General features: G+C 33.3%; 7 protein-coding genes and 1 long non-coding RNA gene across 11 annotated transcripts in view; 5 read left to right on the top strand and 3 right to left on the bottom strand.

The window, feature by feature from the left end:
- Positions 1-268, bottom strand: part of LOC141687444 (F-box protein SKIP31-like) — a 4,064-nt gene extending 3,796 nt beyond the window's left edge. For both annotated transcript variants that reach the window (XM_074492720.1, XM_074492721.1), the window contains exon 1: positions 124-268. In XM_074492720.1, coding sequence (XP_074348821.1) covers positions 124-189 — 66 coding nt within the window. In that variant the 5' untranslated portion in view covers positions 190-268. The remainder of the gene's footprint in view (positions 1-123) is intronic.
- Positions 269-31,184: 30,916 nt separating this feature from the next.
- Positions 31,185-32,024, top strand: LOC141682723 (uncharacterized). 2 transcript variants are annotated; one of them, XM_074487421.1, is made up of 2 exons: positions 31,185-31,337; positions 31,562-32,019. In XM_074487421.1, the coding sequence occupies exon 2, from the start codon at positions 31,563-31,565 to the stop codon at positions 31,887-31,889; it is 327 nt and encodes a 108-aa protein (XP_074343522.1). In that variant the 5' UTR covers positions 31,185-31,337; position 31,562; the 3' UTR covers positions 31,890-32,019. The 2 variants fall into 2 exon arrangements, with proteins under 2 accessions (XP_074343522.1, XP_074343523.1); XM_074487422.1 differs by having other exon boundaries at positions 31,271-31,337; positions 31,529-32,024.
- A 581-nt stretch (positions 32,025-32,605) lies between these two features.
- Positions 32,606-34,132, top strand: LOC141682722 (uncharacterized). Its single transcript, XM_074487420.1, has 3 exons — positions 32,606-32,757; positions 33,001-33,221; positions 33,765-34,132. Exons 2-3 carry the CDS (start codon positions 33,032-33,034, stop codon positions 34,028-34,030), a joined length of 456 nt encoding a protein of 151 aa, XP_074343521.1. The 5' UTR covers positions 32,606-32,757; positions 33,001-33,031; the 3' UTR covers positions 34,031-34,132.
- A 4,995-nt stretch (positions 34,133-39,127) lies between these two features.
- Positions 39,128-42,136, bottom strand: LOC141683824 (uncharacterized). 2 transcript variants are annotated; one of them, XR_012560457.1, is made up of 3 exons: positions 41,480-42,136; positions 40,510-41,382; positions 39,128-40,389 (listed from the first exon to the last, which is right to left on the bottom strand). It is a non-coding gene; the product is annotated as an uncharacterized LOC141683824 (long non-coding RNA). The 2 variants fall into 2 exon arrangements; XR_012560455.1 differs by having other exon boundaries at positions 40,510-41,050.
- On the top strand, positions 39,666-41,476 carry LOC141683823 (uncharacterized). Its single transcript, XM_074488588.1, has 3 exons — positions 39,666-40,428; positions 40,569-40,694; positions 40,805-41,476. The coding sequence occupies exons 1-3, from the start codon at positions 39,666-39,668 to the stop codon at positions 41,266-41,268; spliced, it is 1,353 nt and encodes a 450-aa protein (XP_074344689.1). The 3' UTR covers positions 41,269-41,476.
- Positions 42,137-43,855: 1,719 nt separating the features above from the next.
- On the top strand, positions 43,856-45,914 carry LOC141682459 (small ribosomal subunit protein eS26y-like). Its single transcript, XM_074487157.1, has 5 exons — positions 43,856-43,995; positions 44,104-44,196; positions 45,127-45,211; positions 45,364-45,497; positions 45,659-45,914. The coding sequence occupies exons 1-5, from the start codon at positions 43,993-43,995 to the stop codon at positions 45,722-45,724; spliced, it is 381 nt and encodes a 126-aa protein (XP_074343258.1). The 5' UTR covers positions 43,856-43,992; the 3' UTR covers positions 45,725-45,914.
- Positions 45,915-57,822: 11,908 nt separating this feature from the next.
- Positions 57,823-58,488, bottom strand: LOC141686506 (uncharacterized). Its single transcript, XM_074491539.1, has one exon. The coding sequence runs from the start codon at positions 58,486-58,488 to the stop codon at positions 57,823-57,825; it is 666 nt and encodes a 221-aa protein (XP_074347640.1).
- Positions 58,489-66,919: 8,431 nt separating this feature from the next.
- LOC141684726 (uncharacterized) overlaps positions 66,920-72,089 on the top strand; it is a 6,249-nt gene continuing 1,079 nt past the window's right edge. The window contains exons 1-9 of the mRNA XM_074489828.1: positions 66,920-67,268; positions 68,175-68,249; positions 68,546-68,599; positions 68,902-68,980; positions 69,070-69,197; positions 69,842-69,925; positions 70,283-70,366; positions 70,693-70,844; positions 71,278-71,428. Of these exons, the coding sequence (XP_074345929.1) occupies positions 66,948-67,268; positions 68,175-68,249; positions 68,546-68,599; positions 68,902-68,980; positions 69,070-69,197; positions 69,842-69,925; positions 70,283-70,366; positions 70,693-70,844; positions 71,278-71,428 (1,128 nt within the window). The 5' untranslated portion in view covers positions 66,920-66,947. The remainder of the gene's footprint in view (positions 67,269-68,174; positions 68,250-68,545; positions 68,600-68,901; positions 68,981-69,069; positions 69,198-69,841; positions 69,926-70,282; positions 70,367-70,692; positions 70,845-71,277; positions 71,429-72,089) is intronic.

Below are 72,089 nucleotides of genomic sequence, written 5' to 3'. Positions count from 1 at the left end.
GCAATTTCATCAAATTGAGGATATAAACAAACAAACATACATATTCGAAAATAAAACAAAAATACAAATTTGTAAAATAATTAAAAAAATATTTAATTGCAGGATAAAAAAGGTGAAATTTACCTTATCAGAGAGATGGGCCTCGAGAAATCGAGCAAGAGAATCATCTTCAAGTTCCGAAGTTGACATCTCTATGTGTGTGTGTAATCATATGACAGTAGTACATGCATATATATATATAGACACAGAGGGCGCGAGATAAAAGGTTGTAAAGTTTGAGGATTTTGTGTTTTGTTCCGCCTAATCCGAATCCGGGTCGGGTCAGAATGGAGTATTTTTTAATAAAATATATTTATAATTATTTCTGATAATTAAAAACAATATAAAATTAGAAATTGCTCCATAATAGTTGCAAGTAAAGTTCGTGACTATTTATTTTAATTCTTATCAAATTAATTTTTTTATCAGATATGATAAGTTTAGTATATTATGTTGAGTAGTGGTGTGCATGGTTCGGTTCAGCTCGGTTTTTACCGAAAACCGTTACCGAACCGTGTATGTCGGTTCGGTTCGGTTTCTAGTTATTAACCGTAACCGAACCGTTCAGAACGGTTATTTTCGGTTCGGTTAACAGTTTATCGGTTTCATTTTTTTTCGGTTTTTATTTTTTTTAAAAAAAATTTAATTTAATATAATACTAAGAATATTTATAGACGTTATTTAATATAAATCTAAGAAAATTAATTATTTAGTATAATGTAACAAACAAGTAGAATCGTTAAATGAGAGATTCGTATTGATTAATTAATAGAGTTATAATATGAATGACTATCGAGCAAATGTAAGTGCAAGTAAATGACTATCATGATCCATCAACAGGCCCAACAACAAAAGGATTTTAAAATTCTTATATAAATTTGGCAAGTATCATATACTCATATTTGTATAAAATAGATAAGTAAATAAATATATATTAAATATTTTAAAATAATATTAGCGGTTCGGTTTTTCGGTTCGGTTTTAAAGATAAAACTGTAACCGTTACCAAACCGTCCGGTCGATTCGGTTCGGTTACGGTTTTTATCGGTTTCATTTTTTTCGATGCGGTTTTTCGGTTCGGTTTCGATTTTTCGGTTTTTGTTTGCTCACCCGAGTTTAAAGAATTGATGATTTTAACAAATTAATAATTGTTACTTTAGCGTGGTAGTATATACATTTTTTAAATGTAAAATAAAAAAAAATCAGGATTTTTGTAAAAAAAACTATTAAGAAAATTAAGCAGTGTTATTTTTATGATCAAATCTTTATCAACAATTTTAAGTTTAGAATTTAATATTTACAAAAAAATGCATTATTACTGTGATTAAGAGAACATAAATAATTTGATACTTTATGTTTATAAAAAAATTATAATGTGACTTTTTCGTTTTTAAAAAATAAAATGAAATCATTTTTTTCTGGGATTATTTTACATTTAAGTGATTTATTATCAACACTTTGTATGTGTATTATTTTGATAATATAAATTTCAAGTTATCTATATAGTTATATTAAGTAATTGATTTGTCAATTTTGTATGATGTGATTTCAAAATCGAAATCGAAGTGATTTCGGTTTTAAATTACAAAAAACAGAGGACGTATTATTTCGATTTTGCTTTTATTCACAAACTGTCTCTGTTTCAATACCTGCAAGATCACCTAAACACTTCCAGTAAATCTCACTCCCACAAAATTTGTGTCGAGAAAAATAAAATCTTTTATACTTCTATTTGTAACGAACTACAAGAAGATACTTATTTTCTTGTACAAAATTTTTTAATTTGAAAAAATATATGTATGTCATCACTCACTTAACCGATCTGGAGCTTCTTAAAAATATTTCGATATTTGATCTCGGGTATCATATGCACTACTCACCTGATGCATGTGTTATTTTGCTTTGTCATGTCTTTATTTCCAGTTACGGTATATTGTACTAGAATTTTAGTTTAGTTTTGATATTGCTAAGTTTTTAAGTAAACTAATATTGGTATATTGTTCCGATGAGAATCAGATTTTAATTCCGGTGAACTGTTTTGTTCATTCATTTCATAAATTTTTGTTTAGTTTTTGGTACATAATTAAGTTATAAAACCAAATGGTTAGCATTTTCTACACATTATCAAAAGCAGAAAGGGATGTTGAAAGGGATGCGAAGACAGATGTAGGGAGGCGGATAGGGATGCATAATGGGCTGCAGTTAGGTTAGCAGAATGGCATGCTGATATGGCTGCGGAAAGGGAAGTTGAAAGGGTTGCAGAGGCAGATGCAGAAAGGGATGCGAAGGCAGATGCAGAAAGGGATGCAGAGGCAGATGCAGAAAGGGATGCGAAGGCAGATACAGAAAGAGATGAGGAGGCGGATAAGGATGCAGAATGGGCTGCTGTTAGGTTAGCAGAATGGCATGCTGATATGGCTACGGAAAGGGAAGCTGAAAGGGCTGCGGAATGGGATGTTGAAAGCTCTGCAGAAGTGTTTGAAGAAGACATAAAGATTTATACCTACTCAACTGAGGTGGAAGTGGCAGAGGAGGGGTGGGGAGTTTGGATTTTACTTAAAAGCTTCCTCAGGTACGTAGGATAGTAGACTTTGTAGACATGCTAGAAAACATGTTAAGATTTGTAATGGTTTAGTGTGAAATACTGAAATATGTGACTTCTGACTTGTGAGTCTCAGTAGTATTGATATGTTCACAGTGATGAACAATTCATAAACATAAAACAAAGCAAATGCATCGAGTCATCGACTATTTTCTTGTTGGTGATACTTTTGTTTATTATTGTGGAAATAAGATAAGATTATATTAATTCATTATCTGAATATTGTATATAAGTCCTGCAAAACTGAAAGAGTTATCTGTTAGTTAGAAGTTTGAATTAGTCAGTTTATCTTATGACTTAATTACCTATAATCTAGGTAACTGATTGTAACTTGTTGTTAGGAAGTTCTATATATACTGGTGTATACGTTCATTCATATTAATGAGAAGTAATTTTATCTCTCACTTCATGGTATCAGAGCCAAATTAAGGCTCCTCATTTTATATTCTCTCTCCCTCTGTCACTCTCAGTTTTGTCATGGCCTCATCCAGAACCACAGGAACTCAATCGGATGACATCTCTAGTACTTCATCAATTCCTTCAAGTACTGGTGGAACATCTGAAGGCTCTGTTTTGCTTATCACGGTTCACAAGCTTAACGGACGAAATTACCTGCACTGGTCTCAATCAGTGATGATGTATGTCAGCAGCAGAGGTAAGGATGATTACTTAACAGATGAAAAGAAAGAACCCGAGAAGAAAGATCCGTCATACAAATCATGGAGGATCGAAAACAACATGGTCATGTCATGGATAATAAATTCAATGGAAGCAGATATTGGGCAAACCTTTCTATTTTATAAAACAGCTAAGGAAATCTGGGATGCTGCAAAAGAAACGTTCTCAGACAGTGAGAATGCAGCTGAAATTTTTGAAATTAAGAGTCAGATCTGTAATCTATGTCAAGGAGATCTGACTGTTACCCAGTATTTCAGTACTTTAACAAGATACTGGCAACAACTAGATATGTTTGAGTGCATTGAATGGGATTGTACAAAGGATTCTCTGAAGTTCCAGAATATCATTGAAAAAGAGAGGATATTCACATTTCTTGCTGGACTCAACAGAAATTTGGATGAAGTCAGGGGGAGAATTCTCTCGATGAAGCCTCTTCCATCCATCCATGAAGTATGTTCAGAGGTGCGTAAGAAAGTCGAAAGAAAGTGATGCTGAAAGATGTCTCGTCCCAAAGCCCCATCAATGAAGGATCAGCGTTGGCAACGAGAGGACATTTTGATCAATCATAAGATCAACGCCGCAAGTCCAACAGACCTTGGTGTGATCACTATCATAGAGTTGGACACACCAAGGACGCTTTCTGGAAGATCCATGGAAAACCGACCAATTGGAAAGGAAGCCGAAATTCTGAAAAAAATTGCTATCACGTTGCTGTTGAAGAACCTGTAGCAGAAGATGTTTCATCTCCATTTACCCAGGAACAAATGGATATCTTACAAAAATTGCTCAACAAAGAACAATCTAAAAGTTCACTCATTGGTAATGGGTCAGTGGCGCAAAAAGGTACAACACATCATGCTTTAAATGCTACAAAAGACTATGATACCTCATGGATTGTTGATTCAGGTGCTTCTGAACATATGACTGGTAATCCTACTTTGTTTCATTCTTATCAAACTTGTTTTGAAAAACATAAGATCAAAATTGCTGATGAATCTTTTTCTCACATAGCTGGTAAAGGAAAAATTATTTTGCCTAATAACATGGTTGTTGTGCAAGACATGCCTGTATCATAACAAGACTAAGTCATATTGACAACCCTAAGTTTAGTTATATTGTAACCTTAATCTGTAATTCATACTTGTAACACTTAATGTCTGTAAAATGTAAATGGAGCAGACTGGAGCATTTTTCTCTAAACAGTGTGAAGCCTAAGAATTCTATCTGGAAGAAGATCAAGAAGGTCATGCCTCGGAAGAATTATGAAGAAGTTTGGAGTTGAATAATTATGTTTGGTGAAAAATATTCTAAGTCAAGATCTCTACAAGTCACGGAATTAGTGTTATAGAGAAGTTATTCGAGAACTCAGAAAGACCTATCGAGAACTCAGGAATTGTCTATCGAGAACTCAGGAAATGTTATTGAAGATATCGATAAGTCAGATACCCATTCGAGAACTCAGAGATATCGACAAGTGTACATTCATTAGAGAACTCTGAGTTATCGATAAGCCAAAGTCCATTAGAGAACTCTGAGTTATCGATAAACGAAAATTCACTAGAGAACTCAGAGTTGTCGATAAGTCAAGTCAACAATGAAGTTTCAGAGATATCGACAAGCCAGCATGCCTATCGAGATGTCGAGTTCTCTACAGCTTAATTGGATATCTCAAAGTGAAGAAATTTCTCTAAGTACAAAATTGCAGAACAGTTCAATATCCAAGGTTGCAAATCAACAAACAATTCACACAGCTGGATTGACAAGTCTACAAAAAGCAGCTTGAGAGATGTGCCAGATCAATGACAAAGATTAACTGACAGAGGAGATTAAAGTAAACACATGATGCTAAAGATATGCTAAGCCAGAAATGGAAGATTTGCTTTTCTATAAATAGAAATGACAAGTGACAGTTTAGAAAAGCTAATAGCATATTTATTGTACACTGTATAAACCAGCAGTTAACTGAGTTATAAAGTTAACACTGGTCCTTAGTCAGTTAGAAGAACCAAGATAGAAAATCTAGTATTCTCTCTCAAGAAAGAAGCTAAGTTCTAAAACAAGAACTTAGAGATTTTGTAGCAAAATACTGCTTGATTTTTAATATAAAATTAAGTAAGTTTTGATGATTTTTGTTCTACATATTTACATTGTTATTTATGTTTAACATCTACTCCACAAAATCATTGATAACAATCAACTGTTAAACTCAGAGCAGAACCAAAAAATAAACATTTAAGTCAAAACACATTCACCCCCCCCCTCTGTGTTGTATTCATACCTAACAAGTGGTATCAGAGCAAAATCTGAAAGTAAACAGATTAGATCTTGGAAAAATGAATACACAGGAAATCAGTAGTATCAAGATTCCTCCCTTTGATAAGGCCAATTACACTTTATGGAAAAAGAAAATGTTGTTGTTTATAAGAATGACCAATCATCTTTACATTGGTATCCTCAAGAATGGGCCCTTCACTCCTGTAGTTAGAGTTGAGGAAACCACTGATGGAGATATGGTTATTCCAGCTCATTATACTCCCAAGTATCCTTCTGAGTATACTGAACCTGAAAGAGAGAAAGTTTCCCTAGACAGTGCTTTGCAACTGATACTAATTGAGTCACTTGACAATGTAATGTATAATAACATTGTCAACTGTGACACTGCTAAATAGATTTGGGAAAAGATTGAAATACTTTGTGAAGGAACTGAGGAGGTTAGGTCAAATCAAAGAAAGATATTGATTTCTCAGTATGAGGGTTTTATGTCTAAACCAAAGGAGGGTATTACTGATGTGTTTGAAAGGTCTAATAAGCTGATAAATGACTTGCAGCTTCATGATAAATTTTATGATGTCGAAGAAGTGAATTTGAAGTTCTTGCTTACTCTCCCTGATCACTTGGAACAGAAAATCTCTGCAATTAGAGAAGGAAGGGATTTAAGTAGAATCACACTGGAAGTGCTCTATGGGATTCTGAAAACTTATGAACTTGAAATGATTCAAAAGAAGTCATTAAGGGCTGGTCAAGGATATGTAATGGATGGTTCAAGTGCACTGATTGTGAATGATGGCCAGACTTCTAATGATGAGCAAAGATCCCCAACTCCAGCAATTTCTACAAGTGAGAAAAGAGTCAATGACACTGAAGAGCAAGTCATACTGGAATTGGATGAAGAAGATGAGTTCTACACTCTTGATGAGCTTGATGAGCTAGACAAATCAATGGCTTACTTGGCTAGAAAATTCTCTAATATTAGAGTAAAGAAACCAAGATTTTTCAAGAGCAAAGGATAGTCCTTCAACAAAGACAACAGCTGGAAAGGAAAAGGGAAGTACACTCTTGATAGCAAAACTGGCTACAAAACTGGATATGTTGATAGATAAAAAATAAGGTGCTTTAACTGTGATGAGTTGGGCCATTTTGCTACAGAATGTAGGAAACCCAAGAAGGCAAAGAAAGATAAATCCTATCTTGAGTTGGAAGCAAAGTATGATGCTCTTCTAAAGAAGCAACAAGGGAAATCTTATATTGCTGAGGGCAAGAGCTGGGATGATTCAGATACTGTAACGGCCCGCACTTTCGGACCATTAAATCTAAATCAAAACTAATATAAAATACAATTTACTAATCGAAAATTCAATTACAAAGGAGACTATTACAAAAGCGCAGCTAACAGAAGTCGAAAAGTCAAACAACTCCAATTCTAAGTCCTCTAACTCCAATGCTATTCCACTCGAATCTCGGACAAAACCTGAAATTGTAAGTAATGAGCTATACAGCCCAGCAAGTACAAATTGACTAACTATTTAACCGGAAAACAATGGGTGTTTTTAATAAAACAAATTTTCTCAAAACAATAATAATTTTGTAAAATATTTTCTAAAATAAATCCAACCCAAAGTTTTATATTTTAAAATTCAGAATTTAAAACAAAAGAGATCAGATTTTTATAACAGATCAGAACAGAGTAAAACATAACGAAACGATAATTCTTATAAATACCACAGTCTTGATCTACGGCCACACTTTGCCAGTAGCCGGCATCTAATTCTTATTCTTATTCTTATATACCACACTTTGCCAGTGGCCGGCATCTAAAGTTCAATAATTACGCGCCCTTAATAGGTATCTAAAGTTGCACACTTGTGCGCCTAATAAGGGTATCTAAGGCTAGTTCCGGAACTATAGCGTAAATTACGAACGGGTTCGAAAACGTAGAGACTGGGTTTCAAAAGATTCTCGTATCTTATTTCTTATACAGTTCGAAACAGAATTCTTATATCTTATACGAAATTCGAAAATCAGAGTATCAAAACTTTTCCGAATATAAAAGCAAGTCAAAAAGTACTTACCTCAAAGCCTGACCAGATCTGAATATGGCTTTTTTGACCCTCCAAACGACGATTTCTTGGAAAACACAAAACACGAAAGTTGTAGAGAACGAAAAGAGCTTTACGAAAAGTCCAGGATCACTGAATTCTGACTTAAGATGAATTTTCTACGAATTTTACAAGACTGCTGAATTTTATGAATAAAGACCTACGAATTTTAATGATTAAAACGAGGAAGACGAATAGAATGTATTTATAACGATACAAAACCCTATTTCTTAACCTACAAGTTATCCATATTAGAATCTGATCCAAATTTTAGGCATGTTATTCTAATTCAATTTTAAATCCTAATCTTAATCAAATTTTAATACTTTTTTCTATTATTCTATTATTAATCGAATTCTAAAAAAATTACGGGATATTACATACTACCCTCCTTAAAAAGAATTTGGTCCCCAAATTCACAACAATCCTAAAGTTCGAGACACATCTACCCCCTGATCTACCAAAGGTCAAACTATGGTCCACAAGATCGAATCCTAGGGAATGTACTAGTCCCATACCTAATACACTCCGAAAGACAGCCTGCTCTGAATACCAACTGTAACGATGCGCACTTTCGGACCATTAAATCTAAATCAAAACTAATATAAAATACAATTTACTAATCGAAAATTCAATTACAAAGGAGACTATTACAAAAGCGCAGCTAACAGAAGTCGAAAAGTCAAACAACTCCAATTCTAAGTCCTCTAACTCCAATGCTATTCCACTCGAATCTCGGACAAAACCTGAAATTGTAAGTAATGAGCTATACAGCCCAGCAAGTACAAATTGACTAACTATTTAACCGGAAAACAATGGGTGTTTTTAATAAAACAAATTTTCTCAAAACAATAATAATTTTGTAAAATATTTTCTAAAATAAATCCAACCCAAAGTTTTATATTTTAAAATTCAGAATTTAAAACAAAAGAGATCAGATTTTTATAACAGATCAGAACAGAGTAAAACATAACGAAACGATAATTCTTATAAATACCACAGTCTTGATCTACGGCCACACTTTGCCAGTAGCCGGCATCTAATTCTTATTCTTATTCTTATATACCACACTTTGCCAGTGGCCGGCATCTAAAGTTCAATAATTACGCGCCCTTAATAGGTATCTAAAGTTGCACACTTGTGCGCCTAATAAGGGTATCTAAGGCTAGTTCCGGAACTATAGCGTAAATTACGAACGGGTTCGAAAACGTAGAGACTGGGTTTCAAAAGATTCTCGTATCTTATTTCTTATACAGTTCGAAACAGAATTCTTATATCTTATACGAAATTCGAAAATCAGAGTATCAAAACTTTTCCGAATATAAAAGCAAGTCAAAAAGTACTTACCTCAAAGCCTGACCAGATCTGAATATGGCTTTTTTGACCCTCCAAACGACGATTTCTTGGAAAACACAAAACACGAAAGTTGTAGAGAACGAAAAGAGCTTTACGAAAAGTCCAGGATCACTGAATTCTGACTTAAGATGAATTTTCTACGAATTTTACAAGACTGCTGAATTTTATGAATAAAGACCTACGAATTTTAATGATTAAAACGAGGAAGACGAATAGAATGTATTTATAACGATACAAAACCCTATTTCTTAACCTACAAGTTATCCATATTAGAATCTGATCCAAATTTTAGGCATGTTATTCTAATTCAATTTTAAATCCTAATCTTAATCAAATTTTAATACTTTTTTCTATTATTCTATTATTAATCGAATTCTAAAAAAATTACGGGATATTACAGATAATGATGAATATGAAGAAGTTGGAAACTATGCATTCATGGCCTTGGAGCAAGGAGATTCTTCATCATCTAAATCACAGGTACCAACTCTTACCACAATTGATTTAAATGTGAGTCAATATAAGGAAACTGTTGAAAAGATGAGCACAGAAATGTTGCACATTCATACAAGCATGGTTGCTGCAAATGAGGAAGTTAGCAGATTGAAGAAGATCAATGAAAAACTTGAGAGTAAAAAACAAGAGGTTGAATTATTGCTGGTTGAGCTTGATGCTGCTAAACAAGAAATTGCATACTTAAAGAATAAATTAAAGTGTGCAAGTGAAATTGAAGCAGTGTTGAGAGAAAGGCTAGAGAAGAATGAAGTGAAGCTGAAATCCTTCAAAAATGCTTCTGAGTTGATTGGCCAATATCATGAAAAGAACAAGCCTTGTGCAAACATTGCCATTGGTCTTGACTATGAGGGTTTGAACAACAATAAGAAGTCTGTCAGTAACAAAGGAAAATCAACTGAAACTGAAAATGTTCTAATTATTTTGAAGAAAGTTGAATCACCTTTGTTCAAGGCATGTGAAGTGAGCTTCAGTGAAGAAGAGTTGATCATCAAACAGGAGATAGCTGATGAGGACAAGGAAAAGAAAAATGATGAGATAACTCAGTCTTCCATCTCTGTTGAAACACCAAAATCCAATCAAGAAACTAAGGAGCCTGTGAAGGAGATTAAAGCTGAACAGGTCAAAAAGAAAAAGAAGAATAGAAATGGAAAGATTGGGATAAACAAAAGCAATAATTTTGCTTATGTTGCAGATGCTCCTAGAAAGAGGTGTGAGAATTGTGGATCAATGAATCACCTAACTCATCTTTGTAAAAAGACTGTTAGCAATCCACCTGAAGGAGTCTGCAAGTATAAAGAAGCCAAGGCTAATGATCCCTATTCATTATGTGACAAGTTTGACTGCATTTCCTGCAACATGAAAGTGATGAAGAGTTGCCACAAATTGAGAATTGATCTCATAGAATCAAAAATTGGTTCTGTATCGGAAAGGGAAAATGCTCAACAGTCTATGAATTCCATTTTATCACAAAATTCTCATTCTACTTCTACAAAATCAGTTAACAAGAAGAAAGTGCCCAACACAGCTTGGGTAGCTAAAAATAATTAATCCTCACTGTGTACAGGGCAAAGGAAAGAAGGTCATATGGATCATTGATAGTGGATGTTCCAGGCATATGACAGGTGATAAGGCCCTGCTATCACAATTTGAGGAGATGGTTGGCCCTTTGGTGACCTTTGGAGACAACAACAAAGGATTCACAATGGGATATGGCAAGATTGTTACTGGAAATGTTGTCATTGAAGATGTAGCACTAGTTGCTGGATTAGAAGTAAATCTTCTAAGTGTTAGTCAATTTGCAGACAGAGGTTTCCAAGTTGTTTTCAATAAAGAAGATTGTGCTTTTATTAGCAAAAAGACTGGTGAAATTGCTCTTAAAGGAATAAGAAAGGGAAGCTTGTTTGTTGCAGACTTAGACTCAACAAATAAGGAAGGAGTGTGTTGTTTCTACACCAAGGCATCAGAAGAGCAAAGCAAACTGTGGCATAAAAAGCTATCTCACTTGAATTTCAAAGCAATCAACACCCTAGTCAAGAAGGAGCTTGTGAGAGATATGCCCAATCTGGAATTTGCTCAACTGGAAGTTTGTGAAGCTTGTCAGAAAGGAAAAATGAAAAGAACAAGTCACAAGTCAAAATCTGTGAATTCTATAAGTGCACCTCTGCAGCTTATTCACATGGACTTGTTTGGGCCAGTAAATGTCTTGTCCATTTCAAGGAACAAATATGCCCTTGTCATGGTTGATGATTTTTCAAGATACACTTGGGTTGAGTTCATGTACTCTAAAGATGAAACTCCAAACATTATAATTGTGCACATCAAGAAAATTGAGAAGCAAGCTGAAGGAAAAGTTAGTGTGAAAAGATTGAGGAGTGATAATGGAACAGAATTCAGAAACTCAACATTAAGTGAATTCTGCAAAAGCAAAGGCATTGTTCAAGAATTTTCAGCAGCTAGAACACCTCAACAGAATGTAGTAGTTGAGAGAAAAAATAGAACATTAATTGAAGCTGCTAGAACTTTGCTACAAGATGCTCAGTTGCCAACTACTTTTTGGGAAGAGGCTGTTAATACTGCATGCTACACTCAAAACAGATATCTCATCAACAAAGCTCATGGCAAATCACCATACTCAATCATGTCTAACAGAAAGCCTACAGTGAAACATCTACATGTGTTTGGAAGCAAGTGTTATATTCTAAAAGACAACTCTGAATATGTGAGAAAATTTGACTCTAAAGCTTTTGAAGCAATTTTTCTGGGATATTCATTGGAAAGAACAGCCTACAAAGTTTATGTGATTGATCAAAAGAAAATTATGGAAAGCACAGATGTGACTTTTGATGATGACAAGTGTCCAGGTTTAAAATTTCTTGATGTAAATGATGTTGAAGCCCTTGTATTTGAAAATCTAACCATTGATAGTGATTCTGATGAGGCAGATGAAGTTGTGACACAACAAGTGACAAATGAAGAAACCTCTGAACAAAATCATTGAAATGAAAGCTCTCTTCAGACATCTGAATTTGATGGCACAAACTCAGGGGGAGAAGGAGAAAATGGAAATGATAGTCATGGTAATACTGAAGAAAATGATGAAGGCACTAGTCAACAGACACACACCAGAAAGTGGGATAGAAGTCATACAATAGAAGCTATTATTGGTGATCCCTCAGCTGGTGTGAGAACTAGAAGTACAACTGCTAATGAATGCCTACATGCATGTTTTCTATCTCAAGTAGAGCCCACGAAAACTGAAGAAGCCCTATTGGATCCTGACTGGATATGTGCCATGCAGGAGGAGCTGGATCAGTTTTGAGAGAAACAAAGTTTGGAAATTAGTCCCTACACCAAAGAACAGAAGCATAATTGGAACTAAGTGGGTGTACAGGAACAAAATGGATGAAAATGGATTTATTACTAGAAACAAAGCAAGGCTGGTTGCTAAAGGCTACTCACAAGAAGAATGAATTGACTATGATGAGACTTTTGCTCCTGTTGTAAGACTAGAAGCAATAAGAATTTTTCTGGCATTTGCTGCACTCTCAAATTTCAAGGTGTATGAAATGGATGTCAAGAGTGATTTTCTCAATGGTGAACTAGAAGAAGAAGTTTATTTGCAACAGCCACCTGGCTTTGAAGATCCAGAATTTCCTAACTTTGTTTACAAATTACTTAAGGCTCTATATGGATTGAAACAGGCACCAAGAGCCTGGTATGACACACTGTCAGAATTTCTACTCAAACATGGTTTTACCAGAGGTACCATTGATAAGACTCTCTTCTACAAGAAGCATGGTGAAGACATGATCCTAGTTCAAATCTATGTGGATGATATCATCTTTGGATCTACTAATGAAAAGTTTTGTCAAAGATTCTCTAGGCTAATGCAGAGTGAGTATGAAATGATCATGATGGGAATTGAGTTACTTTCTTGGCCTTCAAGTTAGTCGAAGAAGTGATGGTATTTTCATCAGCAAAACCAAATATGTGAATGACTTATTGAAGAAATTTGGTAGGGTGGATAGCTCACCAGCATCTACACCAATGTCTACTGCAACCAAGTTGGATGAAGTCAAGAAAGACAAGAGTGTGGATATTTCAAGCTATAGAGGGATGATTGGATCATTGCTGTATTTGACTGCTAGTAGACCAGACATCATGTTTGTTACTTGTCTATGTGTCAGATTTCAAGCCAATCCAAAGGAATCACATTTGATGGCTGTCAAAAGGATTTTCAGATACTTAAAGGGAATTCCAAACTTGGGACTATGGTATCTTAAGGGAACTGGTTTTGAAGCTGTTGGATACACAGATGCAGATTTTGCTGGATGCAGGGTTGATAGAAAAAGTACTAGTGGAAGCTGTCAATTTCTTGTTCAAAGACTTGTGTCCTGGTATAGTAAGAAACAACAATCTGTGTCAACTTCCACAGCTGAGGCTGAATATATAGCTGCTGGAAGTTGTTGTACTCAAGTGCTTTGGATTAGAAATCAGCTAATGGACTATGGTCTAGTGTTACACAAAATTCCTATTATGTGTGACAATACTAGTGCCGTATCTATAGTAGCTAATCCGGTTAATCATTCTAGAACAAAGCACATTGATGTTAGGTACCATTTTATCTGGGAACATGCTGCAAATGGTACCATTGAGCTCATTTTTGTTCCAACAGAAAAATAATTAGTTGGCATTTTTACTAAACCTTTGGATGAAGCAACCTTCACTAGACTTGTGAGTGAAATTGGAATGCTCAATTCTTCATCCTAAGGCAAGAACTCAGCTAATGTTTTGCAGCAGATTAATTTCTAATAAATCAACCTAGTTTGATTTAATTGAAAATTAACTGAAATATGAATTATAAATATTTCAGAATCTCTGTATATTTATTTTTCTTTAAAAACTCAAAAATTAACTTAGAATATTTCAAATTCTAAGTAAACTGCTTAGTTGTTAATTTACATCTTTAATGTGTAAAATTAACACAAGGCAGAATAACAGTACTCAAAAGTATAGAGAACTGAGTTCTCGATAAGTCAAAATGACTTATCGACAAGTCATTTTAGAGTTCTCGAGTGAGTCCTCGATAAGTCTATTTACAGACTTCTCAAATGACTTCTCGATAAGCTCTATTATGACTTATCGATAAGACCATGTAGAGTTCTCTAATAGTGTTAATCCATAGTGTTCTCGACAAGGATATTTTGAGACTTATTAATAACTCAGAACTAGAATAATTTAATTCAATGAATTATTTTAGATAAATACTTTTGGAAAATTTATTCTGATTTTAATTTGATTTAATACAAATAAATTAGAATTATTTTTAGTCCATTTTCGGACAAACTGGCTATTTATCAGAGTTCTCGATAAGTCATCTTTGACTTCTCGATAAATATTTTAATTTTTCTATAAATACCCAGACTTCTCGCTACACACACTGTACTTACACCTTCTCGAGATCTCAAGTGACCTAGCTTTCAGACAAAAGGCGATTTCTCTCTCGTTTTTGCTCCTTTCTCAAGACTTTTTCTTACCCACTACTTCTAATCACTACAATGGTACAAAACATTGTTAGAGCTATCATTCCAGAGAAGGGAACTAAATTTATTGCTTTTCTTGATGCTAACCAAGCCCCTGATAATTTCAAGGGGTTTGTGAAGTTTCTTTCTGAATCCTACATTGCAGGTGCTTTAACTACAAGTCATGTGCTGTATTTGGACGTTCTTCATGAATTTTGGACATCAGCTATAACTAGGACAGTTGTTCTAGAGAATGTCACTTCTATGGTGGTCACATGCACAATTGGAGGCCAGGAAATTGAGTTTTCAGCTGCTGATGTGAATACAGCCCTAGGATTGCCAACTGAGAATTATGGAGAGATGCCAACTGCAGATGAGCTGAGTGAATGCATGGACTTCATCAACTACAGTGGTTCAATCAACTTAGCAAGCCTGAACAGAACAAACCTTAGGAATGAATGGTCCTTTGTGTTTGATTCTGTAGTGAGGGCTTTCACTTGCAGAAAAACTGGCTTTGACAACATCTCAAGTGTGGTGCAGAAGCTGGTGTTCTCAATAGCACACAACAGGCATCTGAATGTTGGAGGTCTAATTCTGGAGGAGCTGGCTACCAGGCTTACTGTGACGCCCTCCAAACCCGGGGTCTAGATTTGGGGGTCACTCTTCAATAAACCAAAATAAAATAATCACAGCGGAATAATATAATAAATACGACCCCTTTACCTGCACTGGATCGATCACAGGTTATAGTATGGAACAGGCACTAATACAAAACAAATGTTATTACAAACCATAAGTCTAATTAGTTTTACAGATTATTCAAATTTTATTACAAACCTCTAGACTATCCAAGCGTTCCAAACTGTCTACCTGGAAATACACCAACTATTTACAAGCACATAACCTCTGGTCAGACCTGGAACTTAAGCTTGCCCTGGCCTAGCTGAAAGATTAGATTGATAAACAAGTATGAGCGAAAGAAATGCTCATCAAGCAGTATAAAATGTGCTTAAAATGATAAACCACATCATGATAATAACTGAACAACATGATAAAAATATCAGTAATATTTGATTAATAATAAAAGCTTCGCAAGCTATCAACAATAAACAATAATTTTTAGATTGGAATCTAACTCCGACGGACGTACTATCACATGCTGATCAGCCCGTGTGATAGCACAAGGTCATGATTCATAGAAATATGTCCCTAAAACACGAGTACTCAATTAAAAAGATAATATATCTGTCTGTGGCAAAAATGGTGTCATAGTATTTCATATAACACATAGAAATAGCCCTCCGCTGGACCGTCCGTCCCGGTCACTTACGCATTCATCCAATCCATAAAACATTTTGATCAAAGGAGCCGAATCAAAGGACATCCTTAACCATATAACTCCCCATTTCTCATGGTCCAGAGTTATCTTAACAATCGATGGCGAAATAACTAGAATAATTAGTTATTTGCTAATCTCAATTCAATGTTCCACTGTATAGAGTAATGTATAGCAAAATATAAAACGTTTAACTATTCTGATCTTAGAATAGTATGGAAATCGAAAGAATAAAGTTCAGAGTCAATATCAATTGAATGATAAATGAAGATATAGGTACTTGCATAATATGATTCGAAATCAACGTCACCTGAACAATAAGTGAAGTTAGGGGTACTTGCCTGGTATGCCCAATAACCTCTTAGTATAACTCTGCTTATAGATGCTGGCTACTATCTCCGTCTAACACTTGACTGCACTCCTTGCTACTTGATTCTATAAACAAAAGGACTATCTTAATTGACAAAACCAAACTCAATCAACGTACTATACGTCTTGACATCTACCCGATCGTATATAACTAAGCATGGCATTTTAAACTGTAAACAAATAACATACATATCATGTAACACATAATCATAGCATTTGTATAATACGTAATCATATATTTCATATAACACATAAGTTAGATCATTACAAGATACGTCTCAGTGCGTTCAGAATGAAAATTAGGTCAATATTAGCATTTACCGACCAAATACCGACTCAAACTGATACACAAATCAAATGACATTGCAATACAAAAGAAATTAGGTCTCAAACGTATTTTTATTAGAAGCGCAATATTTTTCCGAGTCTATACGCGTTCGTTTCGTATTAAACGGACGAACGGTTTAATTATTATGAATAAAATAAGAAATAAATAGATTTAAATCAATTAATAATATTATTAATTGATTTTTAAATACCAAAATATAATTTTTAAACGCCTAAAAATAATTTTTAGGAATTATTTGAATTAATTACAAATAATTTACATTTATTTAACTATTTATAAATAAAATTAATTGATTAATTAATTTTTAATCAACTAATTAAATTTATAAATAATTAACTAAAATGAATTATAAATAATTAAATCAAATTGTATTTTTGAAAATAATTAAAGGAAATAATTTTAGAAATTTAAAATAATTCAGAATATAATTTTTAGAATTATAAATAATTATTAAATGATTTTTGAAATTAAAATAAATGATTTTTCAAAATAGGAAATGTATTTTGATTTATTTTTAAAACAGAAAATCTCCAAAAACAAAATTCTAGAAATCAACTGGAGTCTAGGGGATTAAAACCGGGTTATTTCCGGGTTTGAAAACGGGTTGGCAAGAACCCTGACGGGTTCATATGAATATGGCCGGAAAATTCCCGCCGGTTTCTGGAATTTCCAGATTCCGGTCGCCGGGAAATTTTCCGGCGTGGCTCCGATGCTGGGTAAAAACAGTCCAAAACGAGTCGTTTTTTTATGCCAGTCGATTCTATATCGATTCAACAGTCCAAAAATCACAATAACATTACACAACTGATCTCAGGGACCATTTGACGGCAACAACCAAGCCCAACTCCGGCGAGGTCGTCGGAAAAATCCGAACTCGACTAATACTTAACCAAACTCAGCGATTCTGGTCTCAAATCAAAGCTGGAATCATTTATAACCCATTTTAGTCAACAAAACAAGCAGAAACAACACACATAAACCGGAAAATTCAAATAAAAATCCGGTGAAACCAAAAACTCGGGTATAGCATTCCGGGACTAGAATAATTCAACAAAATACTCAAATCGATTCTAAATATCATCCTAAAGCTACTGGTAACCTCAAAAACAATCAAAAATCATCACACAGAGAAAACGATTTGAAGAACAAACACATAAAAATCGATTTTCATCATTAGCTAACCTCTATTTGAGATTTTGGTACCAAAAGATAGAGCTTGAAAAGAGCTTTGATTCGGTTATTCAAGCTTCAAAAACAAACAATCACAGCTCCTGGAATCACTCGATTTGTGTTCAAGAACAAATTTCACCCCCAATTTCTATTTTCTGATTTTTGTATTATATTTAGTAATTTATGAAATAAAATAAAATAAAATGAAACAAATCTGCTATTTATATATATACAGAAATTTAATACCCCAAAATAAATTAAGGGTGTTTTTATCCCTAAATTACAATAATTAAGTCCCAAAATAATAATTACGGGGAATAATTTCAAAAATGATAAAATACAAAATTAATGTCAAAATTTTCCAAAATTGCGAATAATTCAAAAATGCAAAAATAAAGGATATTTGAAATACGAATAATCTTATAAAAATAAAAAACATCGATTTTGTGGGGTTTGTCGTCCCGGTGGGGTCCCGGTCCGTTGATTTTTGAAAAACGGAAACGATCCCTAAATTACCAGAAAATCCCGAAAACACGTAAAATACATTCAAACGCACATAAAATAAAATAAAACGGGTATCTTAATAAAGATGCTGATAAATACGCATCCCGATTGCAGATAAGTTCATATAATTGCAATTTAAACATATTTTTAATCAATCGAAAATTTTTCTGGCCCGCACAGAAACACACATAACGGATATAACCTCTCATATCATGGCATTAATTACTTTAAATTTATAAAACACACAATATTTATTTATTTAACATATAATATTCACATAATTTTCCCGGTTATTACATCCATCCCCCCATAACAGGATTCTGTCCTCAGAATCAGCCTAGGAAAACAAATGAGGATACTTGGATTGCATTTCGCTTTCCAACTCCCAAGTCGACTCTTCAACCTTGGGATTCCTCCACAAGACTCGTACTAAAGATACAGACTTATTCCTGAGTACTCTTTCTTTCTTATCTAAAATCTGCACTGGTTGCTCTACAAAAGATAAATCTGGCGGAATCTCGATTGGCTCGTATTCTATCACATGGTTCGAATCAGGCAAATAACGCTTCAATATTGACACGTGGAACACGTTGTGAATATGCTGCATGTAAGGTGGTAACGCTAATTCGTAAGCAACCTTTCCCACACGCTTCAAAATCTCAAAAGGACCAACATAACGTGGACTCAGCTTTCCTTTCTTTCCAAATCTTGATAAACCCTTCCAAGGAGAAACCTTCAATAACACTGCTTCTCCAATTTCAAATTCCATATCTTTTCTGGTAGGATCGGCATATTTACGTTGACGATCATGAGCTGCTATTAATCTTTTCCGAATGAGTTCTATTTTCTCCTTCGTCTGCTGGATCAATTCTGGACCCAAAATCTTTCTCTCACCAACTTCTTCCCAATATATTGGAGATCTGCATCTTCTCCCGTACAAAGCTTCGTAAGGCGGCATCCCAATACTGGCATGATAGCTGTTGTTATAGGAAAATTCAACCAATGGCAAATGCTCGTCCCAACTACCTTCAAAATCTAGTGCACATACCCTTAGCATATCTTCAATAGTCTGAATCGTCCTTTCACTTTGACCGTCTGTCTGCGGATGATAGGCGGTACTCATGTTCAGCTTCGTTCCGAGATAATCTTGAAAACTTCTCCAAAATCTTGAATTAAATCGAGGATCTCTGTCTGAAACTATGGATACTGGAACTCCATGTCGGATCATAATTTCCTTAAGATATAACCGAACCAATTTATCCATTGAGAATCTTTCGTTGATAGGAAGAAAATGCGCTGACTTCGTCAATCTGTCGATAATAACCCAAATAGCATCATGATTTGCCCTGGTCCTCGGTAATCCAACTATGAAATCCATCGCTATATGCTCTCATTTCCATTCTGGAATGTCCAATGGTTGTATCAGTCCACTGGGCCATTGATGTTCCGCTTTGACTCGCTGGCAAGTGTAACACTTACTTACCCATTCTGCAATTTCCTTCTTCATGCTTGGCCACCAAAAGTTTTCTCTTAAATCTCGGTACATCTTCGTACTCCCGGGATGAATTGAATATCTAGAGTTGTGAGCGTCTCGAAGAATTTCATCTTTCAGCTCAGCTATATTGGGTATCCATATTCTGGAAGAAAATCTTAATATCCCTTTATCATCCTTTTGACTCCCTATCTCTTCTCCTGTCAAACTGTCTCGTTCATGGCTCATAACTTCCCCCTGATATCTTCTTATTTTCTCTAATAGTTCTGGTTGAAAAGACATTGCACATAACACCTCTGTAGATATACTTAGAATACTGACCTCTATTTCTAGCTTCTCAAATTCCTTGATCAATTCCTCTGATGAAATTATCATATTTAACCTTTCTTTTCTGCTCAGAGCGTCGGCCACCACATTTGCTTTGCCTGGATGATAGTTAATAGTACATTCGTAGTCCTTGATTAGTTCTAGCCATCTTCTCTGCCTCATGTTCAACTCCTTCTGGGTGAAGATATATTTTAAACTCTTGTGGTCCGTGTAGATCTCTCACTTTTCCCCATAAAGATAATGCCTCCAAATCTTCAATGCAAACACTATAGCTGCCAATTCCAGATCATGAGTTGGATATTTTTCTTCGTGTGGTTTCAACTGTCTTGAAGCGTAGGCTATCACCTTGTCATGCTGCATCAAAACACATCCCAATCCTTTGTATGACGCGTCACTATAAATCACAAATTTTCCTTGTTCATCTGGCAAGACTAGTACTGGAGAAGATACTAATCTATTCTTTAATTCCTGGAAATTCTCCTCGCATTTCTCATCCCAATCAAATTTATGATTCTTCCTGGTGAGCTTTGTCAATGGCGTAGCTATCTTTGCAAAATCTTTTATGAATCTTCTGTAGTAACCTGCCAATCCCATGAAACTTCTCACTTTCGTTGGTGTCTTTGGCCTCTCCCAGTTGATTATGGCTTCAATCTTTGCTGGATCCACTTCCACTCCTTTATTGCTAATCACGTGCCCAAGAAATCGTACTTCTTTCAACCAAAATTCACACTTGGAAAATTTTGCGTACAATTTCTTTTGTCGCAGTATCTCCAGAACTATCCTCAAATGCTCTGCGTGCTCTTGTTCTGTTTTAGAATAGATCAAGATGTCGTCTATGAACACGATCACGAATTTATCCAAATATTTCTTGAATACTCGATTCATCAGATCCATGAAAGCTGCTGGTGTGTTGGTTAATCCAAATGCCATCACTAGAAACTCATAATGCCCATATCTGGTTCTAAATGCGGTCTTTGGAATATCTTCCGGCTTGATCTTCAGTTGATGATATCCGGATCTTAAATCTATTTTAGAGAACCATACAGCGCCTCTCAATTGGTCAAACAGATCATCGATCCTCGGCAATGGGTATTTGTTCTTAATGGTCAGCTTATTCAGTTCTCGATAGTCAATACACAGTCGCATACTCCCGTCCTTCTTCTTGACAAACAGTACTGGTGCGCCCCATGGGGATACACTGGGTCTTATAACTCCTTTCTCTAGAAGATCTTGCAACTGAGTTGCCAATTCAAATGATCAAGTTAGATCAAGTTGCCCTGTTTGATCAAGTTCAAGCTCATATCACAAATTCAAATGATACCAGGGTCAAGCTAGATCAAATTCATTCTGCTAGGTTTGAGCCTTCATTTCTTCTCATAGAGGGTGTCAGAAAAGCTGTTGATGAACACTTTGGGTCCTTCTCAGCCAAAACCTCTACTCCTCAGATACAAGAACTTCAAGGTCAAATTTCCTCACTTCAACATTCCAACTCAGATTTATCTTCACAAGTAAGAGCTCTAACCACATTGGTTGAGAGTCAACAGCATGATATTCAGTCCCTAGTGGAGTCCCATAAGCATTTACAAAATGCAGAATACAGTTGCTTTGGGAGCCATTATGGGAAAACTCAACATACCACTGCCAAAATTGCCTGAAGTCGTAAGACCTGAGATTCCTACTCCCCTACTCATGCCTGTCACCAAGACTAAGGGGGAGATAGATGCAAGGCTAGCCCAGTCAACACTCAAAAGTCAAGAACAGGGTCTAGAACAAGAGAGGCTCCTTATGGCTGCTCAAGGTCCAGGAATGACACAAGAGTTTGGCAATTTGCTCACTGGACTAAGGAACTCTCTCGACAACAACTTCTTCACTTACATAAAGACCTTGGAAAAGACTATCAATTATATCAGGGTGCTGCAGATCTCAGTCAAGGACCAGTTTTTGGAGAAAAGAATAGTGATCAATCTTAATGATTCTGGTGTAGATAGATGTATGCAAGTCAATTTCAATTATCTAGTTTCTAGAAGAGCATCTGAGATAGGCATTTTGATTAACAAGGTCAGAATGATCAACAATGAAGAGAAAATGCTACTAGCAGAGTTGAAGAAGGCTCAAGAAGCTGCATTCCCAGAAGCCTACCTACATCCAAGCAAAGGGGTGCACTATATCTGCTCTACAACCAAGCAACTGAAACATTTCCTAGTACCTAAAAACTGTGTCATGGCCAACAGAAGACTGATAATGGTGCTTGAGACTGGGCTGAAAAGTAAGAAATTGAAGACTAGTGAAGATGAAGCTATGATCAAGATTCTGAGGAGGTACATTGATAAATTTGAAGCCAATTTGCCTAAAACTAAAATCAACACAGATGACTTGGGTGATGACGAGCAGAAGAAAGATGGTCAAAATCCTTCTGGCTCAAACTCAAGTCAATCTAGTAAGGCAATTGGTGGAAAAAGTGATAGTGATAAAGAGAAGGAGAAGAAAAGTGGATCTGAGACTCAAAGGAGGGATGGAAGGAGGCAAAGACAAAAGGATGATACCTCACAATCTCTCAAAACCCTGAATATCCAAATACCAATTGCTAAAACTTCACAATCAATCTCAACAGAAACCGCTCAACCTCAAATCTCTAAACCCAAATACTTCTACAAGCTCAGTGCAAACTCTCTTCTCAAAACTCAAATCACTCACAACCATACTTCTCTGAAAAGACTCAAAACCTTACCTTCATTTCAGCCACCCCTTAAAACACACTTCAAAACAGTTGGAATAGGTCCAAAAGAAGCCAAGGTCAAAAGGAGATTAAGAAGACAAAGAAGAGAACAACTGATAGCTGAATCTCCCAATGATCATGGATTTGGTGAAAAGGCCATCTAAAACAGATATAATCAAGATGATTTCAAACCTCTAAATGTTGTTGATTCAGATGAAGACTACTTCCAACACCTAACTGAAAGAATTGTCAGAATTTGGGTTGTTAACATTAGAGAAGTCAGAATCTACTACAGTGATGGGTCCTTTGAAAAGCTTGGAGATAGACTAAAGGATTCTCTCCCAATTGTTGAACTGAAAAGGGTGATAAGCTTGATGAATGGTAAAGATTCAACCACTAAGGCATTGAGAACAGTATTGGCAGTGCTTGTGGTTAACAGAGAGGAGATGAGAGATAAGCATAAAGAGTTGCTAGCTGAAAGGAGGAGTTAGTATGAGCATGACATTGATGAGTATATCAGAAGATCAGAAGAGTTGAAGGCAGCAGGCAAGAGCAGAATATCAAATGATGGAAGATTTTTGAATATAAAAGCTGGCTCTTTGTCAAGATACAGGATAGGGATGTTAGCTAGTTATCCTAAGCCAGATTTGCTGAAACTAATAGAGGCTCTAACTGACACCCCCATCCTAGAAGAATTGGAAATACTTGTGCAAATTAAGAACATAATTGAGAAAGAATCAGACAGCTCAGTCTTTACTTAATGATTGTAAACTGTCAAATATTCATTGTACAAGTGTTGTATCAGCTTTTGTATCATTTTATTTTCATTCTTTTAACTTGGGGTTAGTCTTATTAACAGGCATGAATTTGTGACAAACAATCTTCTCACAAATTGGGGGAGATTATTGTGCAAGACATGCATGTATCATAACAAGACTAAGTCATACTGACAACCCTAAGTTTAGTTGTATTGTAACCTTAATCTGAAATTCATACTTGCAACACTTAATGTCTGTAAAATGTAAATGGAGCAGACTGGAGCATTTTTCTCTAAACAGTGTCAAGCCTAAGAATTCTATCTGGAAGAAGATCAAGAAGGTCACGCCTCAGAAGAATTATGAAGAAGCTTGAAGTTGAATAATTTTGTTTGGTGAAAAACATTCTAAGTCAAGATCTCTACAAGTCACAGAATTAGTGTTATAGAGAAGTCATTCGAGAACTCAGAAAGACCTATCAAGAACTCAGGAATTGTCTATCGAGAACTCAGGAAATGCTATTGGAGATATCGATAAGTCAGATACCCATTCGAGAACTCAGAGATATCGACAAGTGTACATTCATTACAGAACTCTGAGTTATCGATAAGCCAAAGTCCATTAGAGAACTCTGAGTTATCGATAAACCAAAATTCACTAGAGAACTCAGAGTTGTCGATAAGTCAAGTCAACAATGAAGTTTCAGAGATATCGATAAGCCAACATGCCTATCGAGATGTCGAGTTCTCTACAGCTTAATTGGAGATCTCGAAGTGAAGAAATTTCTCTAAGTACAGAATTACAGAACAGTTCAATATCCAAGGTTGCAAATCAACAAACAATTTTACACAGCTGGATTGACAAGTCTACAAAAAGCAGATTGAGAGATGTGCCAGATCAATGACAAAGATTAACTAAAAGAGGAGATTAAAGTAAACACGGGATGCTAAAGATATGTTAAGCCAGAAATGAAAGATTTGCTTTTCTATAGATAGAAATGACAAGTGACAGTTTAGAAAAGCTAATAGCATGTTTATTACACATTGTGTAAACCAACAGTTAACTGAGTTATAAAGTTAACACTGGTCCTTAGTCAGTTAGAAGAACCAAGATAGAAAATCTAGTATTCTCTCTCAAGAAAGAAGTTAAGTTCTAAAACAAGAACTTAGAGATTTTGTAGTAAAACACTGCTTGATTTTTAATATAAAATTAAGTGAGTTTTGAAGATCTTTGTTCTACATATTTACATTGTTATTTATGTTTAACATCTACTCCATAAAATCATTGATAACAATCAACTGCTAAACTCAGAGCAGAACCAAAAAGTAAACATTTAAGGCAAAACACATTCACCCCCCCCCCCCGTGTTGTATTCATACCTAACAATGGTGTTGGCCTCTGTCTTATATGTACCAAATTTATCATGCAATCTACTTTCAATTAGCCAATTAACACGAGATTTACATTGTTTCACTAAGTTATCTCCTGCATATTGTGAATTTCAGGAAATGGAGTCGGGGAGGACGATTGGTTGTGCATGGGCATCTAATGGACTCTATATTATTAACAATGAAGTGGCAAGTGGACAAGCTTATAGTGCTGGTAGTAGTAATCTTGTATCAGTTAATAGTTGTCATGAAATAATGGATGACACTTTAGGCGAGGCCATCCAAATTTCTCTTATTTGAAATCTTTATTTCCTTCAATTTTCAAAAATAGAAGTCCAGAGTCCTTTCATTGTGAAGTCTGCCAAGTGGCAAAACAAAGTCGTGTAACTTATCCTATACAACCTTATAAAATCTCTGTTCTATTTTCCCTTATTCATAGTGACATATGGGGGCCTTATTCGGTTTCTAATATTAATGGTACTAAATGGTTTATTACCTTAATAGATGATCATACAAGAATCAGTTGGGTTTACCTTATGAAACATAAAAGTGAAGTCAAAGAGATATTCAAAAACTTCCGTTCCATGATTAAAAATCAGTTTCGCACTCAAATACAAATCCTCCGATCTGATAATGGAACAGAATATATTAATTCTGTCTTAGGATCTTATCTTCGAGAAAACGGTATCATTCATCAAAGTTCTTGTCGTGATACACCACAACAAAACGGGTTAGCCGAACGTAAAAATAGGCATCTTTTGGAGGTCACTAGATCCTTGTTATTCACTTCAAATGTACCAAATATTTTCTGGGGGAAAGCTATACTTACTTCTGCATATCTTATAAATAGATTACCTTCCAAAGTCCTCAAGTTTCAACTCCAATTGATGTGCTAAAAAAATATTATCCTAATCTCAGGATTATCAATTCTATTCCACCAAAAGTATTTGGTTGTAGCGCATTTGTTCATGTTCATCATCAAGGACAAAGTAAACTCGAACCTCGTGCTATAAAATGTTTGTTTGTTGGGTATTCTCCATCACAAAAGGGTTATAAATGTTATTCACCTATTACCAAGAGATTTTATACCTCTATGAATGTCAAATTCTTTGAACATCTGCCTTATTATACCAAAACTAATTTTGAGGGGGAGAATGCATGTCAAAGTCAAATTGAGTTTTGGGAAAGTGATCTTCCTAGTCCTGTGTTTTCTCGTACTGTTGAGTTTGAGCATATTCCTAGTCCTGTTCTTCCTCGTCCGGTTGAGTCTGAGCCACTTACCTCTTCATCTAATGAAAATGTTCCAAAGACTACTACTAGTACTGATGTCTAATCAAATGATGTTGCACCGGAAAAAGAGATACTCGTTTACTCACGTCGTCGAAGTAAGGTTAATGATATAGAGTCCAGAGGAACACCCGGACACAACAATGAATCTGATCTGAAACCAGTTCATCCTGCAAATCAATCTAGTGACACATTAGTTGAGCATGTTACAGAAAAAATTCTGGATGTAGATGATGGGCCAATTGCACTCAGGAAAGGTAAACGAACTTGCACAAAACATTCTATCTGCAAATTTGTTTCCATGGGGAAACTTTCACCAAAGTTCAAAGCTTTTACAGCACAACTTGATCGTACATCAGTTCCTAAAGATATTCATGAAGCACTTAAACATCCAAGGTGGAAAGCTGCGGTACATGAAGAAATCAAGGCCCTGGAAAAGAATGGAACTTGGGATATTACAGAATTACCTCCTGGAAAATCAGAAGTAGGATGTAAATGGTTATTTACAGTGAAGTACTTGGCAGATGGGAGTATTGACAGATTCAAGGCACGATTGGTTGCTAGAGGCTTTACTCAGACCTATGGAGTGGACTACAAAGAAACGTTTGACCCGGTAGCAAAGCTTAACACTGTTAAAGTTCTTATTTCACTTGCAGTGAACAATGATTGGCCTCTTCAACAACTTGATGTAAAGAACGTATTCTTAAATGGTGATCTCAACAAAGAAGTATACAAGACAATTCTTCCAGGTTTTGTAAATCATCAAAACAAGAACAAAGTTTGCAGACTCAGGAAATCAATTTATGGATTAAAACAATCCCCCCGTACCTGGTCTGAGAGGTTAAGTGATGTCATGAAGAGGTCTGGTTATACTCAAAGCCAGTCTGATGATACTATGTTCTTCAGATTCTCACATAACGGTAAAATTTCAATTTTAATAGTATATGTTGATGACATAATACTAACAGGAAATGATGCGGCAGAAATGAAAAAAATTGAAGATGATTTTATCAGCCGAATTTGAGATCAAGGACCTGGGATCTCTAAAATATTTCTTGGGAATGGAGATAGCAAGAACCAAAGATGGAGTTTCAATGTCCCAACGAAAGTATGTGCTAGATCTTCTTCAAGAAACAGGGATGCTCGGTTGTAAGCCAGCTACTACAACAATGGAATACAATGTGAAGCTTGATTACGAGGAAAAGAGTCCACCGGTTGATAAAGGAAGGTACCAAAGATTAGTGGGTAAGCTTATATATCTTACTCACACTCGGCCTGATATTTCTTTTCCAGTAAGTGTTGTTAGTCAATTTATGCACTGTCTCAAGGAGAAACATCTTGAATCTGTGTATCGAATATTGAGATATTTAAAAATGACTCCTGGAAAAGGTTTATTTTTAGGTAAACATTCTGACCAGGGTATTGAGGTCTACATAGACTCTGATTGGGCAGGTTCAACTATTGATAGACGATCAACTTCAGGATATTGTACTTATGTAGGAGGTAATTTGGTGACATGGAGGAGTAAAAAACAATCAGTAGTAGCACGGAGCAGTGCCGAGGCAAAATTCAGAGCTATAGCATTAGGAGTTTGTGAGGCTCTATGGCTTAAACGAATCCTGGAGGAGCTAAGGATGACTTCTAAACCTACTATAAATATGTTTTGTGACAATCAAGCTGCTCTAAGCATAGCTCGTAATCCTGTGCACCATGACAGAACCAAGCATATAGAGATTGATCGAAATTTTATCAAGGTGAAAATAGACAAGGGGATAATTAACATGTTGTATATTCCTACAAGATCACAGATAGCTGATATGCTAACTAAAGCCTTGTCAAGACAACCATTTGAAGAACTTACAGCCAAACTGGGAATGATAAATATCTATTCCTCAGTTTGAGGGGGAGTGTGGAAATAAGGAAATAAGATAAGATTATATTAATTCATTATCTGAATATTGTATATAAGTCCTGCAAAAATGAAAGATTTATCTGTTAGAAGTTTGAATTAGTCAGCTTATCTTATGACTTAATTACCTATAATTTAGGTAACTGATTGTAGCTTGTTGTTAGGAAGTTCTATATATACCGGTGTATACGTTTATTCATATTAATGAGAAATAATTTTATCTCTCACTTCAATTATCTCCCGGATTTTAAGTTAAAAGACCCAACACGTTCAAAATATTTTCATTCAGAAGTTTAGACCAGAACTACAAGCTAGCTGCAATTTCAGTATTTGTAACAGTCTGAGCAATGTAGTTAGCATAATGCATGAGACTAAATCACTAATCAGACTTCTTGGTTCTTAATTTCTTACCTAGTCTAACTGTAAATTTATCGATTTGCACGAGATTAGTCACTGTAATTGTGATGTTTACTTTCTTGTACGAACTTAGTTCATTAATTATTCGAAGTTCAAAACTAGCCTGTTTGGCGAGGGCTTATAAGTTACTTATTGACTTATAAGCCTGTAAGTACTTATCGAGTACTGTTTGTGTACCTAACTTATAAGTCGGATTTTCAACTTATAAGATGATAAGTTGAATGTTAGTAATGACGTATTTTTTCTCAACTTATTTTGATTTTTTACGTTTTTATTAACTTTAATTTAAAAAATATATTTTTAAATGTTAATCTAATCTAAAATTCATGAAATAATATGATTATATTTAAAAATTATTTATTTTTATTTTTTAAATTAAAAAAAAATTATGACTTATAAGTGAAACTATCCAAACACTTACGTAACTTATAAATATTTATTTACTTATCACTTATAAATTCCTTATTCATTTTAAGTCATAAGTTACTTATTTTAATATTTCTCAAACAGGCACTAAAAACACCAACTCATAAAGAGTGGTGAGCAGCAGCAATCCAACGTCAAATTTGATTTTAATATTATTTTTTCTTTTTTGTTATGAACAGTGTTACAGAAATCGATAATAGGAAGAGATCGGTTGAGATACCGATTTAGGATTAATCGGAGAATCGGAGTATAAGTGAAATGATTAATCGGCTTAAAATCGGATATGTTATAATATTAAAATATTATTTAATATAATATTACAAATATATTAGTTATTTATCAATAAATATATACTTATTATTTCATAAATTTCATAAGTATTCATTTTTAAATCAATATCGTATTTTAAATTTAATAAACTATTTTATATATTTTAATAAAGAAAAGCTTATACGGATTAATCGGATTTTAAAAATCGGACCGGTCAGCTATTTCGTAGAGAATTAGTAGGGGATTAATCAATTAAATAGAGGATATTTGGAACAATGATTACGAGTACTTTCACGTTGATAAAGTGTATCCATATACAATAACCGCAACAAAGTGACTTAATATTTTAGATATTAGCTTGGTAGGCAAATTTTTGAAAGAAAAACAGAGCTCCATCTCCCTACATACTTGCTGATATCCTGTAAATTTCCAAACGGTCATCTTGGAATGTAATGATAAATTATAATTTACTGTATGATTAAACCACCATTTAATTTCATCTACTGCTCATAATTTTTTCTATCCTTTTACTACATTTGTAACGTCTGAGTTATTTTCTCTCCTTGTTTTGTGCCTTGCATTAAACTTCATAAGCCTATAAATAGAGCTGTAAACTTTGCAGTTTGGACATGCTTATACAATTCTCCATATGCTATTAATTGCCTTTTGCCCTCAACCCAGGTTTACATTTTTGTTCATAATCTCGCCGAGATTTTTGTAACATTTTTGTACATACATTACATCATTATCCCCTGAATCCGTGTATAAATTATAGGAGTATCTCGTGAGGTGTACATAGTCCATAGTCTGCAGAGGTGTACATACGTGTCAGCTTCGGCGGCTTCTAATCGTAAACGTGGCACTATCTAATACTACACTGAAATAATTGTCCAGGATTATGAGAAAGTTAAAGTTTATTTGTTAAAGTTTCAGCCAGGTTGTAATCTATGTTGGTCCCGTTTAAACAAAAATTAAAGTCTCGCCAAGGATGTAATATATGTTAGTCCCTTTAGTTCGGTTAGTGATCTCATTTTTCTTGTCCAATCAATTAAAAACATTCGGTCGGTTCGGTCCGGTCCGGTTTCGGTCCAAAACCGGACCGAACCGAATAGACCGAAAAACCGAATTATCATTTTTTCTTGGACCGAACCGAACCGAAATTGTAATATGGACCGGACCAAACCGAACCGAAATAATTCGGTTCGGTCCGGTTTTGGACCGAACAGACCGAATTTTTTAAAAAAATAAGGTTTGATTGAAATTTTAAACCAAAAATTATAAAATCTAAAATATAATTAAAGTAAGATGATTTATAGAGTACTAAGAGTGTATAAATACAATTACAAATTAAAAATTATGATTACAATTATTAAGATATATATAAAATATATATAATATAAAATTATAGTATTTATAATTTGGTCTATTCGAGCTATTCGGTCCGGACCAAAATATTTTTTAAAAGAACCGGACCGAACCGAATTTCTGAAAAATCAGGACCGAACCGAACCGAATTAGTACGATTCGGTTCGGTTTTTCGGTTTCGGTTCGGTTTTGCTCACCCCTAAAAATTCATATTTATTCAATGAACCCAAATACATTAATAGTTGTCATAGGTTTTGGATTACTACATTTATCTTTTTTTTTTTACTTATATACTTTTTACCATAAATGTTAAAATGGACAATTTTTTTGGGACCAGCGATAATGAAGACACCTGTACGAGAAAATCGGGATGGAGAGAATAGTTTTTTTTGACTAATTTGCCTTATATGTCTTACAATTGAGTATATGTTCTAACAAATCTCGGGAGTGAGCGAGAATCGAATCTCGGATGACAAGAAATAAACCCTTAACCACTTGAGTTATCTCATAACCCTCGGCTAGAGAGGATAGTTAATTAAATAGAGAATAGTGTTTTTTTAGAGTACATAGAGAATAGTTAATTCTACATAAATATCATTCGTTTGCTTTATCTTTACCCATTAAGAAGTCTCAAAATTCATACAATCTCTGCACTCTCTCATTTCTCAGGTAAATTGCTATGTTTTCTACTCTATGAGTATCTTATATGCATTTGAATGTCAGTTTAAGTTTTAAGTTCAATCGTTAATTTGCCAATCTTGTATCTGTAATTAGAATGATACCTTTAAGTTTGTGATGAAAATATGCGGTATAGATATTTATCTTATAGTATATGCTAATTTGTTTGAATTGTTTTCGAGTTTTGGTACATAAATGAAATGATCATTATGTAGCATGTACGACGGCTTAGAATTAGCGAATGTGGTGGCGGCTGGAGCAGCAGCGTTAGCAGCGGCGGTGGAAGCAGAGTTGGCGGAAGTGGTGTCGATAGTGGCAATTAAAGTTGCGAGGGAAAAAATGGAATCAGCTGCGATGGCACCCTGGGACTTGGCAGTAATACTGGAAGCTGATTGGGTAATTGATGCGGCGAAAGCGGCAATGGAAGCTTCGGTGATGAGACAAGAGGAAGCTTGTGTTGCGGCATTAGTAGCTGCTGAGGCTGCAGAAGCTGCGGCAATAGCTACTGAAGCGGAGATGAGGAGATTATCAGGGGAGAAATGAGGTTGAGAGTACCAGGAAGAAAGTCCGTAAGATGTCAGTCAGTGTTGAAAAATATAAGATCCTGCTCGTTATCTGAAATGTTTTCGAAGATGTAAATAAGTGAGAAATGTTTGTGTATTTGGATTTTCATAAATAACGTGTTTCTTTTACTAAAGCTTCTTAGATCAGATCAGATTAGTTCCTCTTATTAGCTAACGTCGAGGTTGGGTCGAATGTGAGTGTTTAACTAGCAAAAAGAACATGCAAATCTCGGAAAAACTTGTAACCGAAAATTGTTTTACAAAATTCGAAGTCTTAGGCTCGGTTTACAAATTGTTTCTGTTGATCAGTAACAAAAAACTCAGACTTTCAAAAACTCGAATCGACTCGAAAACTGGATACTTATGCTACTGTAAATATGCCGATTAGCCGCGAGTCTCCGCGTTCAGCAAAGGGATCACCGAGTATAAAGTACAGTTAAGGGGAAAAAACCCGGCAAGGCCTGGACAAAATATAAACTTGCACATAAGTTGTGTGAGTTCGATACAGGATTAGTCTGAGGTGCACGTAAACTCGTCGAGACTTACCGGAAAACAATGAAACAGAGAGTATAAAGAACGGTGAAGAGAAATTAGTGTGAAAAGAAAAAGGAACACACTAGTTTGTCAGTTCATATGTTAAAGTCAAAGAGATAGAATGGGACTACTTGCTGTAATCGAGGCAGGCATACACGTGTCAGTATGAGAGCTCGTTAGACATATACGTGGCGAAAACTAGAACTGTAATGTAAGCATTTATATGGCAATAGTTTAAGTTTATTTCATCTTCGTCACAAACCAAATTGGAGCTTCACAAAGATTATCTGTAATAATACTCTGTTTTTTCTCAGGTACTAACTTGAATTCTTTTTTTTCTTTTCTTTTTTGACGAAATAGGTTTATATCCTTTATAATTGAGTATTTGTTCAAACAATTCCGAGCGAGAATCAAACCCGGAAGCCCTTAACCACCTAAGCTATCTTATCGTGTCGGAATCCATTTCTTTCTTGTTTAATTAATTAGATTCTCATGTATTATAGCTGTGAAATATTGGTGTTTGAAACTTAAAAATGTTGAATTTTTATTGTGGACAGGTAATTAATCATAAACAGAAGTTGTTTAAGAATGGGCGGTGGCAAAGAACATGAAGACAAAGGATTGCTTTCGCATCTTGTTGGCGGTGGTCATCATAATCAGGACCAGTATCCGCCAACACAGGGAGGATATCCTCCGCAAGGTTACCCGCCAGCAGCTGGCGGGTATCCTCCGCAGGGATATCCGCCTGCTGCTGCACATCCGGATTCTCATCACTCGGGTATCGTAATCGTTGTCATCATTATGCTCGTTGTCGGATACATTATTTGGTTTCGATTAAAAAGAATACTTGTTCCAATTTTCTATTTTTAAAGAAAATAATGTTGTCAGTTTTGTAATTTTTTGTCAATTTTTTGAAGAATGACGAATTGCATCAAGTTGAATTAGTCGTCGTGTCACATTCTTTATATTCTCAAAAATCACATAATTCAATATGTAAATTTAATTGACAGAGGGTTTGTATAGTTAGGGGATAATATGGGCCAGTTCGGTTCGGTTTTCTGATAAAATCAGAACCGCAATTATGCAATTATATATATTCGATTTCTAAAATCGAAAACCGTAACCGCAGGTTCGGATTTGGTTTCGGTTTCAGTTTCCATATAGGATATTGTGGTTGAGGTGTTGACTCTTCTATAAGGGAGGTTAAGAGTTCGACCTACTTTCAACTATCAAAAAGAAAGTTGATAGAATGAACAAAAATCTGGTAACCTTTGGAATTATGTTGAGCTGTCGTTAATTTAACGTTTGGTGCACGGAGCAGGTGGAGGAGTCGCGGGAATGATTGCTGGAGGGGCGGCAGCAGCTGCTGCAGCTTACGGTGCAGGTGCCCATCATGGACATGGACATGGTGGTCACGGTGGCTATGTACAGAATGCTGCTGGTGCTATGGGGATTCCAGGTTTTAGCGGCGGGCACGGGCACGGGCACCGGCACGGGAAGTTCAAGCAGGGGAAGCACGGTCATGGCAAGTTCAAGCAAGGGAAGCATGGAATGCTCAAGAAACATGGATTCAAGAAGTGGAAGTGACTTTTGTATCATGTCTGTTTAATTTGGTTGTTAGTTTTGGTTTTAATAAACAGTTATAATCTGGCAGTTGGATACACTGAATGACAGCATTATGGTCTTAAATGTTTGTTTACCTCTGTGATATGTGTTAGCAGAAATGTTGATTATATTTGGCAGCTTTGAGCAAAGATTAGTTCGTTGTTGAGGCTGTAACTTGGTTCCAACCTCTAATCCACTAGCTCCTCTTTTTATTTAAACTAGCTTAAATATCTGTCAATGTACGGTTTTTGTTAATATTTAAAATTTTTATTTATTCCGTCATATTCTAGTTTTTAAAATATTTTAGTAAATATATGATAATTATAAATTTATAATGAAAATAATAGTATAACTTTAGTATAATAAGTAGACTGGTATAATAATTTTTTAGTAGTTTATCGGATATATAATATTATTTATTTATTTTTTAATAATAAAATTTCAAATCTATTTACTATTATTAAAAGACGAACATTAAAAGTTTTGGTACGGTACCTGTTTTTTGATACACCCTGAATTTACCTATTTACCCTTACCTATTTAACCTTATTTATAAATTTATTCTTTTATCTATTACTATCTATTACTATTATATAAAAGACGAAATATTGAAAGTTTTGGTACGGTACCTGTTTTTTGGTACACGCTGAATTTACTAAATTAACCTTATTTTTCTTAAAAGTTTTATTAGCCGTAGTAATCGAATTATAATAGAAAAAAAATAAAGATTGTTTTCAACTATAACACGTTACCTTTTTTATTTCTCTCAACTAAAACAACTTCTTTAAATATCACGTACAAGTTTATTTAATAAAATAAAATAATAATATTATAACCATTAATAACTAATAAATTACCTTTATCAACTACTTAATGTTTATTTTATTTAATTATTATTTTACTTAAAGACTTTATTAACATCCTTTACTTTAGCAATTCATAAATTCCTAACTACTTTATAAGAACAACTTAGTATCTTCATCCTTATTCCTTGATAACAACAACAATTTCATCTCATCGTCTAAAACAATGCAAAAATCCTTTATTTTTAAAACAGTGAAAAGTCAAAACCATCTTCCTCTAACCTCACAGATATATTTTGTACGGGCCCACAATAAAAAAATATTTGTTTTATATAATTTTTAATATTAATGTAAAGACAAATATACTTAAATTAAGTATTATCTTACAATTCAATTACATAAACAAAATAAAAAAAACGATTTTTTAAATCGGAATATTTATCTATCTATATTATTATATTATATACGAAACTTAACGGTGCTTCCTTCAATTACATAATGGCCCTTTCTTAAAAAAATAATATTTTATTCAATTGTCCTTACTTAATTAATATCTAACCAATTAGATTTATAAGTAAAATACATTGCCTTTTTTATTTTCACCAAATAAAACAACTCATTTTCTACAAATATTTTAGACACATCTTTTTACTCTATACCTTTTTTTAAGTAAAAAATGTTATCTTTTTTATTTTCTCCAAATCAAACAAATATTTCTCTAAAAATATTATGGACAATTCTTTTTAATATATGCTCATTATCTATCTATTTTTGATGTATATTATTGATGTTTTATGGACAATTTAATTTTAATATATGCTCAATAATTTTCTCCAAATGAAACAAATCTTTTATATACTATGTATCTACTATTATATTAAGGATGAAACAATGAAATTATGGTTGGTAGTCGGTTTGCTCTCCGTAATTATATTAATATTTAAAATTAAACACTCTCATAAATAGATTAATATTCACAATATAATTATATGAATAGAAATAGAATTATTATATGTCTAATGGTTTTGATATAAACAAAATAATATATAATATCATATAAAATTATATTATTGATCCAATTCTAAATAAAAAAAATAAAAATAAATTACTTACAATTAGTTGGATTTGCAGCCTCGGATTAAAATAAAATAATAAAGATTGATAAAAATTTGAAAGCAAATTCGTTTGGTCGATATAATGTCATCAGACTAAAACAAAAAACAAACGAGCTAAAACAAAAAAAATTGAAAGTAAATTCGTTTGAAAGATATAATGTCATCGGATTAAAATAAAATTAAACATATTATCAATTCGGTCTAAAACCTAATAATATTCATTAGTGGCTAAAATAAAATTAAACAAAAAAACTAAATATAATTAGTTGGATTAGGTTGACATAAAGGGTCTCACACTAAAACCAAGATCTACTAACTCAGGGTAAAACAATACAATAAATACTACCGATCTAACTAAAAAATATTTTATCAAACCGGGCTATAACATAATGCGTTGGTTGATATAATTTAATCAGAATAAAATAAAATATGTAATTTATTCGACTTAAAACAAAATAATATTTAACCAGAGATAAAATGAAATTAAAAACGAACTAAATATGTAATTAGATGGTTGATAAAACGGGTTTAAGACTAAAAAAAATAATGTATATTATTGATCTACGCTAAAACTAAAATTAAATTTAAACTAAAGTAATTCCTCTATTATTGATTCGTGTTAAAATAAAATTAAAGTCTACCCAATACGTTGTTAGGTATAATGTAGGTTTAAAATTGTGGGATAACTGACCTTAATAGCCGAAATATTAAAGGTTAGATTGTGTAAAATGTTTGGGTTTATATAATTAAGGATTTTTTTCAATTTCTATTATATACAAAACTATTTTAATAAAATGAAAATGGAGATGATTTATTAGTCAGTATAATCGCGTCAGACTAAAATAAATCAATAAATGTTATTCATCTGGGCTAAAAAAATTATACAATTGATTCATGGTAAATCAAAATCAACATAAAAAAATAATTATACTAGCTAACATAAAATAATATGTACTTTTATTCGGGTTAATCATTGATACATAAACTTTTTATCATTAATCTGGGTTTAAACAAATTAATCCAAGATAAATTTAAATATAATTAATAAGATTTGTTCGGTATACCAAAGTAAAGATAATTTGTTTACTATTTATGTTACTTAAAATTTATCTTTTAATTAAAATATATTTATCTTTTGTAAACACATATATGAATTTTAACAAAATTAAATCTTTCAATCAGTGATATTTCTTTAAAAACTGAAATTTCACTAAATTATACACATGCATATTTAAAATATTTATCAAATCATATTATCAAAAAAATTTAATAAATAAATTTCTGAGTTTAAAATTTACACTTCAAATTAAATTCAAAAATTATATAATATTAAAAACAATTTGTGACGAAATATTAAAAATTTTGGTACGGTATCTGTTTTTTGGTATACCTTGAATTTAAGTTTTTATACGGTACCTGTTTTTTTTACACCTTGAATTTACCTATTTACCTTTATTTATAAATTAATTCTATTATCTATTACTATTATATAAAAGACGAAACATTAAATTTTTTGGTACGGTACCTGTTTTTTCGATATACCTTAAATTTACCTATTTACTCTTACTTATAAATTTATATAAATTATATTTAAATTATTTTATAAAAAGCCAATTATAATCGAAAATAAATCATATATTGTACAATCATGTCACCAACATATATGTCTCTAATTTTAATTGCATGACCCTGGTTAAAAATTAGATCAAATTTATAAACTCCTCCTATAAATCAAGTCAGAGAGAGCTCCCTGAGCTCCTGCCACGCATCAAAATAAAAACTTTGTGTACCTGCCCCTTCTATGACACCCCATGAATTCTGATAATAATAATTATTATAATTGTAATTATTAATAACCAGGTAGTTATTCTTTTTACTTAAAAATACAATCAATTATATTCAAATATTAATATAATATTTTAAATTTCAATTCACGTTATATTAAATTAAACACAGCATTAATAAAAATTATGTGCATCACACGGGTTTTAAACTGTCTAAATTATATAATATAATAGATAAAATATTAAAATTTTGGTATAGTGCATATTTTTTGATACATGATGATTTTACCTAATTACCATTACTTAATTAAAAGTTTATAAGCTTTAGTAATCTATCTATAATCTATACCATTATATAATGAAGGAAATATTAAAAGTTTGGTCGGTACGGCTCTTCGTTAAATTACCTAACTACACTCACTAAATGATTTCAATATTTTACTTAATAGTCCTTTTTTTATATTCACTTAATTAGCCTTATATTTTAAACTCTTCTAATTAGAGTCTAATTCTAATCCATATTATTCTAATTAATTTATTAAAAAAAATCAATTAAGATGAAAAGAAGACTGGGTAAAAAAGTCACTCCTCTCACTCCTGCGTTTCATACACTTTTCATCGATTAAAAAAAATATCTTTCAATCTATACTATATAGTAATAACCGAGACATTAAAAATTTGGTTGATTTAAAATTTTTGCTCAACAACATAATATATAAAAATTTGATCCACATAAAGATTTTAGACAACAAAATAATATATATTATTGGCTCGGGCTAAGAAAATTATACCATTGAACCAGGTGACAATAAAATACAATTTGTTGTTCGGTATAATAGTATTGCGATAAAACAAAATAATATACACTATTAATCTTGCGTAGTCAAAATTATACTATTGACCCAGACTCGCGATAAAGCAAAATAATATATAATATTTATCATGGCTAAAACAAAATAATGCTATTGATCCGGACTAAGTAATATTATAAAATAACTAAATATAATTAGTGGGATTTTATCATATAATGGGTCTTTGGTTAAAATAAAATAATAAATACAAATGATCCGACTAAAAAACTATACTACTGTATCAACATATTCCAAGATTAAAATGAAAATTTAAATTATTAGTCGATATAATGATATCGGATTAAATAAGATAATATATAACATTCATGTGGGCTAAAATATAATATATAATCGAGTTAAAATAAAATTATCGGGTTTTAAGCTAGTTATAAATAAAATCTCCAAATATCAAACATGCTGAGTGGGCACACGCCCTAGTTTTCAAACAACGTGTTGAAACCGCGTAAAACAAAAGTGTGAGAAATGGAAAGGTCGGAATTTATCAAAAGGTCAGAACGGACAAAGGTTGCAATAATGGCCAATAATTTAGATGATGAATATATTTGTTGACTTCAAGTCTTCGCAACTTTCGGACTACATTTTGGAACAATTTTGAGTGCTAAATGGTCCAAAATGTCACTTTTGAAAATAATGGCCCAAAATGTCACTTCAAAACGGTACCTCGTCTTCAGTTTTGTATTTTTAGTACAAAAGAGTACATAGTGTTCTGTTTTGGTACATTAATTTTTTTTTAAATTTTTTTTATAATGTGCAAAACGGTAGTTGAAGTAGCGTTTTGGCTCAAAACGGGACATCATATAGCGTTTTGTACCAAAACAAAACTTCATCTACCGTTTTGCGCATAAAAAAATTCAAAATGTCAAAACGTTACACAAAGTTCCGTTTTTGGTGTTTTACATAAACGGTACACGACGTACCGTTTTGAAGTGACATTTTAGGGTCATTTTTAACCCTCAAGTGACATTTAGGGCCACCACCCCACACCACCCAACATTTTGAGAGTAATAAAAGGGTTGTCTTAGTATCACCGTCCAGTCCAAACAATGCTGCCCATCTTACCATTTTCTCAGATCCCAGGTGCATCAGCTAATCAGGAGTCAGATTTGGATAAAGAAATTGTTGAGAGGAATGTTGAAGCAGAAAGCAAAAAGGAATCTGAAGGACTTTGGCATTTTTCTGACTCTGAACTTGCAGCATTTTTGGTTTCGATTACCACTACAGGTGATGATTGTAGAGAAACTGAAGCTGTAAGCAATCTATATGAAAGGGACGTCGGGGCTAAAATACAACCACCATCCACACAGAGCCCAGATTTTTGTGATTCAGTTTCTCATGTTGACTGGAATTGGAATTACATTGATGAATTTAACACTTCTAAAACAAGTCAAATTCAAGGTACTAAGTATCGTGAAGATACTCTTAGTAACACAGATGCTTGCAGCGAAAATGAAGCCATAAGCCGTATTTATGAAAGTGATAACACTGTGCAAAGACCAGAATTCTCTTTTTTTGAGAATGGGAAAGGATTAAAAAGGAATTCATGGAAAGATATTGGTTCAGCAAGAAAACAGCACAGGAGTATTTCAGGTGCATCTTCCTTGTGTATCGGAGATATAAAGCGAGTGCACCGGAAAAGAAAAGGGACCTGGGTCGATCTATTCTATGGCGAAGCATCCGAAGCAGAAGATCAGCACGGGTCTTCTTTCACTAGTGAGGGGAACACTGAGGAGATACTATATTCCGCTCCAAATATCATTTTGAAAGAAGCTGTACATCACATAGGACACAATGTGGCTGATCAGAGAGGTAACATGACCATTTGTTTTGCAAAATAAACTACAAACATGCATACTGTACTAGATATACAAGTGCTCATATCAATTATACCTTATTCTGCACTCCATTAAAGTGGAAGTTGATTCTTTGTTTCATTGACTACACAATAGAGGCTCAAACATCAGAAATTGCATCAACAAGAAAAGAGGAGTCTGAAAAACATAGCAGTCATACTTATGAGAGTCTTAGCCAGCATTTTGGGAGACCACTAGATGATGCAAGAAAGAGCTTTGGCGGTAATTACTATTTTCTTGCACCCGACTTTATTTGTGCATTTAGCTACTACCTGACATACTATTAGAGAAACTGTGATGGTTAACTATACTTACTATGTACTCACTTATAGTTAGTCGAACTGCATTCAAAGCAATGTGTAGAGATGTTGGTATTATGAGGTGGAATTATGGCAAGAGAAACATGGGTCGCAGTTCCTCTGAGACCAGGAGAAGGATAAGTGAAGAGGTACCAGGTAAAAGCAGCTTTTCTTCAGGCGTGCCCCCTGTGCAGTTTGCACCTGTTGTTGCTCATACAAGACAGAACTTGATATCAGTGAAGGCCACATATAACGGTGCTCACATAAGGTTTAGCCTACCTGATTCCATGGGGATATCAGAGTTAGAAGAAAATGTGATTAAGAGGCTACACTTGGAGAAAAATGCTTTCACAATCAAATATCAAGATGATGAGGGTGAATGGATTATAATTGCTTGTGACGAGGACGTGCAGGAATGTATAAAAATCTCAAGGATTTCAAAGACAACAATAATTAAGATGTTGATTGACCGGCATGTTGATAACTGTGCACCATGAAAAACAGATGGCTCCGCTATCTTTTTCTCTTTACCCTCTAGAAACATTTGTTTGCATTGTTCATTTGAGTGATTGATTATTTGCTTGCTGTCTTTGTCTAGCAGCTTCCCACATCTATAAATGACATTGTTTTTGTAACAAGACATACTAGTTCAACCTAAATTATCATAAACACAATTCTAGTTATACAAACTAAACATTATAATTATACCTGTGCTAGTTACAGATTTCAAAGTAGAATCCACTATCATAGGAACCACACCATCCGCAGATCGTACTCCGCCTCCAACTCCATCCCTATAAACAGTAGATTTCGGCATACTGACATAACTATCATCCCTCGTAAACAACTTAGAAGAACCATTAACACCCTCCTTCTCATACAAAAAACTCGAAGACAGGCACCCCACTCGCCCGATAATCATTCGAAAACCCCTCAGACGACACCGGACCAGCACCCCTAAACTCCCCCTTACTTCCCGAATCAACACATTCAGAAGCTCTCTGAATCAAATCATCAAACACCTGGTGTGCATTATCAAGATTCAATAATCTCAAAGCCTCCCTCTTATCTTCTTTACTTTCAGAAGCTACCCAATTCCTCTGCATATCTTGTAAGATCATAAACAATTCATCAGGAACTTGAGAACCCTTAACTTGCTTGGAAAAAAACTCGAGTTTCGAATGTTCATAGCTTTCGATGTTTCGAATCAAAATCTTGGCAGCTTCAACTTCTTCAATTCCAGGTCTAGGTGGTAAAGATCTGTGAATTCTCATAATCTCTCTAACGACCTCGTCAACTGTTTTGGGACGATTTTTCCATTGTATTCGTTAGGGTTAGGGGAGAGCGTGGATCGGTTAGACGGGTTTTCGGATAAAACCGGAACAACAACCATATATTTTCGGTTTTTGACTCTGTTTGGGATTGCTGTTAAAAATTGTTATGCTGTTACAAAAAGTGCTGCCGAAAAAAGTAGTGTTATAAAAATCAGATGACTGTTTGGTAATTTTTTTGATACGTATATGTGTTGATGCAAAAAATTAAAAATAATGATGCTTTTGGTAAGGTTTGATGGTGAAATTAGCATCTGCTTCCCGCAACACCTGAAAAACAGCTTTTTCTAAAAGTATGGGGGACTTGCTTTCTCTAAGAGCAGCTTTTAGGCCAAAAACTCTTTTCCGAAAAGCAGCTTTTAAATTTTATCAAACAGTTTTTTAGTTGCTTTTCAGCAAAAAACTACCGTTGCTGTCTACAACAGCAATACCAAACACACCCTTTATAATCAAAAACTATAACCGCCGGTTCGGATTCAGATTCGGTTTAGAAAAACCTGGTTCAGTTGTAATTGACTCGGTTTCGGTTACAAAACCGACTAATATAAAAAATAAAAAATAATATATAAATGAGACAAATTGATGCGCATGAAAATAGAATAATCAATACTCCCTCTCTTTCGTTTTAATAGTCTTTTGATTTTTTTACACTCATTTCTAAGTGCTTTGACTGAATATTTAAAAATATAATTTTTAAAATTTTCCTTTTTTTAATAAAAATATACAACATAAATTTTTATTTATAAAAAAATTTTAAAAATGATAATTTTTAATATGCGATCAATGCATCTTGAGATATGTGCAGAAAAATCAAACGACAAATAAAATGAAACAGAGTGAGTACACAATTATTAGCACGGTTTATTGTAATAGAGCTTAGCACAGTTCTCACCGTTCTGCATGCATGAATTATTATAACCCTCACCAATGTCATTATGTGAAGTTCTGCTAGTTAAGTTGTATCCTTCTAGACAGCTGTGACAAGCTCGTAAATAATATATATATTATTGTATCTAAAATATAATATATTTTTTTTATTATTAGTATCGGTTCGGTTGAAATATATAACCGGAACCGAGTCATTTAAATCGGTTCGGTTTTTTATTTTTCGGTTTCGGTTTCGGATCGGTTTTTTCCGGTTTCGGTTCGGTTACGGTTTTAATTCGATTTTTTACTCAGCCCGAACCCGAGTATTTGTGTTCGAGATCTTACACATGTTAACAAAAAGGTATTTATACAAGTTAAGTTAAGGTGTTTTTCCTGGTCTTTTCCTCCTGTATCTTAGTTAAAATTTACAAACATGCATGTCATTTACGGTTATGGTTACTTGATGATGTAGTATAAATGTATAAATGCATCATTGGTTCTAAATATGCATATTTGCATTCAAATTATGTAAAATGACACCACTAATAACATTATATTAGACTTGCTCTTAAAGTGCTCTCGGACGAAATTAAGACCTAAATTTAAAAAAAAAAAAATCCACAAATTGTCAATTTTTACGATTATCATTATTAAATTTAAATTTAAAATCTTGTGTTCCATTATCATAGATTTATTTAAATCTAAAATCATATTACGCATTTATCAGTTCTAAAACCACATTGTCAATTTTTCTTCTTTTTTTTTTTTCTTCAAAAAAAGTGATTCCAGTTTTAAAAAACCATCAAATTCCGATTCCCATAAAACCAGATGGGTTCAATTCTCTACAATGGGCTTAAAACATTAAACTTCACAAACCACAGCCCAAGAAAAACCAACAAAAAGCCCAATCAAAATAGCAAACCAGCCTACTTATTTATTCCCCTCATTTTTCCTCACCCACGCACTCTCTTAAGTTCTAAAAAACCCTAGAACCACAAGCCGCAGCAGCAGCAACACAACAAGATGGTAACTCTATCCAACACTTCAATTCTCTAATTCAATCATCAACTTAATTATATAAATCTCTAATTAAATAAATTGTATGTATGTATGTGTGTATGTATGTGATTGCAGACGTTTAAGCGTAGAAATGGAGGTCGCAACAAGCACGGCCGTGGTCATGTCAATCCTATTCGCTGCTCTAACTGCGGCAAATGCTGCCCTAAGGTCTCTCTCTCTCTCTCTCTCTCTCTCCCTCTCCCTCTCCCTCTCCCTCTCTCTCCTCTCTTTCCCTCCCTCCCTCTCTCTCTCCTCTCTCCCCCCTCTCTCTCTCTCCCTCCCTCTCTCTCCCCCCTCTCTCTCTCTATAGGATATACTTACGATTTAATTTAAATTCATTTTAAATGTTTGTAATTATTAAATTTAAGATCTGTTTTTTTTGTGTTGTACTGAATTTGATGACTTATAGACAGGATGTGTTGCATAGTGATCGAAAGTTTTGGTGTTTCATTTGTTTCGATAAATGTTTCATTTCGTTTTTGATGGAGCTTTGTTGTTATGCAATTAGTGAGATTTATGTGTTTTGGCAATTGAAAATACTATTGACAAATAATAGATTAAGGTGGTAAATTAAAAATTATCCCGGTGAAAACTGATTAGATTATTAGAATATTCTTATTTAGCTTAGTGCATTTTAGTCAGTTTTTGTACCTTTTCGTATATTAATCTTGAATTGAATATGCATTTTTTTGTTAATAGTTTCTGTTGGTGATCTTCACGGACTTCTTTATCAGTATTAGATAATAGATTTCAGAGCTAAGCTGTTCTTGTTTGTTCTGTCTAATAAAAACGGATTAAGGTGAAAATTTATTAACTTGTGATAAATGGTTGGAAAAATTTCGGAAAATGGTTGCTTGAGCATAATACAATGTAATGTATTGTGATGATAATTTGATAATTGTATGTAGCTTATATTTATTTAGGTTTGCTCTCTTATTTTGTTAATTTTAATAATTGTCATGTACTTATTTGTTTGGCATTTGAAATTAGAGGTAAGCTACGTCTATTTGTGCAATGTAGACGCGTCTTGTCGCCATTTCACACACCACTCTCAATTAGCCCATGCAATAATTTTAACATTTTCACATTTCTAAATAGGACAAGGCAATCAAGAGGTTTCTCGTGAGGAACATAGTGGAGCAAGCTGCTGTCAGGGATGTGCAAGAGGCCTGTGCTTTTGAGAGTACGTGTATTTAAATCTTGAATTTACCTTTTCTCTTTACTTGTCAGCCTATGTTAATAGTTTTGGAAAGAGTTTCACTTTTCGTGTTTTATTGATTTGCTGGAACGAGTTTTTAATTTGATAAACTTGCTTTTGCTGTAATTATTTTTCAGCCTATACACTTCCCAAGTTGTATCTGAAGATGCAGTACTGTGTTTCATGTGCAATTCACTCCAAGGTGGTCAGGGTCCGCTCCCGTACTGATAGGAGGAACCGTGAGCCACCAAAGAGATTTACTCGCCCAAGAGTAAGATTCTTTTGTTAGGATTATTGTCGCTTTCAACTGTTTGTTTTTTGAGTTATTTAAAGTAAATCACCCTATAATTTTTAATGTGAATGTTTTTGAGGACCTGATACGAGCGGGATATCTTTAGCAGGTTAATGATATATGCTTCTTTTTGGTTTCAGGATGATCTTCCCAAACCAGGCCAGCCACCAAAGTCTCTTGGAGCACCTGCGGCTCCTAGAGTTTAAGTACTCTTACAAACTTGTTGTTTTTGAAGTTCATTTTGTTGGATTTCTGTTGTCCTTCGTATGCTAAATTTTAGACCTATTTAAATTTTATTTTAATTTTCCTATCATACTGGAGTATTTGGGAAACATTGAGTTTTGATTTCTGGATTATATATGAAAATTCAAGTCTAGCAACAATTTTTCTGATTCAGTTCTGTTTTTAGAAACCCCTGACGTCTACCATTATCTTTGTAATATGCTTGCTTCGTAAGGAGCAAGGACCACGAGACTTTACATGTTGACCGCAGTTGCCTGTTATCAGTTATATAGAAATGGGTTCATGAAGGGTCATTGCAGTTGTCGGAGGTTAATAGTCACAGTAAATATTGGATGATGATCTTTAAAAGAACTATATGCATTCGTAGATTGGTGTGTTTTTGCTTCACTTGTGTTGGTTAACAAATTTGTGACTAATTTAGTTAATTTGGCAGTAAGCTTGATCCGATTGTACTAAAATTTTGTGAATCCTGGCGGTTCCTTCGTTTTGCTAGTGAACTCTGCTAATATTTACGTTTTGCTCACATCCCCGTAGTATTTTAAAATTAAGATATTAAGATGAACGTTACTTTTCTGGTAATGAAATAATAAATACGTTAGAATACTTGTTTAATGAATTTAATATTGATAAAAATGTTGAGTAACTAGCTCATCTAAAACTTTAAGAAGGTTTTAGAGGAAGACCCAATAGAATCATATATTTAATATTCCTGCTCACTCGAAAGACTATTTATGGATCGAAGATTGGAATACCGGCGCCCATTTTTGGGGCATTATTTGTCTTTAGTGTCCACATTAAATTGTGAGAATGTTGGGGGTGGCTGGGAATCGAACTTTAGTTTTCCCGCCAGCCTAAGCTCTGATACCATGTTGAGTAACCAGCTCATCTAAAATTTTAAGGTGTTAAAGAAATCTTAAGGTGAGGAAGACCTTAATAGGATCATATATTTAACATAAAATGGGATATAAAATAATTTATTTATTATTTTCATGGGCCTCGCACCTCTTAGTTTGATTTTGTATTATAACTCTTTCAGTCAAATTTGTGGATTTTCTTATATTCATGTATGAATATATTTTTTTTACAAAACAACTTAAATGAATATATTCTGTTGTTTAGTTCGCGGGAGGCTTGCACACCCAATGACCAATCCTGCTTTTTTTTTAATAGTTAGACTTATATGTCTTTTTTATATTTGTTTTGACAAATTTCAGAGTTAACGAGAATCAAAGTATGAGATGATAAGAGAAATGCTCAATACTTACAAATGCAGAAAGTTCTCATTAAATTAAATATTATTTAGTACAGTCGGGACAAACCCGCAACTGTCGATACAACCAGGTGATAAAACAAATAACATACTAAAAACAATTAGATGATTTGTTTCCTGATCATTTAACACACAGAATTTAAAAATTCTTGAAATTAAAAACGAAATCAAAGACATTCCAAGCGATTCAAATTGCAGCAGCATCTCTGAAAATAGCAACATTGCAATTGACCATATCACATAAAAACTATGGTTAGCCTAATGTTTTGAAACACCAATCGCATAAAATGAGATTGGAGAAGCGGCATCCCAGCTATCTACATGTCGGACACCAGCTATAGACATGCCGAAGGCACCCCAGCTATCTACATGCCGGATACCAGCTATAGACATGCCGAAAGTATAAACTCATGAAAGATGAACAATTTTTAGTTGTGAAAGGTGAGCTCTTGCAATAATCACCACCGTCCCAGATCCGATGCAGGCTTTGCAGATCACCAAAAATATCAATAAATTCGTCCTCAACAGATCTATCACCAGATAAACCCAACCATGACTAAATAAAAACATAATAAACACTCCAAAAGGAGAGACAAAACACACAATCCAAAAGAAGAGACACACAAACACCCAAAAAATTGGATTTTATTGAAAGAAAATAAACGAGAATAACAAAAAATAAAGGGGTTGGGGCTTTCCACCGGAGAAAATCAGTGGAAGCCCCTCAATTTATTTGAAAATAGACAAACTCTATCAGTGGAAGCCCCTCGATTTACTAAAAAACTTCTTATTATTCTTATTATTTCGCTACCAATCCCTTCATAAATTCTACTACACCAATGAAACAAAAACAAAAGGTAGTATTAATGGTCAATTAATTATAATTTGGGGCGGAAACTCTCTCTCGCGTGAGAGTCAACGGTCGTACAACCCTAATCATTCTCTCTCTTTTTTCATTCTTTTTATTCATTTTCATCTCCATCTCCTCCTTTTACTTACTTTTTTCTTTAATAAAATCAAGATTTATTTCAAAAAGTTCAAAAAATTCACTAAAGTTTTTTACTTTCGTTTTTCAAATCTACTAAGGTATGGGCTAAGATTTTATAATAAAATTCAGTTTTTAGATTCAAAATCTCTGATCTAACGAACATATTAAAATTTGGTGTTATTCTGAGATTTTTGGATTTTGGATCTTTTTCGTTTTCTTCTGTTTAAGTTATTATTTGTATGTTTGATTGTCTTGCTTTATGTGATGTGTTTGGCTTTGTTCGATGTGATAGTTGTGTTGAAAATGAATCTGACAGTGTATCGGAAGATCCTGATATATCGCATCAACAACACTTTCGGCAGGTTTATAACTGATATCCGGCAGGTAAATAGTTTTGTTGCGCTTAAAATGGTGGTGAAAATCGTATGTGCTCACCTCTCACAAAAAATATTTTTTCATAACATAAGTCATCTAAGCTCAGTTGTTGCAACTGATCATCTGAACATTGCACTACTAATGGAATTATATGAGTGTCAATTGTGAAGCTACTGTTTTCGGGGGAGATGCATGCTACATTGCCCGATAATACTCTCATTTTTTATTTTTAGAATATTTGTATTCAGTTTGTTTAGCAATTCAAAAACAAAACGGCTAATTGTTTGGTTTTATTTACTTTCCAACCTGATTGCATGACCAATTTAGGATTTGTCCCGGTTTAATTTCTTTCAAATTATTAATAAAATTTGCTTTAGTTTTTGACAAAATAAACAAGAATATAGAAAATATAACAAAAAGTTTTCCATTCAAGTAGAAAACAAAAGTTTAAAGTACGAGCATTTCTGACACGGAGATTATGTATTTTTTGTTTCAATACTTTTGAATATTATTTTTCTTTTTTTGACAAAAAATATTATTTTTCAATCCTTTTTAATATTTGCCTACCTACTTACGAGATTAAGTGAGATTTTTGTCATAGATGAAGTAAAATTAACAACAATAATAACGAATAAGTAAGTATATACTTTATATTACATAGTACACAAGTTTGCAAGAATAAGTTTCGAAATTTGTCCCATATAACAAAATTTTCAAAATCATCATTTCACCCGTAACCAAATTTTGACAAAATAATATTATTTTTCAATCCTTTTTAATATTTGTCAACCTACTTATAGGAATAAGTGAGATTTTTATCATAGTTGAAGTAAAATTAACAACAATAATAACGAATGACAAGTAAGTATATATTGTATGTTACATAATACACAAGTTTGAAAGAATAAGTTTCAAAAATATGTCCCATATAACAAAATTTTCAAAATCATCATTTAACCGGTAACCAAATTTTGACAAAAAAAGTATTGGTTTTCAATTCTTTTTAATATTTGCCCACCTGCTTATTAGAATAAGTGAGATTTTTGTCGTAAATGAAGTATAACTAACAATAACGAATGACAAGTAAGTATACACCACATATATATATATATATATATATAATTAAAACTAAATGGGTGCTAAAAATACTTCACTATAACACTTATTCTCAACATTCTCAACGAACCTATACACTAATCAGGTACATAAAGTTAGGAACAAATTTATCTAAGTACAACTAGTATTGAATTGGTAATCATTCTTAACTCATTTTGCACTATCACTAAAAATAGATGTTGAATAATTTTAGTTTTGTTTGAATTTTCAATCGTAATTCATTTTCGGAAAAAAAAATCTAATATACAAACAAGAATGGCTACCGTCAATTCTTTAATTTAATTTCACTATCAGTTATGCATTTTCAATCAAAATCATGTAGTCCCATTTCTATCTCGGAGCGCGGATATTTGGTTCCACTTCAAGTCCACCTATGCAAAGCTGGGCAAATCATGTCCAATGGGAAGCGCATTTCACCATGCCCATTTCACCTTTGTATTAGATAGTTTTTTACTTTTTATATTATAATAATTGTTTAGATATAATTTTGTAGACTATTTATATTATATTATATTTTTAATTAATTTAATTTTAAATTAAGCAATTAATTATATTTGTTTCCAATGTAATTTAATTTTTAATTAAATACTTTAAATTGTATCATATTATTAGAAATATTAAATTAAAAACATCACATACAAAAATATAACCGTTTAATATATACGTTAGAAATGTAACGTTCATATGGCAGCAGCAGATTGAATGAATTGATAAAATATTACTAACGTAAATTTAAAAAGCAAAAGCAGGTATTATAATATATAAAGTGGCAGAGTTGGCCATGGCCAGCTGATTGGCCGTGCCCGTTTGTGTGGATGTGCTCCAAAGCATGAAATGTAAACTGGCGAGCCTATTTTCTTTTTCTCGTATCCCAATGCACCCAAATGGGCAGCATTGGAGCTGCTTGATATATGTACGTTTTATGCTTGTAATTATGCTGAAGATGTGAGTTTTTGTGTTCTATGTTCGCGATTGAATTTGAATATTAATGCGTGTGTATTTGTGTATTTGCGTGTGATAGTTATTATTCTCTATAATAATGTGAATTAGTAAATTTATTTATTATAAAATATTTATTTACCAAAATTTCAATGACAACAAATTGCAGACAATTTAAGACCATCCGCAACCCAATTCTTAAAATACACTTTTATATTATTTTAATGTAAAATTTATCTCAAACACAACTCTAAATGGTACACCATTTTGATTTCACACCAAAAATTTATTTCAAATTTGATATCACACTAAATTTTTAGTTTTTTTTATATATTTCTATTTTGCCCTTATAGCCCTCTGCTAAAATAAATTTGTTCAATTTGTATCTCATCAATTTATTACTTTTAATTTTAACTTTGTACTTTAGTATTCAAATAATCTAGATAGTATAAAAATGATATAAAATTTAGTGTAATTGTGTATTTATTAAACTATTTTGATGTAAAAAATTACATGAAAATAGTGTAATGTATTGGAGATATACATCTTAATTTCCCAACGAAATTTGACGGTAATTTTGAGAAAATACATAATGTATAGTATTGTAGTCAAGAGTGTGCATTCGGTTCGGTTAACTAAAAATCGAACTGAAATATTTATTCGATTTGATTAACCAAAATACTAAATTCGACTCAATTTAGGTTAACCAAACAATGATACGATTCAATTCAATTATAACCAATTGCAATTACCATATCAACCACCCCGGTGTACCCATTTACATGAATCAGCTCGGCAATAACTTCTTTATTTTTCACTACTTTATGAGTTTATCCCATGCTAAAAACATATCTATCATGTTTGCTAGCAGATGATTTTCAAATTATTCATATTTTTTTGAGTAAATAAGAAATTTGCTTGAGATGTCGGTGAAAATTAAGACTACATTTTTGTTTTTTACCTTGTTATTTGTTATCATAACCTTTTGTGTGAAATTAAAACATTTATGGATGAAAAAAATATGTATTTTATATATCTCAATAATCAAGATTCAGGCATTATAATTTATAATTTATCTCTCTTTTTCCCTCCGTGCTAAATTTTTTATTTTTTTAAGTTTTTTTACGATTAAGTTGAATGAACTTTGACTAAGATTTACTCATTATCTTTTTATAATTTACAAAATTTGGAAAGAACATATGAAAGTAAATAAAACAAACTTTCTAATAATATTATTTTTAATAACATTTTGTCAAACTTTAATCAATTTCACCGTTAAAAATCAAACTACGATACTATATCTCCCTCGATGACTCTACTTATATTTTATAGTTTTATACATGTGTGATGCACATGATGCTTTGTAAATATTACTATTAATTTTATTTGTCAATTTAATGATGGTACTTATTTTATTACTATTAACTTTTGTTATTTTAATTTTTTATATTTTATGCATAAAATTTCATTTTTTATTTTAAAGTTTTATTCATATGTATTTTTCACTCTAACTTTATTAATTATATCGTATTTTCAAATCTTACTCAAAATTTTTATAATAAGATGCAAAATTTAACAATATTTTTAATTTCTATTAGTCTATTTTAAAATTTATTAAATATCAATGATACTTCTAAATTGATGTATATGCTCCTGACCATCAAATCATTTAAAACCCATTACACCAATTATATATAGGATATAATAATTCTAAAAATACAAATTTTTTATTTCAACAATCATATTTGAAATGAATATTATAATATGTATGTGTAATGTATTATGTAAACCCACATATTCTATTGATAATGATCTAGTGAATGATATCAAAAGTAAATTTAAATTCATAAACAAATAAGTAAAAATGTTTCGATGTTGCCAAATGCGGATCAAATGTCCCCCGAAACAAGTATATCAACAATCAACAACTAATTAAAAAAGTTGCGATGAATATTTTTTGTTGCGAACCAAATTTTTGAATAAGCATGTCATGAATATTTTAGCAATAAATTTATTATAATTCTTGAAATTTTTATAAAATAAATATTTTGTAAAAATTTATGTGAAGGCTAAATTAAAATACAAAACATGTGATTAATTTTTTTTTGCAACTATTAACTTGGAGAACAAAGCACTTATATCGAATGATACAATAATTGAAAAATATAAGTATAACTAGTTACTTTCTAAAATTCATAAATTTGTAATAAATAAACTTATAATAAAATGTGTTTCTTTAAATCTTTGCTAAGTCCCTCAACTAAAAAAAATTTTAATTTCATAACCGTCTATTATTGCATGAAAATTTCAGAACGGTCTAATAAGTATAGTTTACTCCAACATCGCATACTTTTATTATTGGAGGTCTTAGGTCTAACATAATGAAATTAAGACATTAATTAGATAGAGAAATTTATGCTTCAAAATCATTCAAAACTCATTTTATAGTATCATGAAATATAAATGATCAATAAATTTGGTAGCATTTAATTTGAATAGTTCTAAAGGACCCTAATTGAATAAATCATAATGTCACGTATGATATAATTGATTATAAATTAATTAATAATAATAAATTTATTAAATTACATAAATTTCACCAATAAAAATATCTTGAATTGTTAAGTCACTAATCACACATCATTTAGCAAAATTTTAGTATAATCCTAATAGGTCTTTTTTATTATAGTGGTCTAATTATTTTGAATAAAATTTTCTAGTTGTTAGTAAAATAAACCGAAAAATCATAACCAATTTTTGAATTGTTCAATTGTGACTTGTCTGATAAATCTGAACCATATTTTCGAATAAATATTTTTTTAACAAATATCATAAATATATGAGATATTTATTTTAATATTTTTTAATTAAATAAAAAATAATTCAACATGACCTATATATATAATAATTATTGGAAGACGTTATAATTATTTATACAAATTCATTAAAACCTCTTCTTTTTTTTGAAAATAACGTACTTGCATTACTTATAAATCTCCCTAACAAAGTACATCAGAAATAAATTCAGGAGCATTTTCATGCCATTCCTGACAACCTGACAAAAAATAAGCCGCCCTAGCCAAAGCATGAGCCGCGCTATTCGCAGACCTATAAACAAAACACACTTTTATATCATCAAAGTGTTGAAATAGATCAATACAATCTCTAACAATTGTATGAAAATACGACGAGCCACTAACTCCTTGACACGCTCGAGTAAGAATCTGAGAGTCAGTTTCAAAAATGCATTTCCTGTATCCCATAGTTTGCAGCCATATCAATGCTGATTTTAGACACAATGCTTCCGCCTCCCTTGGCGGGATCAGCCCTGCACGCCTTCGCGACATAGCTGCAATAAACCGCCCCTCTGCCCCTCGAATTATGCTTCCTAACCCAGTAGAGCCAATATCCTCAAAAAGTGCAGCGTCAACATTTATTTTAACCCAATCAACTGGTGATTTTTCCCACTTTCGACATGCAATCGGACCTCCTCTACTCCCAGCCGGTGTTGACTGATGTTCATGGGCCTTTTTCCAATCCTCCAGCATGTTCAAAGCAGTTGCTTTAATTCCAAATGCGGACATGTTAATTCTATCCCAAACCCACTTATTTCTACGGCTCCAAATACCCCAGCAAACTGAAGATACTAGCACACACTTATCCATGGTACAGAGCTCAAAAATCTTTCTAATAACATTAAACACAGAGTCTTCCGGCATTATATTAATGATCCCCTGGAGCCCCACCTGAGACCAAACTGCTTTCGCCATCTCACATTCAAACAGAACATGAATATCTGTTTTATGATAAATTCGACACCATTGACAATATGTATCAACTTGGACTTTTTTTCAGCTAATCTCACTGTAGTGGGCAAACACAAGGAACATACTCTCCATAAAAATTGTATAATCATACTTGGAAGTTTCAAGCTCCAGACTTTTCTCCAGAACACTGCACATAGTGCTTCCACCTCTCCTTGTAATATTCGATAGCAACTCTTAACAGAAAAACAACCCTTCTCATCTGGTACCCAAAACCACGAATCCTCCTCCTCCCTTCTAGATAATGGAATCTTCTTGATAAGTTCTCGATCCCTCTCGTTACAGATGTCCATCAAAACTTCATCATCCCACCTCTTCTGGTCTATCTGTATTAGGTTACTTACTTTACTTCCTTCCAACTGTGTGGGCATCACCGTAGTCATAAATCCATTTTCTTGGCACAGAAGCCATGGAATCTTCCAGATGTCAGTTTGAGTACCATCTCCAATATGTCTTCTACAACCCTTCAAGATTACTTCCTGAGCCACTAAGATACTACGCCACATATAACTAGGGTTTGTTCCCAACCTTGCCGTTAAAAAATCTGCCCCTGGATAGTACCTCGCTCGCATGCATGACGTGACTAACGGATTTGCATTGTTTAGAAGTCGCCAACCTTGCTTGGCCAACATGGATATATTAAACTGTTTCAATTTCCTAAACCCCAAACCTCCAGCCTCCCTCCTGACACACAATTTATCCCAAGCCTTCCATCTGATTCCTTTTCCTGCACGACCATGACCCCACCAGTACCCATTCATTTGAACCTCAATACTCTCACACACTTCATTAGGTATTAGGAACAAATTCATCCAAAAATTTGGATTTGTTTGCGCGACCGTCTTCAGTAATGTACATTTTCCACCGTTAGAGATCGATTTGCAGCCCCAGTTTTGCAGCTTCTGCTTGATTCTATCAGTCAAAAAATGAAACACTATTATCTTATTCCTCCCCACAGACTTGGGCATTCCCAAATATTTACCAGGCTCCTGTACTTCACTAACCTGCAACACCTGACAGGCTTCGTTTCGAACGTGCATACCTATATTCGGGATAAACATAACACTTGACTTAGTTAGGTTTATAGCCTGCCCAGACAAGTTCTCATACCGACTAAGAATATTTTTCATGGTTCTTGACTCCGCCTCTGTTGCTCTAAAAAATAGGTAGCAATCATCGGCAAACAGAAGATGGGAAATCTGTGGTGCTTCTCTTGCTATGGATACCCCATGAATCAGGACAACATCCTCATAACGTCGTATAATGGAGCTCAACCCTTCTGCACATAAGATATAAACGTATGGGGAGATAGGATCTCCTTGCCGTATACCTCGTTGAGGCCTTACATCACCAAAAACTTTGCCATTATTCACGAAACTGTATGTTACGGATTTAATACACACCATCAGCCTATGGATCCATACATGGTTAAAACCAAATTTATGAAACATACCTTCAATATACCTCCATTCAAGTATGTCATAAGCTTTTGATATGTCAAGCTTAAGTGCTACAATTCCTTGTTTCCCTTGCGTACGCCTCTTAATATAATGATTAATTTCGTAGGCCATCAATGCATTATCCGTCAACAATCTCCCTTCAACGAAGGCATTTTGTTTATCAGATATGAGAGATTTCAAACATGGTTTAAGTCGATTTGCAAGTACTTTCGAAACAATCCGCACTAAAACATTACAAAGGGATATCGGTCTTAACTCTGACATATGTTGAGGACTCTTCACCTTAGGTATAAGGCACACTAATGTTCGATTAACTTCCTCTGACATCTCCCCCGTAGTAAAAAACTGATGACAGAAGTCTGTAACATCACCTCCCACCACGTTCCAGAAAGCTTGGAAGAAACCCGGATTCATACCATCCATCCCCGCTGATTTTCCTGGATGCATCGAAAATATGGCTGCTTTCACTTCTTCGTACGACACATCTTGCATCAGCTCAATATTCTGTTCATCTGTTACATGATTGACTACTTCACGAGGTGTCTGCATGTCCTCATTTTCTGTTGTTTTTAAATAGATTATCAAAATACTGAACCACAATATCGTGAACCTGCTTCTCTTATTCTTTCCAATCTCCATGCACATCATACAAACCCTTTATACAGTTATTCCTTTGTCGAGTAGTCGCATAATTATGGAAAAACCTCGTGTTTTGATCCCCATTCTGGAGCCAAAATTGTTTGGCTCGTTGATACCAGTAGACCTCTTGTTTTTCCAGCAACTTTAAATATTCCCACCTGACCTCATTGTACTGCCTAATCCCATACCTATCGCACCTCGATCTTAATCTTTTCAATCTCCCCTTATACTCCTTGATTTTAACTTTGAACTGCTTTATTGTACCCCCGCCCCACTCTTCCAATTTGAGACAACAATATTGGATCTTTTCCATAATATTATGCGTATTCATCCTCCCCAACATGTTTGGATAATATTCAAGCAGTCTTTCTCCTTCAGCCACAAGTTTTCAAATCGAAATCTATGCCATTTTTGCACATACATCTTTTTGTTTAACTGGTGGTTCAGAGGCAAGTGATCTGATGTTGAGACGTCAAGCACTTTCATTTCAGCTAACGGGAACATATCCCTCAACAATCTGTTTGTCAATCCCCGGTCAAGCCGTTCTTGAATCCAATCTTCAGCTCCCCTCGCTCGCTCCCACGTAAACATATTACCAGTAAACCCCAAGTCCATCTACTGACAGGCGTTTATAGTGTCACTAAACCCATCAAGTAGCCTTCTTGGATGCGCACATCCTCCCAGCTTTTCATCTGCAGTCATCATATCGTTAAAATCGCCTATAATGCACCATGGGACAGATGACTTATCAGCTAACTCCCGTAAAATATTCCATCCTTGTTGTCTTTTTCCACGTTTTGGGCATCCATAATACCCCGTGTATCTCCATTGTCCTACCTGCTCAATGGTAACTTCGAAGTCAATATAATGAAGAGAGCTACCTGTAATTACAATGTCACACTCATTTTTCCACATGAGCGCCAATCCTCCTCCTATACCATGAGAGTCAACAGCATAACACCCCACAAACCCTAACTTGTTACAGACCTGGATAACCTTTTTTTGTTTTACTAGAGTCTCAGATAGAAAAATGAAACTGGGCCTTATTTGCGTGACCATGTCACGAAGAAAACGAACTGCTCGTGGGTTGGCCAGCCCACGACAGTTCCAGGTTAAAAGGCTCATTGATGTAGGAGGGCCTGCAATACAGGACCCGCCTTTTACAAGTTTTTTGGCCCATCTAACGAAACAGACCCATTTGAAATTTCCACATCCTCTTTCTCCATACTATTTCTATTTTCCACACGTCTTCTTTTTGGATCAAGTATTACAGTATATATTTCAAAACTTCCTCCCGCTATATTATCCCTTAATTTCTCCCCTGCCATATTTTTATCCAAACTAACTTCCTGATTTCGTGGCACCACTTTAATTCCAGCCATATCCCCTTGAATTTCGGTAATTTTACCGTCCACCTCCATGAAACGCGTTTCTGGTCGTGTACTGCCGTTCACGGCGGCTCATCCCTTACATTTGATACTCCTTCCTCCCATGCTTTGCTACTATCACCACTAATCCGTAACCATTTAGCTCCCAAATTCATGTTCTTCGAATTCTTTGTTGGCGCTCTTAGCCACACGCCATAAGCCCGAGTTATTTCCTTATCAGGGTTAGCATAAACAATGGCACAATCTCTTTCCTGGTGTCCTAGCAAACCACAAACGAAGCAGAACGAACTAAGTCGCTCATATTTGAAATTCACCCAGGTCCATTCTCCTCCATCCCTCTTGAGCTTCATCCTACGTGTTATAGGTTTATCAACATCCATCCTGACTCGAATCCGGTAGTATAATTTCCTGCCCCCAGTTACATTCCCAGGATCAGATTTAACAAACTCACCAATATAGTCCCCATTATTCTTTAAAACTGACTTCGATATGAAACCTGTGGGTAGATCATAAATCAGGACCCAAATATCACTAGTATTTAACTTGACAGATTGTGGGTCTTCCCTTTTCTTGAGATAATGGTATATCAGTAGGCTCTGTTCGAATGTCCACGACCCAACATCTAAGACTTTCTGAATATCAAGGACATGATAGAACACGAACGAGTACTTTTGTCCACCAAGATCAATGATTTCCATTCCTTCCCTTGGGCGCCATAACGAAGCCATAACGTTTTGCATGGCACGAAAATTGATATTCTTCTCCGTAAGAAATCGCCCTACTAACACATATGTAGTTCTTGCCTTAATTTCATCTTCTTCCTCCAATTATAGTCTAGCATACAACTCTTCTAATGAGCACTTCGACGTTGACATATTTAACAGATAGAGAGAAAACAATAGATTCAAAATGAAATTGAATAAGAAAATGACCTTTAATGACTAGCAAAAAAACAAACTCCCTCGCAATATTTGCAAGATATAGAACTTGCAATCATGCAAGACATGGCTTATTTTGCCCTTATTCTCCTTTAGTATATAGAAAGTAGAGTAGAAGTACAAATTCATTAAAACCTCTAAATGTTGTAAACAGGTAAAACCTGTCCCATATAACAAAATTTTTAAATCATCATTTCACCCGTAACTAAAGAAGCGTCCGACTCGATGAAAAAGTATTGAACTAATAGATACCAATGTTATATAGTAAATAAGATTGTTAACTAGTACTTATATTTGAGTTCAAGTTAAAAAAAACAGATTACTGGTAATAATTAAATAGAGACAATTGAAAAAGAACCCACTACCGATAAAATAAACCGGTTTTGTTGTTTCTTCATTTCAATACAAAATACAAACACAAACGTGCAATATATATGTAGAATTGAAACTAAATGGATGCTAAAAATACTTCACTACAACACTTATTTTCAACATTATAAACAAACCTATACACTAATCATGTACATAAAGTTAGGAATATAATTATCCAAGTACAACTAGTATTGACTTCATAAACAACTCCTACTTAAAATAGAAAACTAATATTGAAATAATAAGTAATACTAATTATTTTTAATACAAGTATTTTTTCATATAAGTCTAAGAAAACTAAGGTCTTGTTTGGATTGGGGGTTGAGGAGGAAGGGGTTGGGTTGAGCTAAGTTGGGTTAGGTTAAACCCTTACCTTATTTGGATGTAGGTGGGGTTGAACCCTTAACATGTTTGGTTTGAGTTTGGAGTAATGTTGGTTTTTATCATGTATATATTATATATTGAAAAACTAGTGAATGTTTTTAATGAACCCTCACAAAACTCAACCCCTACTTTGACAAATTTTCCCAAAAATGGTTCTCTTGAGCCCGTCAAAGCCCAACCCAACCCACTCCCTCCCAACCCCCATCCAAATATAGCCTAAGTATTACATAAAATCAAATTTAGTTCACTATAATATCACAAAATCAAGCATTGCGAGTAGAAGTAAATTTAATAAAATTTATGTTAAAATATTGATAAGAGAAGGATATGTATATTTCATAATCATTCTTAACTCATTTTGCACTATCACAAAAAATAAATGATTAATAATTTCAGTTTTGTTTGAATTTTCAATCGTAATTCATTTTTGGGAAAAATCTAACATACAAGAATGATTACCGCCAATTCTTTAATTTAATTTTATTATTAGTTATGCATTTTCACACAAAAGCATGTAGTTTATTCCTATCTCGGGGCACGGGTGTGGCTGGGGAAATTGATATATGTATCTGCTATTTTTGTTTTATTTCTTTTTCTAAACTTTCTCTTATTTCTAAATCTCTTTCTATTTTCAGGAGTATTTCTATATTTTTTGAATTTTATTCCACTCAACTTTTAATGCTTCCTACAGTAAATTTTACTATTTTTCATGCTTGCTACTATTTACTTATAGTTTTGATATTATTTTTGCATCCTTTTCTGTTTATCTTCAGGTTCGGCCTATTTCTAACTCTGATATCAGATTGATTGGAGATCATTTTCTATTTGATAATCCTAAAGAGGGAAGGCACACAGATTGATTGGAGATCGTTTTCTATTTGATAACCCTAAAGAGGGAAGACACACAAATATATAAATCATAAAATTATGTTTTATAATTTCTCTACAATCCATAACAATTTAAACATGACAGTTATTCATGACTCATTTTTATAGTATCACGAAATATAAATGATTAGTAAATTTAGGAGTATTTAATTTGAATAATTCTAGAGGTCTCAAATTGATAATTAAAATAAATCAGAAATGTCGCGTATTGTGATATGATTGATTATAAAATAATTAATAATAATGGATTCCTTACATTCATATAAATTTCATCAACAAAAATATCTCAAATTGTTAAGTCATTATTGACACATCATTTACTACCAAAATTTTAATATAATCCTATAAAGACTTTTTTGGATTATAGAGGTCTATTTGTTTTGAATAAAAAATTTTACGGGCGAGAAAAATAAACCGAAAAATCATAATCGGGTCGGAAAATCAAAAAATCAAATTGGAAAAAATTGAAACTGACGAAAAACATACAAAAAAATCGTAATTGAACCGAACCGATATAACAGTTAGGTTACGTTTTTCGTTTTCGAACCGAAAAATTGAACTGCTTATACTTAAAATTTATTTGTTTTACTAATATCATTTTATATAATTTATTATTAAATATTAAATATACATAACAAATTGTTTACTATGCATAGTCTTAGTATATACTCAAATAAACTGGCGCTTGCTATCTATTTTTCCTTGCTGCTTGCATTTTGTCGCCTCGTACTTACTACTTATTATTGTATGCATGTCAGGGGTCATTTGATAAATATAATATATTCAGAATTATTAATGTTGTTGGACGAATACAATTTTTAAATTGTTTATTTGTGACTTGTTTCATAAATTTCAACCACAAATATGATAAATATATAAAATATTTAATTTAATGTTTTTATAAAATAAAAAATAATTCTATATGACCTATATATGTAATTATTGGAAGACGTTATGATGATTTATACATAATTCATTAAAACATTTATATGTAGTAAATAGGTAAATAAGTCATAAAATCAAAAGTTACATAACTGGAACAACATGACTAATAAATATTTACTTGAACAAAATGACATTTGTATTTACTTATATTTTATATTTATAATTATCTAAACTCAAATATAGTATGAATTTTGTTACATAAATCAAGAAGTACAATGACTAGATAAATTTAGAAAATAATAATTGATTTTAGAATGTATAAAAGGAGCAAGAATGTACTTAATGTAAAAAAAACACCAAAATATAGTAATAGACACACGGGGCAGTGTTTAAATATTGAAGAAATGAAAAATCCTAAAAATCTCTCCATCTTGAAACAACGTCCCTGAAGAGCTTTTATTTTTACCGGTGAAAAACTCCGATCTCTTCTTTTTATTATTATTGTTAATTCATTTCTTATTAATCTTCAATACGTATTCAACTTATTTGAATTTTGTTTGTCTCTACTCGTGAGAATTTGGTTTTATTTGATTTGTTCGTAGTTCATCATATCTGAGACTACAGATTCTTGAAATTTTTATGGTATTGATTCGATTATAAAGTTTTGTATGGTGATGCATTTGTGATCGATTACTAAAAATAATAATTTGAGGATTACATCATGTACATATCGCTTCAAAAAATCGTTTGATTGTTGATCCAAGAAGGAAGGATCAACACTGATATAATTATGCGTTTGTTTAATTTTGATCATATATATATATCGTATGACTTTTCATTATTGAATTATTTTTCTTTTAAAAAAATATTAAAAGAATGATTCAGGTTAATTATTTTAACCACTCGTCCAATGAATTCAGAGTCTGCTCAAGAATTCAGATGAAGTAAACAAACAACCGGAACAACAATCGTATATTCTTATATCACTAAATCTTATACACATGTGACGACCGAGAATTTTGCGACGTAATAAAATGAATAAAGTATGCTTTATGTGATATGATTATAATTATGTGACCAAGTGCTGATTAATTGTCTTTTCTGTATATAAGAATATAGGAGCGTAAATAAAAACGTTCCAATTTAAAGAGTCAGCTTAGGAGTTAAACCGTGTCGTTGGGCCGTCAGGTAGAACGGAACCCGTCCTAATAAAGATTTAAAGAATATAAAATGTGAATTACGTGTGATTGAGTGAAATGAATGTTTAAATAAAGTATTTCGTCCTAAGTGACGTGTCGGTCGATAATGATAATGAGAAGCGTAATCGAAACGCTGAGCGTCGGGCCGTCAGGCTGAACGTGACCCGGTACGCGTAGAAAAGGATAAAGATTAAATAGGGATAAATTCTATGATCAGACATGAGTTGTTACATGCTCGTATATGTGTAATTGCTTGTCTGTATGCATGACTATGTGCTCTGTGACATTTTTATGAATTTAAAGGAATTATGTGATTTAAATAAAGGATTATTTAACCTTCGCGCATTTTTATAAAATTATCCGAGTACGATAAAGCATGAGATTTGCTTTGTTATCTTCATAGTAGTCCTAGAGACTTTTTAAAAATGATGAGTGGATTTATTTGATGGTCTTTGCATTTTAAAGTGATTTTTATGTGGGAAAATGATATTATTAAGACGAGCTTGCGAAATTCATATAAAATCAACCGTCCGCTCAAAAATCTATTATGAGTAACGGTTGAAGAGCTAATTTCGAGATCTACGTGTTAAAATTGTCATTTGCAAAAAATTTTGACTTTCCGAGAGAGATATATTTTATATTTGATTTTTGTTACATTTGAGTAAAAAAAAAGGAACAAATAAGCATAAAAAGGGATTTAGTAAAGTACAAATTTGCCCTTATTTTGGTGGTGTATAAATTCATTCCCCCCCTTTTCCTTTCTTTTCCCGAGCACCCCATTTCCCTTTCTCTCTTTCTTTTCTTTCTTTCCTTCACTCTCTCTCGGCTACATTCTCTCTCTCTCGGCTCTCTCATCTCTCATCTCTCTCTCTTGCATGCAACACTCAAACCTCACTCAAACTCAAAGATATTGCTTTCTTTAGTTTCTATTTTCGGTATACATCTCAATTGCCATTTGCATGTAAGTGTTGTGTAAGTGTTTTGATGTTGATCTCTATGGTTGTGTTCAAGGAAATTGATTTCTTGCTACAAAACTATAAGAGTGAATTGAAGGAGATTTTTGGGGTCACAAACTCGAGAGAAGTCCCGTTGTGGGCTCTCTTAAGTTCGGCCACCACCGGCTATGATCCAAGGAGAGCCGGTGGAGTTTTTACGATATGTTGATTTGAATTTTAAAGCCTTGCATGTTTGGTTTTTGAAAAGATCAAAAGAGTTTTTGGTATTTCCTATAAAACTTGAGTATGTGATTGAAAATGGATTTGTTTTGATTATTGATATGTGTATAAGTTGTTTGATGATTAGGAGATTAAAATTTAAGGTTGCATGTTGAGTTTATAATTCGGCTTTGTGCTAATTAAAAAGGGGAATTGGATTTGATGAATTGATCTTAGTGTACACTAAGCTTATTTAGAATGAAAAGTGAAAAGTGATTGCATGTTAGTTTTAGAGAAAAACAAGTAGTGCATGTCATTGTTGGATCCTTGAAATTGTAGATTATGTTTTAGCCGAATAAAAATGGGTTTAGAAGAGATTAATTTGATGATTTAGTGAATGCATGTTGATTGAATGAATTGATTAAAGTTGGAGTCACTAGGAGATGCTTGGTTTTGGTGTTTAATGGATTGAATGACTAAATTAAGGATTAAAACAAGTGGGAAATGTGATATATAACCTTGCATGTCAAAATTGATCTTTGCATGTATGATTTATTGAAAAACCCGAATGGGTCTTAGGATTAAAAAGAGGAATTAAGTTGGTTTTTGCCAATTATCTTAGTGGCTGGTGAGAACTTGATTGCATGACAAAGATTGAGTGGTGTTTATGTTCGAATTTTGATAATTAAAAGAAAGTGTTGATTTCGATTCTTAATATAATTATGATTCGGATTTTTGATTAAAAAAGGATGAAGTTTAAGTGCGTAAATGACTCTTGTGATTTGCATTAGTCGTGTTTGATTATATGAGATTAAAATTGAATATACATGGTTGTGTTTTATGTGTATGGTTCGAATTAAGGAATAAAAGAAAAAAGGGAATTAAATCGTTTGTTATTAAAAAGAGCTATAAGTGACAGTTATGGTCGTAAATGTTTGGTAGTGAATAAATCATGTACTCGTAAGAGTTATATTAGTGTGATTTGAGAAACAGCTAAAGTTAAGCAAGTACGCTTCGATTGTTAAGTATATAAGGATATAAAAGTTACGAGAAAGGAATGTGCTATGTGCTATGTGCTATGTGCTATGTGCTTATGTGTATAAGCTATATTCGTATACTCGAGTCAAGGATATAATCGAGTTATCGTATTGAGTGATCGTTCTGGGAACGAGAGTTGAGAAACTGATTAAGATTTTGGTTTTATTGTTGATTCAGAGCGTGAGTGCATTCAGGCTAGGAAAGGAAAGGATATACTAGGTGGCAGTAGTTCAACCTTCAGGAAAGCAAATTCAGGCAAGTAACTCTGATTACTTGTGTAAATGATTATAAAGAGAATGTTGCTCATACCATGTAGAGTATGAAACTGTTTAACTAGTGAAACCCTGATATTGGTTTGAGATACCCTGCCTTTGATCTTGATAAACTGTTATTGATAAGCTTACTGATTCAACCCTTTGATAATTTGTCCCTTCTGTTCAAGTTATTTGTTAAGCCATGAATCGTATTGAACCCTATAATTATCCTTGTGAACCCTGTTTAATGATACTTTATTTCCTGATCACCCTATTGATCCCTAGACCGATGTTGATCCTTCTAACTTAAATGCCTTGTTATCCTTGATACAAAATCCTTAAGAATTGTTCCTTGATTATCTTTGAATCACTCCCTGAACTTTGTTTATCTTAAAATCTGACTTAAGAATGAGTTTCGACTTGAAAGAGTCCGAATGATTTCATATTCTTGGTAATGATAAAATGTATTTTAGAAAACCTATTTGTTTTTCCAACTTAAGGTTTTCCAAACGAATTCCTGATGGATTGGATTGGGACGTAAGAGGCTAGTGGGACTAGTCCAGTCATGGTAAGAGGCTAGCGGGGCTAGTCCAACTTAAGGCTGAAATTATGCCGATTGGTGCCTTAAAGACCGGATGGAGGTCGGTACGGGCTGATCACTCGTATTATAATGAAATGGAAAGATAAAGTGATCCAATCAAGGGTTCTAAATGATTATTTAAAAGGGAACTGAAAATTTCTGTTCAGTAAATTGATTCTTGAAAATGAAAATGGTTTATATTGTTTTGAAAAGAGTTGATTATGTTAATGTGAAGCTTAAAGCTCGAGAACCCTGATTCTTAAATCTGTTGATCGTATGATTGATCCCATATAATGAAATACTGTTGCTTTCCTCTTTTGAAAGATCTATTCTGATCCTTTAATGATTTGTGAAGAATGTCGGCTTTCGTCCTGCATTGAGCCTTGTTCCTTGAAAGCCCCACATTATCCTTCAAAACCTTTCCTTAACCCAAAAGCTGGAAATCTGTCACCTAGAATAAATAAAGTAGAATGCCCTGAGTTCGGTAAAGTATATTGTGATTTGATATCGTAGAACTGCTTTATAGTTACTTGTTGAGTTTTATACTCATATATTTTGTTTAACATAACCATGACAGTTAAGCAAGAAGATGGTCAGGTTTAGGCGCACTGCTCGTAAGAGCGTACCTGGTGGTCCCTACCGTGTTGAGGGCTTCCGGTTGCCAGAGCAGGTAGTGGTACTTTTGAGTGAGCTCGCGCCTAGAAGGATATGTTTAAAGATATAATGGGTTATCTGTCGGTTCCCACTCGGAATCAATATTGTTTATCTAATAAGATTTTGGGGTTGTAAGTTATATTTTTTGATTGGTAGTTGTAATCTTGTCTCATACTTTATCCTGTTGATCCTGTTAGTAGTTAATCGGGGTTTATGCTTATTTAATTATCAGATTAAAAATGTGTGAGTCCTCATTTTCTAACCCCGAGATTGAGGGCGTCACGACACAAACCCCTAATTGAATTATTGTCAAATCTCAACACTCAACTCGCTTGCTCGATCAATTCACAATCTTAAAATATTGTAAATTTATTAAACAATAATTACATCTTTCATATTTGTATTGTTTTGTCCCACCCCTACTAGAATTATTTTAAATCTTAAGTTTTGAACTAATAAGCACTAATTTTCTAACTACCAAGTAGTGAGTAGTCAGTTCTAATTAATCAGTATAAATCACTTAAAAATCAATTATAAAATAGTGATAATGGTTTTTTTTATAAATTTTACCATTTAAATATCAATATTGAATTAATAATATGTTATTTTATTTTTTTAATTCTTATAAAAGGTTAGGGATATTTAAATAAAATTATTATTTATTATTTATTAAATAAATTATTTTTGATTAATATTCCTATTAATTACCGATCATCCTATTCATCATTAAAACGTACCTCTACCGAGCAATCCCGATTTCCCTCGAGACACTTGATTTAAACACTCTGGTTATAAAACCTAGTCCGAGTTAGGCTCTAAGTTTGACTCACAACTTCCCGAAATGCGAAGGATTAGAACAATAATGTCCACTCACCTCCTCACCACCACCCTCATAAACCCCTTCAAAAACCCTAACCCTAACCCCTCTTTCTTTCACCCAATACGACGTCGTTTCAATCTCTCCACATCAGCAACAGCTCTATCTTCTAATTCAACTTCAAATGTTGAAATTGATCCACTTTACTTGTCATGTTGTATGCCAAATAAGCGTCTCAATGTCGCTGTTCTTATTAGCGGCGGCGTGGATAGTAGTGTTGCTCTTAGGCTTTTACATGCTGCGGGGCACTCGTGTACTGGTTTTTATCTTAAGATTTGGTTTCAGGTATGCGGAGAATTTTATTCATTTATCGAGATTATAAATACAGTTTCGTAATTATGTTGGTACCGAAAAAAAATATTGTTTTCAGGTATATGTGAATAGTCTCGGGACCGGAGAATATTATTCATTTATTGAGATTATAAATACGGAGTTTATGTTATGTTGGTACCCAAAAAAAGTATTGTTTTCAGGTATATGTGAATAGTCTTGGGAACGAGAATTTTATTCATTTATTGAGATTATAAATACGGAGTTTATGTTATGTTGGTACCGAAAATAGTATTGTTTTCAGGTATATGTTAATAGTCTCGGGACAGGAGAATTTTATTCATTTTTAGGATTAGAAATACGGTGTTGATGTTATTTTTGTACTGGACAAAATTATAGGTGAATAGTCTTGGGAGCGGAAAATTTAAAATGCAGTGCTGATGTTATTTATTGAGATTTTTGTACTTGGATATATATATTTGTCAAAATGCTATTGAATGTGTGATTGTCTATTTTTAACTTGTACTTGTTGTAATTGAGCTCATTCAGCAGTAAAGATGTGAGCTTTTTGCATGTTTGAGATTCAATTTGGATGTGTATGCATAGTGTGTGTGTGTGTGTTTGTACATTTATAGTTATTGCTCGTGGTTATGCTAAAGAAGCAACCTTTTTGTTTTGACAATTTTATTTGGATATGTGTGTGTATTTATTGTGATTACTTACAATTATGCCAAAGATGTGAGTTTTTTGTTTCGACTGGTATATTTGGATATGTGTGTGTATCATGCATAGGCGCATACTCTATTGGAAGTGAATTAGTGATACCTGGAGTGTTGTACTGAGGGATTCATGTTTAGTATTTGGATAGGTGTTTGGCATTTTCTGATATTGTTTTTTTCGTTTACCTGATTTTAATCTCAGGAGGACTTTGAGAATTTCTGGTCTGAATGTCCTTGGGAAGATGATCTGAAATATGCTAAGGCTGTTTGCAATCAGGTCCATTATCCGTATCTTCATACTAATTACCGTTATATTGCTATGGATAACTGCATTAAATTGTGAAAAAATTGATCACTTAGATTGGGGTATGGAACAATTCAATTTTCTTCAAATGATTCTGATTAAAGTTTTTATATTGTAGCACTGTATTGTACAAGTGGGAAGCTATAGATTCGACTGCATATTGAAACAATTTTAATTTCTTTTTAAGTAGTCCGAGTTTATAGTTTTATCATTTGTGCAAGGCAGGGGAGCGAACATTTCTACTAATTGTGAATTAATATTCTTTTCAGGTTGACGTGCCCCTGGAAGTAGTGCATTTGACAGATGAGTATTGGAGTAATGTGGTAAGAATCGCATGGTTATATATTCTGTTAAAAGGTTCTGTTGCCTGGTCATTTCTTTAACTGTAAAGACTCTACTCTGTATCATGGCACGAGCTTTGCTTCATGCCATCATCTTTCCTTCAATAAATTGTTTATTCTGATTATCAGGGCTAAAGTGGGTAGGGGCTAAGTAGTTGTTTGGCTCAATAGTGAATACAGTTTAGAAGTTAAATGTGTATAATAGGAACATATATATTTTAAAGGGTCAGTTCTAGTTGTTTTGTAAAAATAGTTATAGCTGAAACCTACCGTATCATGTCCAGGTATCATATATTATTGAAGAGTATCGGTGCGGCCGAACTCCAAATCCAGATGTTCTTTGCAATACGAGAATAAAGTTTGGTATGGTTTTTTAGTCTACGAAGAATTTGTTATTTTACCTCTTGCATCTAATTTATACACTTCTTTCCTTTTTCTAAAAAAATTTGTAGGCGCCTTTATGGATGCAATTAGTAATATGGGCTTTGACTTTGTTGCTTCTGGACATTATGCAAAAGTCATTCACGAATGTACGGAGCAAACAAGTGGACCTTCTGTCCTACAACTCTCAGAAGATATGGTATATCTGGAAGTTTGTCAATATAAACTTCTAGCTTTTGAAGTATTTTCTCGTTGCTATAAATAATTCTGGAAATTTTAGTGGTATTTACTCATGTTCTATGTGTTTATCATATTGGATTTGATGTCGCGAACATCAATCTGGATGCATTGTCTAATTTATTGTAGCTGCATGAGATCTTGTATATAGGCACTTGATGCTAGTTGACAGATGAAGTGCTCACATACCTTTTTTTGGTGGCACGAGTTGCGTTAATTCTTGCATTACCTTTAACAAATACTCCCTCCGTCCCTCCCAATTGTTATCGTTTCTTGGAGAGTGTCCGACACGCATTTTAAGATGAAGATAAAATATAGTTCTTTAAATTTTTTTAAAAATTTTATTTTTCTGAATAAAAGTTTAAACATTCTATTTTTATTCAGAAAAAGAAATTTTTTAAACAAAGTTATAGAACTATACTTTGTATTCATCTTAAAATGCGTGCCGGACACTCTCCCAGAAATGATAACAATTGGGAGGGACGGAGGGAGTAACTTTTAAGACCTGGGCATCAGTTTTATTGTTTTATATTAAATTATTATGTAAAGTTTAGGTAATTTTGTGCATCTATTGTGATCTTATCTCTTAATCCTTCTTGTTTTCAGGTCAAGGATCAAACCTACTTTCTTTCACATCTTTCTCAGTCTCAGCTTAGAAGATTGATTTTTCCTCTAGGATGTATTCCAAAGGTTAGGTGAGGTTTGAGTTGTCCTTTCCATTTTGTAAAATTTTCAATTGTTAAAGGAATGCTCAATTTTTAGTGGTCAAATGATCGAGTTCTAAAGTAACACATTGTTTATAGATATTGGAGCTCAATCATTATTGGCGACTGGACTAGTTTTTTATTTTATAAGCCTTTTTTGTTCTTACTAAACTTATTAAGTGTTTCGTTTTACCAAAATCTAATGTATAATCTATTTGTAAATTAATACATGGACTAATATTTTGCTTTTTGCAGGACAAGCCCCTCAATTCTATAGCTACAACTTTTTATATGGGAGCACATTTCATTTTTTTCTTATGTTTCTTCTGTCACTGTTTTGCAGGATGTAGTCCGCAAAATTGCCACGAGTTTTGATTTGCCAAACAAGGATAGAAAGGATTCACAAGGAGTATGCTTCCTTGGTAAGGTATGTCTTGGACAACTACCACGACAAATATGAAATAGTTCATTAAAAAACAAATTCTGATACTTTATTTTGTATCGGGAAAAACATTCCTGGCAATAGGTCTGATGAACGTGCTGCTGTTTTTTAATCTATATGACTGTCTATATATGTGTATGTCAGGTTCCGAAACTAAATATAGTTGAACTGATCTACAATTTGCAGCTTAACAGCAAATTATTTGAGAAAAAATCATATATTTAACTTTATTATTGTATCAAATTTGTTTGTCTACAGACTACAAGTTTAATTACCAGTTATTATGTGAATGTAGTTGGTTTTATTTCCAGATAAAGTTCAGTGAATTTGTGGCAAGACATATTGGTGAGAGAGAAGGTGTAATATTGGAAGCGGAGACAGGAGACTTTCTGGGTACACACAGGGGATTTTGGTTCTACACAATTGGTCAACGTCAAGGTTTACGGCTTCCTGGGGGACCTTGGTAAGCCATTTAATTAATTATTTGTTGTCAAATGAGTTGTTTAGCCATGGTTAAAATTTCGTTAATAGAGGTTCTATGCTGATTTCCATTGACAATTTAAATTTTGAGAAGTAATGAATATCAAATGTTAGTGAAAGTTAACAATGCAATTCATCATTCTTGTCAGAATGAGTACGGTTTTTATTTTACTTGTTACAATATACAAACTACTGTACTCTTAGCAGCAACTGAGCTTCCTCAGTTTTTTTTTTGCTAAATTTCCTCTGTTTTCCTTGTTAAAGAGGAGAAGATACCATTTCAATCCCTTAATATGTTGAGTATGATGAATAAATTAATTTGATCAAAAAATTTGATGGAATGAAGCCCATATTTGTAATACTATATGTTCAAAAAACCTGCACAGAGAATTTTAATTTTGCAGTATCACGTGCAGGTATGTCGTAGAGAAAGATACCAAAAATAATGTAGTCTTCGTATCAAGGAGCTACTTCTCTGTTGATAAAAGAAGGCGATCTTTTCGAGTTGGATCCTTCAAATGGCTTTGTGGGGAGCATCCAAATGAGATCAGCAATCTGCGGTGCAAGGTACATAAACCCTATGTTTAAATATATATGTATGCCTTTGCCAGACATCCTTAGGCATGTTCAGTTGATCAATTAAAATATTAGAATGGAGATTTTCAAAGAAGTTTAACTTATTAAATATCTATCTATTTCCATTCATTGAGTTAGGGTTCGGAGTCCTATTTGTGCGGCACTTCATGAATGTCTAGTTGCATTGTGAAAGTAGGCCTGTGGCAGCCATTGTAACAAACCAGTTGATAACACCAAAACTCTTAGTTTTGTGTCTTTGTGACAGTAATTCTTGAGATACGATTATAGTGTAACTAAATATCTATGAAATCAAGGAAGAACGATATTGTTTTCACTTGGTTTGTAATGGAATCCTGTACGTGGTTACCCTACTGCACTAGAAATCAGTGGCGATTCCAGGATTTTACAAATTTGGGTACAAGTTGTTAAAAAAATTCGTACATGATCTTATATTTTTTCTCGATGAGTTTTCATTGACTGAAAATGATGTATTATAGCACGTGACTAATATTAGAAGGTAAATTTCTCTCCATAAAACATACTAAACACATTAAGTAACTCATTAATGGGGGTACATAATAAAAGTATAATTTTAAAAAAAATGGGGTGACAATTGTCCCCCCTCCCTTGGTGCTGGAATCGCCCCTGCTAG

This window comes from Apium graveolens, chromosome 9, assembly GCF_009905375.1.
Source record: "Apium graveolens cultivar Ventura chromosome 9, ASM990537v1, whole genome shotgun sequence".
In the NCBI taxonomy this organism is placed as follows: domain Eukaryota; kingdom Viridiplantae; phylum Streptophyta; class Magnoliopsida; order Apiales; family Apiaceae; genus Apium; species Apium graveolens.
This window is presented reverse-complemented; position numbering and strand designations above follow the sequence as displayed.

Coding starts and splice junctions, on each gene's coding strand:
- LOC141682723 (XM_074487422.1), top strand. CDS start 31,563: ATGTACGACGGCTTAGAATTAGCGAATGTGGTGGCGGCTGGAGCAGCA.
- LOC141682722 (XM_074487420.1), top strand. CDS start 33,032: ATGGGCGGTGGCAAAGAACATGAAGACAAAGGATTGCTTTCGCATCTT. Junction 33,222..33,764: donor TCCGGATTCTCATCACTCGG/GTATCGTAATCG, acceptor TGCACGGAGCAG/GTGGAGGAGTCGCGGGAATG.
- LOC141683823 (XM_074488588.1), top strand. CDS start 39,666: ATGCTGCCCATCTTACCATTTTCTCAGATCCCAGGTGCATCAGCTAAT. Junction 40,429..40,568: donor CAATGTGGCTGATCAGAGAG/GTAACATGACCA, acceptor ACTACACAATAG/AGGCTCAAACATCAGAAATT. Junction 40,695..40,804: donor TGCAAGAAAGAGCTTTGGCG/GTAATTACTATT, acceptor ACTCACTTATAG/TTAGTCGAACTGCATTCAAA.
- LOC141682459 (XM_074487157.1), top strand. Junction 44,197..45,126: donor GCGGCAAATGCTGCCCTAAG/GTCTCTCTCTCT, acceptor ATTTCTAAATAG/GACAAGGCAATCAAGAGGTT. Junction 45,498..45,658: donor AGAGATTTACTCGCCCAAGA/GTAAGATTCTTT, acceptor TTTTGGTTTCAG/GATGATCTTCCCAAACCAGG.
- LOC141686506 (XM_074491539.1), bottom strand. CDS start 58,488: ATGGCTTCGTTATGGCGCCCAAGGGAAGGAATGGAAATCATTGATCTT.